At 45.6% G+C, this 70930-nt stretch overlaps 3 long non-coding RNA genes across 3 annotated transcripts; 1 reads left to right on the forward strand and 2 right to left on the reverse strand.

The window, feature by feature from the left end:
* Positions 1–6355: 6355 nt before the first annotated feature.
* Positions 6356–8269, reverse strand: LOC125338221. Its single transcript, XR_007208227.1, has 2 exons — positions 8160–8269; positions 6356–8051 (listed from the first exon to the last, which is right to left on the reverse strand). It is a non-coding gene; the product is annotated as an uncharacterized LOC125338221 (long non-coding RNA).
* A 24619-nt stretch (positions 8270–32888) lies between these two features.
* On the reverse strand, positions 32889–38185 carry LOC125338219. Its single transcript, XR_007208225.1, has 3 exons — positions 37580–38185; positions 33398–33545; positions 32889–32975 (listed from the first exon to the last, which is right to left on the reverse strand). It is a non-coding gene; the product is annotated as an uncharacterized LOC125338219 (long non-coding RNA).
* Positions 37328–45171, forward strand: LOC125338220. The gene is made up of 2 exons (XR_007208226.1): positions 37328–37567; positions 44005–45171. It is a non-coding gene; the product is annotated as an uncharacterized LOC125338220 (long non-coding RNA).
* Positions 45172–70930: the final 25759 nt, after the last annotated feature.

Consider the following 70930-nt stretch of genomic DNA (forward strand, 5'->3'; position numbering starts at 1 on the left):
AAGCCCCTCCCAACCTGGCCTTGGACACTTCCAGGGGTGGGGAGTTGTGCTCTGGGGAGTTTCTCCGTGAGTTTTCCAGTGTCCTTACGGATCTGGAGAGGATAAGGAGTCAGGTATGGATGTGGGACAACACCTTCACGGATAACATCTCCTATCCATCTGTCTTTGAAATGTAACACAGATGTTCCAGCCTCCTCCCGAAGCCCAGAACTAAAGGCAGGAGGGACTCTGTGTTTCCTTGAGCCTCTCGTTGTGTTCCTGGCACTGCTCCTCTCCTTTCCATCCCTATTTTCTGTTCCCTCCCCAATCCATTTGCTGCCGCCCTTTCCTCCCTCACTCAGCATCCTCCCGACACAATGGATTCCTTTCTGCGGTGAATCCCCTGCTCGATGCAAACATTTGCTGGCTCCTCTCTTTGGGATGCCTTTCAATGGGAAGGAGAGGGGAAAGGGTTCCTTGTTCCCAGTGCAAACCGGCCCTGGCAGCCTGGGTTATTTTGTCGGACGTGTGGCTTTAAGTGACGCCTTTGCCATCTGTTCCGTCTGCTAATTATGAATGCAAAACAAACGGAGCCCACAATTGCTTCATTTAGAATAAGAGAGATGGCAGTGACCAAAATAGTTTTATTTTGGTGTCAGATGCTCTTTTTATCCCTCCTGTCTCTTCCTAATCTAAAGCAGGTCTGGAGCACTTCTCCCTCTCCCGGTTTGCAGCAGTGGATGTTGCTCTGACAGACGGGACCAACTTCTACGTGTTCAGCCTTTAGGGCCTTTAAGGGACAATCCCACACGAGCAAGAGGAGGGAAAAGCTGCATTTCTTGGACTGGGAGGGCTGATTGCAGCTTCTGTGTTTTTAATTCAGCTCTGCTGGTCTTAGATCTGCAAAGAGAGACATCAGGGTACCTCCCCAAAGTTTGCCAGCAGCGGGTGAAGCACTTCCTGAGCCTGTTCCACCCCTGTTTCCTCTCACCAGAGATGAGTTTTGTAGCCAGCCTGGAATGGGGTGGTGGGAAGGAACGCTGCACTCTCCTGTGACTGTGTCCAGCAGCCCAGGAGCTGCATTTTTTTGGCTTTTGATTGTGAGCGAATCATCCCAAAGGCTGGTGATCCGTCTCCTTTGGTGACTGGGCTGTAAGGAGCCCTCTCCATTTATTCGTTGGATGCTGCCAGCTCCTTAACATTCCCAAAATTGCTGCTGACTTCCTCCAAGCCATGGCAAATCATGGAAGTATCCCTGGCAGCACAGCCACGGATTGAGGTGATCTGGATTGACAAGATGGACACTCTTTAACTCCTCCTTCTTTCCCTCTCCAGCCATCACTCTTGCTGTGATAATCAACATACTTAATTTTGTTTTTTGGCTGGGTCTGTTGAAGGGCTGGCAGTGGTTTTATACCTGCTAAAAAGCAATGTTCTGGACAGTAGAAGACCTCCCTCTTTCCTCCCCACAAATAGCCAAGAAAACTTGTCAGTTTGTGCTTAAACATTATTTTGAAACTCTACTCATTACTATCCAGTTTTCCTGAAGTTCCCATTATTCCATTTTTTTTATTCCCATTTGGAAAGGAGTAGCAGGGGATGCTCTCCCAGTGAGAAATTATTTCTGGAAAGTTCTCCCTCCCCATTCTCAGCTCCCAGCAAACTGCCCTAGCCCAGCTGAGGCAGAAATACGTGGAGGCCCTGTCATGAAATGCCCAAATCCGATATTAAACCCAGCATGGGCTGAGATCCAACAGATCCCAAACTGGGCTGGGTTCTTCCAACCCTGGGAAGCCAGGTCAGGATCCTGCCCCAGCCTGGAGGCCACCTGTGCTATAAAAATGATGGAAAATGCTTCAGGAGGTTCCAGCATGAGGGTTAAAGGTTCTCTTGGTGTCCCAGGCCTGAAGGATGATGTTGTGGTTTAAGCATTTGGACTGGAACCAAGAGATGTGAGATAAATCCCAGGCTTTGCTGTGCACTTCCTCTGTCAGCTCCTGGAAATCTCTGCTGCTCCCCTTGCTCCCATCCTCTGCCTGTGACCATTTCAGTAGTGAATTTAACTGGTAATCCAGGTCATTTTCTGAAATCCTTGACTTTAGGGTTAAAATAGGGCTCCATCCCCATGTGCCTACAGGGGGGAAACAGTTTAAAGGTGGAAATTAAGGACAGAAAGCTGAGAAAGTTTGAAGAACGTGAATGAATGTCCTTTTCTCAGCCTGGTGACAGTGATGAACAGCCTGGATCACTGACCGAGGGCTGGCAACACCAGGCAATGAAGGGAGGGTGCATTTTTCCCTGGCTTTGGTAAGATTCCCAAAGGATGAGTGTCCAGGAGCAATGCTGAAAGGATCAATGCAAAAAAGAATCAGTTTGGTACCACCAGAGCTGTATTTTAGTAAGTCCTGATCATTGAAATCCACATAATTGAAGAAGTTCTTTGCAAATGTCACAATCTGATGGGTGAAGGTTTGTCCCCCTGGTACCTGTCATGTCAGGAGGGAAGGGAAGAAGGAAGGACAGTTTCTGGACACTTGTTTCAGGTGTGTCCCCATCTATTTTCTGCTAAATTAATTTGTGCTTGAAGGTTTGTGAGTCTAGAACAGTTTACAGGATCAGCTGCCCTGTTTTGGTGGTAAAATTTGCCTTTGGTCTCTTTGTCACAGCTTTAATTTCAAGCTGGGAAAAGCTAGATTGTCTTTTCCCTGTGGGATTTCTAGAACAGGGCAATTAGAGGTCAAAATTTCTTGCTAGAAAGCCTTGACAGGTGTGAAAAATTTCAGCCAAACCATTCCTAACGCGCGATTCTCTTCACCACTTGATGCACTTACCCTGCTCTGGGACAGCGAGTCAGCTTTTATTCCAAATATCAGCAGCCTTAGGTCGAATTTGAGCTGTTGCTTGTCAGGAATGGAAATTCTGCATGTCCTGATGGTGGTTTCATGGCATATCTGAGTGTTTGCAGTTTCAGGCATCACTCCTGCTCTGCCTCAGGTTGAATCCAGAGCCGCAGAATTTGGGTCTCCTGCTTCTTTGCCCATATTGCGGTACCTGTAACAAAAAAGGGGTGCTTTGCCTGCTGTAGGAAGAAAAAAGTCTCATTTTCTTGGCTGTCACTGGGGGGATGAGGCAATAAAAACTCCCATCAGTAGCAGCAAGGTGGATCCGTGAGGGAAACTGCAGAAGGAAAGAGGCTCCCTAAATTAAACGACCTGAGCTGCATTTATGTTATAGGAACCCTTGAGTGGGGTTTTCTCCTCCTTTTTCGGGGATTTGTCTACTCTGTGGATGTTTCTTTGCCCAGATAACTTGGGATTGCTTTTCCTTTCATTGGGATGCACCAGCTTGTTCCGAGTGGCAGGTATTATCCCAAAAATATTTGCTGAAGGGGAAGCAACTCCCAGCCCCCTGCGAGGATTTTCTCTCTCCTTTAAATTACCCCGTTCAAGTGCACAGATAACGACACTTGTAATGATGATAAAGTGGGAGTGTGGCTGCACAGAGTAACGGCTGAAAATAATGATACACCTCTAACTAGGTCTTATAAAAGGAAATCTGAAATAGCTACAGGGAAACAGATGCTTTGGGGGACTTGTGGTTAAAAATAGTGGCTTCCAGTTGGCAACCAAAACAAAAGTGTAGCCCCACTCAGTCAACCTCAGCACCAGAAATTGCTCTGAAAACCTCAGGGCCCAGAAGTGGGAAGGTGTGAAAAGCACCTGGTGCTTCACCTGCAGTGGGGTTCAGCATCTTTTTGCCTCTTCTGCTTTTCATCACAGAACCATGGAATGGTTTGGGTGGGAAGGGACCTTAAAGCTCATCTGGTTCCACCCTGACGCCTTCCACCATCCCAGGCTGCTCCAAGCCCCAGTGTCCAGCCTGGCCTTGGACACTCCCAGGGATCCAGGGGCAGCCACAGCTGCTCTGGGCACCCTGTGCCAGGGCTTCAGTCCCACGTTTTTGGGTTTGGGAGAGAAACACCAGCCTGTGCAAAGGAACCGAGCAGGCTAAGGATAGGGGAATGTTTAACTCAGAGAAACACTCAAAAATCATGTTTTTGTGATGATTTCTGCTTTTTCCTTAACTGTTAGGGCAAAAGCCAAATCTCAAATGAACAGTTTTAACTTGTTGGTTTGGTGTTTTTCTTTTAGGTGGCTCCTCCCAAGCAAAGACAAGCACTCAGGTGAGTCAAATGTTCCCATTTCCAGTAGATCTATGGAAGAAAAATGGGGAATAATGAGTGGACTAGACTCCTCTGAGGCTGAGCACAAGGAATTCCTTCTCCTGTGCTTTTGTCCCGGGTGGAAAGCAAAGATGATGCTCCTTAGGGAACTTTGGGTTCCCATTCTGGAATGCGCTGCCTTCGGTACAACCCCTCACTCAGAGAACCCTGGAAAGGTCTGGGTTGGAAGGGACTTTAAAGCCCACTTCATTCCAGCCCCTTGCCGTGGGAAGACTTTCCCTTAGACCAGGTGGCTCAGTGGGAGCTGAAAGTGGGATAATGCTCCAAGGCACGGCCCATGAAATTGGCTTTTCCCATGTGCGCTGCTGTTGGATTTGTAGAGTCCTGGGTTGAGGATGGAGGATGAAAATCCTCATCTCACGCAATGCAGGGCACAAAAGGAGCAGGAAAAGCAGGTGTTGAATGATCCCACCGAGCTGTCCATCAGTGGGAGAGGATTTGAGATGGAGAGACAGGGAAGGAGGGCTTAAAGAAAGAGATGGAATCCCTGCACCCAAATCAAGGAACAGGGGAAAAAAAACCCCACCAAGTTTAATTCTGTCCCAGCCAAGGTCAGCAGGCACCACACACAAATAGCTCAGGCTTTGATTTGATCTGCCCCTTCCCAAAAGTGGAAGGTGAAAATATTACATCCAAGTGTCTGATTTGGGAACAGGCGCTGAGGGGGGAAGGAGGGAAGGTTGTTTAATATGTATATATGACCCCAGTGCGCCGGGAGAACGAGCCCGAGCGTCTGGTGGCAGCGAGTGGGTCGGACATTGTTAGATCTGGCAGGGATTCAGACATCTGCCAGGGAGCAGGGATTGTGTCAGGAGAAGTGGGAGAGGGAGAGAGAGCGAGAGGGGAGCGGGAGAGACGCAGCGAGAGCCTCGCCGCGTTCTGTATCTGCCCGGATAACACTTCCTCTTTAAAATTCCCTTACTAAGCTCGGCTCCTATATTTTATATTCAGCAGCGAGGTCCCCGCCCCCCCAGCCCTCCCCACCCACCGCCACCCTGGCTGCCTTTAACTTGTTAAGTTTGAAAGATGATCCATACACACGCTCTGCTCTGCCAGGCAGCCCGTTTAAGGCCAAGATTAATGCAGTGCATTGGTGCAATCGTGCCGCAGTGGTGCGTGATCGGAATACGAGATGGAATATGGGGGGAAAGGCCAGAAATGTGCCTGGATTCCCAGTTTACACAAGTCTCCTTAGCAACTTGTCTGATTATTTTATTTTTTTTTGCCTTTTTTTTTTCATACATGTGCATGCAGCGGCGTTGTCCCAAATCTCCAGCGAATAAAACATTCCCTGAGTTTTTAAAACCGCTTCAGTTGATGATCTTGTTGTTGTTTTGCCTTTTCCTTTTGTTAAATTAGTGGCTTAATTTTTTTTCCCCCCCCTCCCTCTGGAGAGAAGCTCCCCCTGTACCCTCTGAAAGGATGGCAGAGGGGCTGGGGGTGGGGGCACTGGGATAGTTTTCATTGTGACTTCCCGAGAGTTGGTTCCTTTCCAGTTGTTCACATCTCAGCATGTGGAATTATTGTGCTTTCTCCCGATTTGCCACAGAATTGGCAGTAGCCTGACATTGTTACTCATTGGAATTGCATTTGGAGCCGGGCTGGTTTTTTTTAAATTTTTTTTTTCTCTCTTTTTTTAACTTACTTATTTATTTTAATCACCCGCGTCTTTTTTTATTTCATAACAATCCCTCTGATTTTGCAAACAATATCTTTAACAGTCTGTAAAATGGAGGAGAGGAGGAAAAAAAAAAAAACCGCCTGAGTGAGAGGATTGTGGCAAGCCAGTCCCTGAATCCCACATTCCCCTCCCCGTACAATTTGTTTTTAGTTGCCTCCTGAAGAACCCCCTCCCTCCCCATAGGAGGGAGTGGCCTTTTAGGGATCAAGGTACGTTGGATTATTTTTTTTTTCCCCAGTTTGTGTGATACTTTATTAATAGCATGGGGCAAGAGAGAGGCTGAAGGGTGGGGAGAGCAGGGGAGGAGGGTGGAGAGAAGGAAAGAGTTCCCCTCCAAGTCCTGTACCTTGAAATAACTCAAGGGGGAAAAGAGTTGCAGCCTCACTTGAGTTGTTTCAAAATCTTCCTGGGTGCTTTTACTTTTTCTTTTGCTTCTATTTTTTTTTTTTTCCCTAAGGGGAGGGTGTAGAAAAAAAAAAAAGAAACTGAGCCAAAAAAATTTTGAAGGCTTGATCTTGGCTTCTATACAAACAGATGTTGCCTGTCATTCCGTTGTTAAGCAGGCAGCAGATTGGAGCAAGCAGCAGCAGTTTAGGGGGAACTGCAGCAGAACTGGAAAGTGGGAGATATAGAGATATGTAAATATATTTTTCTTTTATTTTTTCCTTTTTTTTTTTTTTTTTTTTTTTGGTGTTTTTGGGGATTTTTTTGCTCTACACATAAATATTTTTCCCCTGGAATTACCTCTAATTACAACATGTCTATCTTCAAATTTTGAAAAAAATTTTGTTCCCTTTTGAAATGGGCAAAACAACCCCAAAACCAAATGGGAAAGCTGTAGGGACTTTCACCCAAATTTTTACCAGAGCAGTTATTTTTTTGGGCTGGTTTTGAGAGCTTTTTTTGGTTGTTCTTTTTCACACGTGTAGGGAAGAGGGGGTTCTGTTGGAAATGCTTAAGGCATTCTCGGTAAGTGAACATTTGCCGTGAATCAGGTCAGGCATTTCGGGGTTTTCCTTGCTGCTAGCCCTGCTTCTGGTGGCTTTACCCCAGAGTTCTGCAGTTGTGGAGCTCGAAGGCCTCTCTGACTCCTCTCCAAGTTTTAGGAACGCTGCAGGAGGCAGACCCTCGTTGTTTGTCCAGCAGAAGTTCTCCCGAAGCACCAGCCCGGGGCCCTTTTGTGCTCTGCCTGTGCTGCCTGTGGGTTTCATTCCCCCGTCCTTTTTATGCCCTCGGATTTTTTCTTCCCCACTCCCTTTTTCACTTCTCCCCTCTGATTTAATCGCTGCCTTGTCGGGAGCAGAGAGGAACCAGAAACGCGGCAAGCTTTGAGCCGAAAGAGTTAAAAGTTTCTTGGCACCAGAGCAGCAGTTTAGCAACAGATCAATTCATTTAAATGAAAGAAATCACAGCCCGAGCCATCTGATTTTGAAATTTCACATCTTATGCTTCCACTTCAGAACAGAGCTTCTGTTTTTCTTCCCCCTTTATTAATTCACGCTGCTTTTGTTCGAGGCTGGTGGGTTTGCACAGAAACTTTGTCTGGAGTCGGGCTCGGTTTTCCCTTCAAATCTGAAATCGGAGGGTGGCTTCATCTTCTGCTTCTGCTGTGGAGGCAGCTCTGCACGCCAACAGCTGGTGGCAGGGCTGTTTGCGCCCTCGGTTACGGTGTGTTGGGAACAGCTCCCATTTTCGGGATAAACAGGCACCTCTGCACTGGGAAAAGGAGTGGTGTCCAGCGGGGTTTTGTGTGTGGAGGTCTGGCTGCAGGGGTAACCCAAGGAACCGTGTCCGAGCGGGGATTTTCCCTGCCCAGATCTGAAGTTTGTGTCCCTCCAACATCTGCAGCACCAAGTGGTTGCTCAGAGCGACTCCCTGACGGAGGAGTTCCATTATCCTACACTTTCCAGTGTACACAGAGCATAACCCCCATCATGCTTTTAATATTCCAGCCTGAGAAGGATCACAAACAACTTTTTGTTGCTGTTTGTTCATTTAAATGCACTCGAGCCTTGGCACCAGTCCCGGGAGTTTTGTTGCTACGTCAAGGAAAATGAAATAAAGCAACTCCTTGGTGGCGAAGTTGGGGATTTAAAACATAATAATAATAATTTAAAAAAAAAAAATCTAAATAAATTTAAAGAAAACCTGTAAAAATAAAAACAGGAAAAAAAAGAAAAAAAATTTTAAAAATTTAAAAAATGGATCTATTGACAAATCATAAAAAATGTTTAGAAATGAAATTCGGTGGCTTACGCTAGAGGAATGTGTTTGGAGGAGGACCCCGCAGGGAGCTGGGACGGGAGGTTTCACCGTGGAGCCTCTTCCCGGTGGCATCGCGTCCAAGAAAGGCCGGGATGTTTGGGCTTGGGTGAATCCTACCGTGGGCAGGCGGAAAAAGGGTGGGGTGGGGTGGGAGGATGTGTGCAGGGGGGGAATCCTTTTGCCAGCAGGCTGCTCCCGAACCTCATCATCCCTGCACCCCCTGGATGAAATCCTCAGTGGGGAGGAGCAGCCTTAAGTGGGTTAAAAATCGAGGTGGTGTTGCTGAGAGGAGGGAGAAGTGTCAACCTCCACCTCTGCCGTGGTTGCTGGTGGGTCTGGCTGGTTTTAGGTTTTATCCTTGCCTGGTCTCCCAGCGGATCCCGAGTGTGCCGTGGGGAAATGCCGGGATGGCGAGCGCCGGCCCGTCCCCCCCGATATTGGGAATATTTCTGTGGGTGTCGTTGTGGTTACATCACAGCGCGCTCCTTCCTCATCTCCATTCTTGTGCAAAATTCAAATAATTCCCCCCTCCCCGATAGCAGCTGTGCATGGGGGTTTTTTTAAGTCGCTCTTTAACATTGCGAAAGGAACAATAAAATGAAAGGCAAAACCGGCATCTTAAAACTTGGCAAGTGAAAGCAGCTTGGACTGGCAGCCAAGAATCCTGCTGTGGTGCAAAAAGAATAGCATCCACGGAGCCACCACAATCCGGGGTTTCTCCTCTTTTAACAATCGCGTCGGCACAGAGAAATAATTATTCCTTGTATCAGTGTTAAAAGAGTCAACAAGCTTAAAAAAGCTTGCTTGGTGAACCTTCTCCAAAGCAGGTAACGATGCTCCTCTTTGATTCTGCTTTCTCCAGCTGGAATTTTGGGATAAGGATCTAGAGATGAGGACTAATCACTTTAAGGAGTTGCTGCGTGTTACTAACTGCCAGGGAAGGCGTTTGCCGGGACGGCCTCCCCGTTTCTTTATTTTCCTGAATGGCTTTGGTGGGAATAGGACTGGCAAACTTCTGGAGTGGTTGTGTTACAAGGAATGTTTTATTTCCACGGGTTTAATTCCTCGTGCGGGGGGAGGGTGCGAGCGGGTTGATCCAAGGTGGGACATGGAAAATAATCATCCAAAAAAAAAGAAAAATTAGGATCTTGGGGGGGGGGGGGGAGGGGGCAATTTCCCTCGTAGGAGCTTGGCTGTTCCTTTTGCTTCTAAAGCTGTAGCCTCTGGGTGTAGGAAAACAGCATCCATTCCTTGAAAATATGCCATGAAAATATCCGTAAATATTTTGTCTTCCAGAATACGTTCCCAAGGAGTTGGGCCTAGCAATATGGCAGCGCACGTTCCTTAGGAAATCCTGCAGAATGCTGCTGCTGCTGAGGTAATTTGGATTCTCAGTCAGTATCTCCCTTTTCCTTCTAATTCCTTAAAATTATTTCAAGCCCAGAAATCCTTAAAGAGTTCCTCTTTAAACCTAGGATACAGTGCATGTGTGTGTGTGTGTGTGTGTATATATTTTTATAGGCCTAGTTTCACTGGGGTTAAAACTGGGGGGGAAAGAATGGGAATTATTTCACAGTTGTGTTTCTTATTTCCCTGATTTTATGGGCAGAAGGACGAAATGGCAGCAAGCAGCTTTTTGCTCAGGCACACAATGCATTCCGTAGTGATCGATTTTCCTGGACAGGGCATTTCTGCTTTGTGGTTTGCAAGAAAACCACCCACAGACCAAACCCCAATGCTGGGTCTTTGGAGATTTTATTTCTACATATTTCCCTCTAGATTCCCTTGGCTGTAAATCTCTAAAATCCCCGCTTTATATTGGGTTGTTACTGACAAAAATATGTTGTATTTTTGGTTGTACCACGTACCAAAGCCTTGTTGATCCTGTGTGCACTGATATTATAAAATTAATAATTAAGCAAAGTATGCTCAGTATAAGGGTATCACAAACCTAAATATAACTACCTTAATGTACAGGTTGAAACTTTTTATTTGTAATCTTAGCATTGGAGGCAGATACAGGGTGATGCTGATTGATTTGTTTGCCTCTGATGGATTTTCTGCCACTGTGTGTATGTTCATCAGGTTTTCACAAGGTACAATAGCTGTGTGATTAATCAATGGGGGGAAACATTTCCAACCCCAGATCTTGGCTAATCCGTGGCTCTCTTTCCATCTCCCTGAATTTATTGGATACAAGTGAAATTCCTGTTTAAAAAGCAGCGCTCATTAAAAAAATAATAATTAAAAATCTCTGTCTTTCAACAAACAAAACTGTTGGTTTGCTGCTGCATTTACCACTTTGCTGTCTTAAAGATTGTCCACGAGTTTGTTTTGCCAAAGGAGCAGGTTGGTTCCTGGATGTCTGTAATTTACAGCACACAGGTGCCATGGAATGACATCCCTGCTCCCTGTTCCCCCAGGGCTCTCAGGAATGCAGAGGGGGACAATCACATTTACAGTGGGGGTTTATTTGCAGCTTTTCCAGGGATAGCTCTTGCTGCTTTCCCCCTTTTTCTCCCGTTTTTCCTCCCAAGTGAAGCTCTGGCGATGGATCCCAACTCTCCCTCTTCCCTTTTGTGCTGGAAAAGCCAATCAGGTAGCAAGGGAGGTGCAGCAGGGATCAGCCCTCCTTTAGGCAGGGAGAAAAGGGTGGATTTTGCCAACAAATCCCAGCTTTCCTCGAGCATGTGCCGGGCTCCTCAAAGCTCTGGCTCAGGTCTGGCTCTGGGTGTTCCCTCTGGGCAGAGCTGGGGACACGTGTCCTGTGCAAAGGCCACCCAAATGTTACAGCTCGGTTTCCCTCATGGATTTGAACTATCCCAGGGAGAGGAGATTAGCCCAGGAATTAATGGGAAAGAAAGAAAAAAAAAAAGTTTTGGAGCTAGGTAAAGTGAGGAGAAGTGTAACCTCCCCATGGATATTTCAGTGAGATCATCTCATACGAAAAAAATCAAATATTTCTCTGCCAGAGACATTCAAATTAGCTCACTTCATCGACATAACTGAATGTAAAGAGTATTAGAGTTAGAATGGATATGCTGAATATAAAGCAAATATTCTGCCTTATGCAGTTTTACCTAACAGAGACAAAGGGAAAAATTCCCTGCCGTGGGAAGGAATCCTGGTGCACACAGCAATGACTGACCCCAAATACTGAACCTATTAGGCCCTGTTAGACAACCTGGATCTTAACCTCAGGTTCCCTGCAATAAATGAGCTTTGTCGTGGAGGGCTGGGGTTATTTTTGGCCGGGTAACATTTGTTGTGTTCCATTTGCAGCTCTGTTCCCAAGGAGGGCACAATCCATGCGCTCCCTGCCCCACTCCAGCCTTGACCACTGCAGGGACAGAGCTTTCTCCACCCCAAATTCCAACAGGAAAGTCATCCCGGTTTTTCAAAGATGCTACAGCATGAATTTTGGCTGCTGGAAACTTTGGGAAAAGCTGGACTCTTTTAAGGTGAGTGTCAGCGTAGGAATCGAAACTTGGAGGATGGATTTAGATAACCTTTGGGCAGATGGTGAAAGTTTAACATCTATTGCTGGGTGCAACAGGAGTTTCTTGCCACCCAGCGATTCCAAATGAAGGAAAATTGTATTTTATAATTGCATATTTACCAGGCTGGAAAGGTTGAAGTGATTTATTTTAAGAACCTGCACAAAAAAAAAAAAAAAAAAAAAAAAAAAGGGAGAATTTTCTAACAGCATCCAAATAGCAAAATCCTTTTCCAAGTGGTGCCTGTTTGATTTTACAGAGGATAATATTAACTTGCACCAACACAGTTTGTCTCCTGAAGGAGAAGTGAAAAGTTGGTGACACTTTGAGCAAGACTTGATCTCAGTGATTCTCTCCACCAGCTCCGTGTGGAGCTCACAGCCAGGCTCCTTTCCAGCCTGATTCCCCACCAATAAAATGGGAAATATTCCTTATGCAGGGAAGAAAACTTGGAAACCTCAGGGGAAGGAGGGGACGTCTCTTGCTTGCAGTGGCAAAACTTTGCTTTTCAAGCTTTATTAGAAAAATCCTTAAGAACATTTATCTTTGTCTGTGTGGAAGAAATGCAGGGAGTTGGGGTTAGGGGCAATTTGCAGCTCGTTTAGCAGAGTGAAAGGGTTTTTGTTTTTCGCCTTTAAAAATAGAGTTAAAGTAGAACCCCAGCCCAGTAATGACTTCTCTGAAAGTTAAAACAACTCTCACACAGTTGTTTCTTCTGCCTGCCTCATCCAGGCTGCCAGAATGGAAACAGGACAGCTTTTTGCAGGGTGGGGGGTGGCTGTGTATTGTAATTCTGTTTGCATCCCAAAATTTTGCTGTTGGATTATTTCCTACCCTGTTTTAGTGATATACCTCCAATGCTGCTTGTTAATTAAATTCCTGTTAACCTCAGTACTGTGTAATCACCAGAAATTCTGTCCAGCAAAGTGCTTGTGAGGAAGAAACCCAGATCAGCTTTGCTTTGGCTGGTTTAAAATTTTATTTTATTTTATTTTATTTTTATTTTATTTTGCTGATTTTCTTGCAAAGGCTCACGTGGGAGTACAGGAAGCTGTGGCTTTATGTCATAACAAAGTCAATAATCAACTCTGCCCCCCACCCTCCACGGAGGGGCTTGAAGGTGCTGAGAGAATGAAGGCTCCTCGCTATAACTCGGAAATTCCATCTGCACAAACACTTCTCCTCTTTCCATCCCCCCCAAAAAGTGTCCCCCAGGCCTTGCAGTGTGAGCAGAGATCCCTGCCTGGTGCCACGAACCCGTAGATCCGAACTTGTGCTCATATTCCACACAAGCTTGTATCTATAGGTCTGTGTCTGGCTGGCAAGTGCACACTGGGCTGCTGCTGCAGCTCACCTTGAAATATTCTTCGCTCTTTCTGCCTTTCCTCCTTTTTTTCCCTCTCCTCCCTCCTTGATATTCTTAATTTTTTTTTTTTTTTTTAAATTTAGAGGAATATAAAAGTGGAGCTGCAAATCTCGCCCTGCAATTATCAGCTCAGCTTTCAGCTCTGGGCAGTGCTCACCTCTCCCCATGCAAAGGGTGGTTTGCTTGGCTGTGCTGAGGAAAAGGGGATGGGGGGAGTTTATTTGATGTCAAGCTGAAGAAATTAAATCCCACCCATGTCCTGCTCTGCTCTGGTGATGGGGATGTGACAGGGAACGTTCTTGTGTTGTTCAATTCTGAAACAGATAAAATAATTTCATTTATAAAGGAACATGGATCAATTATTTCCTTGCTTAGTCCAGCAACCTGTGAGAGGAGCAATCCCTTCTCCTCCTTTATATCCAGGAACTTGGAATCCCTTCTCTGACACAGGAGGGGCTTGGTCCTCCAACTCCTTTTCTCTCTCAAAAATCAGTTTATTATAGAATCCCATTCCTTCCGATTTCACGCTATTTGTGTCTTTTAAAATAGTTTTTAAGAGAAAATAATCATGCTGGAAAGTCCAAAAGAAGTGGCAGGACAGGAAAAAACCCTGGAAGCAGGCAGTGCAAACCCTGCTGTGGAAAAGTAACCTTTAAAGTTGGGAGAGCGGAACAATTATTGTGAAGAAGTCATTTTTTAAAACCCCAATGTACGGATTCTATATGAAAGTAATTAGGCTGTAAACTCAAAATAAAATCTGACTATTTCTTTCCAGCAGCTTTCAGTGTTAATTCCACCAAAGATTTGCTCTGCATTTCCACTTTTAAATTTCTCTGGGTTTGAACTTGGCTGCTTTGACATACGCTGCTGTAGGCCAAAAAAGTTGGTTTTTTCCCCTCTTTGCTGAATTTCCAGGGTTTTCTATGTGTTTTCTATTTATTGTGGAAGCATAAAATGATGTCAGAGAAGTCCAACCACTCTTCTTTCTCCATGTGAGCTGAAACTAGCCGTAAAAAAAGGGAAAAAAATTGCATTTTGGAGTCCTGTGTGATGTAAAGTCGAGTTTAAAAGCTGGTGCTCAATATTCCCCGAATGTTTGGACAGGAAATCAAGGAATAAAAGCTGATGAGTGGTTTCCAGCAGAACTTCAGCTCCTGAATTGTTCTGTTGTGGGATTCTACCCGGAGCAGGGACCTGGAGTCTAACTCTCCTTTGGGATTTTGAGAGTGGACGTTGTTCCATCCATGGTGGGATGGGCAGAGGCTGACCATGGAAGCAGGATGAGATTGCATCTGACTGTGGCAGTAAAAAATGGTTTTCTCAGAGGGTCTGTGAATATTCTGGGTTGGTTTGGGGTTGGCTTTTTAACTGCTGTGAATGTTCACCCCGTTGGATTCCCACATGCTGGCTCCAGGGGAAGCATGGGCTCGCTTAGTCTGAGCTCCAAGGAGAAATGAGCTGGTGAAACTCAATAAAATCCACATTTCTGTAGGGTGGTCTCTCCTCTGTAAAGCCATTTGTGGTAGAATAGGCTGAGAAAAGCCTGGAATTGGTCGTGGATGTTGTGGCACTTCAGGTGACATTGCTTGGGGAGTGCCAAAAGACCCCTGGCAGGGGAATTGGGTCAGATATGTCCCAAAATGGGGTACCACAGTTTGGTTTGATGGGGTTTTTTTTAATTAGGAAATCAATACTTGAATCATAGAAGAGGAAAGAAGAAACAGATTTATTTTTTTTTCTTCTCTGTAAAATAGTGCAATTTCTCACTGAATATGTTGGGACCTGCTAATCAATACCCCATTTTTTTTCCCTCCCTTTGGTGAGAGGCTTGGTCTAAACACAGCTGGATGCTTAGAAAGGAAACTTTAGAGAAGTGGCAGCAGAAGTGGGGTGAGCTGCAGGCCCTGTGCTGCTGGGAGGAGAAGCAGGGAGTTATTTCTGGGGCTGAGCAGGTTTGCTGATTGCTCCTGGTTTTCTGGGATGAGTTTGGGGATGCTGTGGCCTCAGCTTTGTGGGACAGCTTAAAAGAAGCCTCTTGCAGGCTCTTGACTTGTTCAGGGAGGATGCCAAGGAGAGCACCGCTGGCAGCACCACCAGCACAGCTTCTCTGAGCTCAGATTATCCAATAAACCCAATAAAACCTGTTCTTAGTGAAATTGAAAATGCATCTCAGTGTGTCTCTTGTTAAACTGCCCCCCTGTTCTTTTTTGGCTGCAGCCTCCCCTGTTCTCCCCCCGCCCCTTTGTTTTCCAGCCTTTTGAAAAGCATTTCATTGTGTTTCCAGCCTTAATTTGTGTTTCTGTTCTGCTGCTTGTGTTCCACTGCACTTCATTAAGTTCTCAAGTGAAACTGTGGTCTGGCAAAACGATGTGAGGAACCTTGAATTGTGTCTTCCTTTTAGGATGGAGGAGAATAATTGGAGTCTGTGGAGCTCCTACCTGTGTGGTTCTTACGAGGGGTTTTTTTATCATTATTATTTTCCCCTCACGTGGTGGGTAAGGAGCTTGCATTTGTGCAGCAGCTTTGATCCAGGTGCCACCCCGAGAGCACAGAGATCCCTTCATCTGTCACTGATGCACAGAGACTGCTGAGGCTCAGAGCCCTTCACCCACTTGGAGGCTGCAGGGGACTCAAAGGCATAGAAGGCACTTCTGGAATCAAACCAGAGCACCTGGATGTAGGAATTACCCCCAAAATGTCCCAATAGCCTCTCCAAAAATCGGGGCCTTGATTAAAATGCAGCCCCTTTCTCTGGCAGTGGGCAGAGTGGCTGCTTTAGAGGTAAAAAATAAAATCCTCTCCTGTGTGGCTGCATCTGGGGAGGCATTGCTGTGCTTGTGTTTCCTTCGGGCAGAGTTAGAGTTGAAAGCAGCAGAAGTTCTTTCTCTGAGGAAGCAAAGCTTTCCCAAACCTCCTCCTCTTTTTAATATTTGGTAAATCTGCTTTTTCTCCCTCAAAATATGGTGACCACGTCTCACTCCTGTTGCTGACTGAGAGCACCTGCGAGGTCTCCTGCACACGAGGATGTCCCGTGGTCCCCACTGGGGGATGAAAAGGGAATTTATTTGTTTGTTGCTTCCTTTCCCAGCCTGGTGAGGAGCACAGGGAGCCCTTGTCAGCAGAGGAGCACACAATAGCACTCGGGTAATTAGAACAGCCATATGCAGTGGCAAATGGGATTCGTGATAAGCAGAATGGAATTGTGTACCCTGGAATTTGAACCGTATCCAAATACTCTTATTCAGATAATCAAATCTGGTTAAACTCTTAAAAGGCAGATAAATTTCAGTATTCTGTGTATTTCCGTAATCTGATTTTTTTCCTCCCCCCTCCATCTCTTTTTGTTTATTTGCTTCTAATCAGTAAGGGAGAAAATAAGAGAGGAAATAAGGAGAGGATGTTTTTAGGGGAGGGATCCAAGACTGGGACACCTGCCCTTGAGCCAGGCAGGCTCCGTGACTCTGGGAGCACTGCAGGGGTGGCATTCCCTGAGCTGGAAGTGCTCCAGCTGGGCTGGGGAGCCTTTGGTTGTGCTTGTGCAGGTTCATGGTGAGATCCAGCCTCACCAATCCACCAGGTTTTGCTTCAGCTTCCGGGCCATCACCTGTCAGTTCCTTCGTTTTTCAGGGTGCAGGTGTGAAACCAGCCTTGGCTCTGGGTCTGAGTTGTGCTGTGCAGGGTCTCAGTCACAGAACAGGCCTGGAATAAGCCAAAAAATCCCCCCCAGAATGTTTTGGGGTCATTTAGAGTCATCAGCACTTAACGCTTGTGCCACCTTCCCCCCTTAGGGCCAGCACAGGGTGCTCAGATTGTGTTGTGTCACCCTGAGCTGATGCTCCAGCTCCTCTCAAAAGCCCCTTTTGGTTCAGGAGCGAGAGCCCGGTCACCTTTCCCCTAGAAAGGCCCAGAGATTGAAATGGAATATTGAGCAAACCTTCAGATTGCTGCAACCCTGCTAAAAGTTGAGGCATGGTTTTTGTAATGTGTTGAAGAATTCTGGAGAGCTTTCACAATATTTACTTGCTCTGGATTTCAGCTGAGCCCAGATGAGGCTTCTTTCCCTACTTTGCAGCCTCTTGGGCTTCCAGCCCTTCTTAGTGTGTTTGCCAGACTTCTAGGAGAGCTCTCTGAGCTGGAGTAAACCTTTGAACCTCTTGAGGTTCCTCATTACAACCAACTTCTGATGAAGTTTCACCAAATAAAGCTGATGGGGTGAGATGACCAGCAGGAATCACGTCAGCATTTCCAATGTGAAACCCCCTCCTGTCTGAGGTTTATGAAAATCAGCTGGAAAAAAAAAAAAAGAGAAAAGATCACTCCAGGCTGAAATTTGGCAAACAGGATTTCAGCCCTCCAACTGGAACGATGTCATTTGTGGGTTTTGTATTTATTTTTTGCTCAATGACTTAAGGAAACACATTTGCTTCGGAGTATTTTCTGCTTTCCCACCCCCTCCTTGGCAAGCCCTGCCTGGGATCTGAAAGGGAAGGTGGGTTCTTCCTTCTTCTGCATCCTTCACAGCCCGAAAGATGCAGAGCCAAACCTTAGCTGATGATTTTCCTGATTGTAATAAGACAAAATTCAGCTTCCTTGACCATCTGTAGCAGGTGTCCATTGCTGGAATCCTGTTCAAAGGCAGTGGGTCTGTAAATGCATATAAAATGTGATTTAGTGCAGGGGATTAATGCATGAGGCACTGTTTTATGTCAGCATTTGGGAATATTCTGCCCTCAGAGCCCCTGCTTTTCTGTGTGGCTGAAGTGCTGCTTTACACTGAAGCGTGTTTGAGAAGAATGGGGTATTCCAGCCAGGCTGTTCTCAAAAATCACCTCTGGGTTGGGATTCTCACTCCTGGGGAAATTCAAGAGGAAATGCGGGTAGGGGAAGCAGATTTGTGAATTTTTCTCTCACCTGAAGCCTGTGAGGGGAACAGGCAATAAAACCAGTGATGAGTGAAAACTTCCCAGTCCAGACTAAAGCTTGGACCTGGTGTCTCCTGAGGTCTGTGACACAGGCAGGTGGTAACTTCAGAGCTGGAAAGCCTGGATTTGTCTGGCAAGAACTGCTCCAGAGGCATTCTCTCTCTGTTTGAAAATAAATATCCACTGGATGTGAATCCAGTCATTCCTGTGGTAGGACAGCAGCTGGATTCACGTTTCCCTCAGCAATCAGAGAGTTACACGGAGTGAAAAGACACAATTTTTTAATTACACTGTTGCTTTAAAATAAGGCGGGCTGGGCTGGGCTGGGCCAGAGATTCCCTTTTGTCCCCAGAAGTGTGAAATCATTTCTGGGATGCTGAAACAGCAAGAGGCCTAAAAGGGGTCCCAAACAAAAGGCACTGGGGCCCCATGAGTAGGAACACAGAGCTCCACACGTTCTCCCTGTGCCACTGTTCAACAGGAACTTCCTGACATCGATAACGCATCGTAATTGAACATTGTCACTGGATTACAGATTCGCCCTAATTGCGTAATTAGGTATGATTGTGCTAATTGGGTAAAGACATAATTGACAAAAATCACCCGAAAACAAACAGGGAGCTTGGTGCCACCACAAGGAAGTGTCACAAGTGCTGTGCCTGCCTCCTGCTCTGCTCCCAGGGAGCTCCCCACGCCCAGGCATGGAGAGGGGACACGGAGGGACACAAAGGAAACTGCTCCTGTTTTAATATTTGAGCTCAGTTCCTAAACTCCACGCTTCCTGTCACTACTACCAGCAGATATGCCATTTGACAGCATGACTTGAATGCCTGGCACTTTTTCCTGCTGGAAATTACAGTTCCTCTGGGATGCAGATACACTTTCAGCAGGCCAAGCTTTGAGGGAACAAAACACCTGTAGTGAGTGCTGAGGCTATAAACGGGGCCAATTTGCCAGGAGAATTTGTGCAGCGGGATGGGGAGGTGTCTAAAAGTTGACCCCAGAGGGTGAGTTAGGTGTGAGACCCTGGGATGGAAACTGCTCTGGTGTTTAGAAAGTTCTTGAGGTCTCTCTGTGTGGAGATGGAAGAGCAGCAGGGAAAGGTGGAGAATCACTGGCATTGGCCAGCCTGAGAAAAATGTGGGTTATTTTGGCCTAAGTCTAAAGCAAGGAATTTATGATTGTAATTTATCCACGAAAAGACCTTTGCTGAGTTGAGGATACAAATGAAACAAAACTCTCTGCCTCTCTCTACCTTCCATTTTAGATCAAATTTTGAAGAGTTTTGGGGTTTTTTGCTCAGCTCTGGTTATAAATACCTGGTGTGCAAGGGGTGCCTGTGTCAGTCTCAGTGTTAACAGCACCTTCTCACAAAACTGAGCAGGTAGAGGTAATAATCTATAAATTTGCAATCATGGAATGTTAGATGTTACGAGATGGAGATGCAGAGAAATACTTGCAAGGATAAGTTGTAGAAAACGAGTGGTTTAGGTGTGTGATACTGAAATGGGTTCGTTTATAGCTGCAACATACAAAGCAGGTTGGTTTTGGAAGTCTGGATGGGAATTTGTCTCCTCTGTGACCCAAAGATTGGGTAGGATTTGGGATTTTCCACCAGCCTAACTCAGCACTCAGGTTCACTGCCTTCCATAAGAGATACTTGAGCTAAACAATCTCATTTCATGTCAGAGAAAAGCTGTTCAGTGCACAGAAATGGTGATGTTGCATCGAGGAGTTGGGTCCAGGATGCTTTTAGACAAAGCTCCTGGTCGGAGTACAGGGCCAGAAATCCGTGTTTCTTTATCCAGAGCTGTGGTTTGGTCACTGCTCTAACAATCAAATAGTTAACAGTGACTCTGCTCTGTGCTCTTAACTAAAATACGTTGGATTTCCACTCTTTGGTCAAAGTAAACTTTACCAAATATGGAGTCATTAGAAATTGGGATACCATCAACGTCATGGGTGTTCAGACACTGCAGAAAGATTATTTGGCATTTTCTCCCACGTTCTCCTGCCGTTGCAGGCTGAGTTCTGAACAGTGATGCTGTTTCCCATCTTCCTCCCTTATTTCCTGCCAGGCTTGGGAGGTAAAGGCAGGGCAGTGCCTTTTCCATCATCAGCAGTGCTGCTTTATCCTGGGAAAAGAGAGCAATGCTGCATTCAGCAGAGTTTGGCTTTCATTCCTGGGCTTTGGTTCCCTTGTAATCCCCTTCCAGCACGGAGCTGCTGTGCCAGGGGCTGGATTCACCTGAGGGGCAACATCCCAGCCCTGCTCCAGCCCCACCAGCACATTTGGAGCTGCTGATCCCAGTTTGTAAAGCCCTAATAAACAGGCAGCCTGCTGCTTTAAGTGATACCTTGGTGGGTGCCGGGAGTGAGTCACAAGGATAACATCCTGCTGCTTTGGCTGGGAATTAACACAAGTTAAAAACGTGTGTCTTGTGAAGGGAGCACGGCTGCCTGCTGAGGGGGGCTCGGTGGTGCTTTTGTTAATTTGAACCCTTTGGTGCAAGGGTAAAATTCACCTCAAGCTTTCTACCCCTTCTGCAGTTCTCTTCCCTAACCCCACTCCTGCAATCATCCTTCAAACATCCGGGAGCCAAGGCACGTGTTCAAGGTCAGCGTGGTGTGTTCAGAAAGGAAAAGACATGTCAGGACAAATTTCACCCTGAGCCTTCTCTAAATGCTTAAAAATACATATATATATATGTCTGTGTATGTTCTGAATCTGCTGTGGAGGGGGAACACCATTCTTTTGGCCAGGGAAATAATTCCACCTCATGTGAAAACCTCTGTGATCTTGTCCAAATCCAGCAGGAATAACCGTGGCTTCTTGTGTCTGCTCACATTTCCATTGTGGGGAGCTGAATTTGGAGTTGGTGTCTTTCCCCCAGCAGTTTATTCCCTTTAAATTATCCCACTGAGGATTTGGAGGCCTTTTTTTTTTTTTTTTTTTTTGTAACTAGAAGCCCCTGAGATTATGAATTTTTGACTGCATGCATCCAGGTTGAGGTAGTAGGTTGTATAGTTTAGAATTACACCAAGGGAGATAACTGTACAACCTCCTAGCTTTCCTTGGGTCTTGCACACACCGGCGTGAGGAGCGACTGTAAATCCTCAGCACTCTTTGCTCTGGACACGTGGAACAGGAAAGAGCAGGTAAGACGAGCTGGAAAACCTTTTTATTTCCTTCTGCCTCTCTAGAATTATAGAAATGTTCATTTCATCGGCGTTTTTCTACTTGTTGGTGCTGTGTTACTGAGTTTTTAGCAAATCCAGTGATGTTTGTCTTCCTTCATTAGCCCTCGAGCAGCGCAGTGTTAACATTCCCAAAAAGCACCGTGGCAACCTCTCAGTGTTCTTGCCTTCGTGGTCAGCAACCAGAAGTCTCCAAAGGTAAAAATATCCTGGATTGTTTCCCCTTTCCATTAGTCTTTGACTGGCTCAGTTAATTCTGCACTGGGAGTTAAACAAGGCTGATGCTTCCAGATAAAGCCTGTGAGGACTTCAGTGAAAGTACCTAAATCTACAGAGCCCTCAGGAGAGCTGTTCCGAGGGAATATCCAGTGGGGAATACACTCAGCTAAAATGGGGATTTTTAGGGGCTTTTGTACATTAAAGTTGGGTGTTTCAGAGGTTGATGCATCCAGCAGAGCTGGTTTGCTTCTCCCTCACAGCAGTCTGGGTGAAGGAGCTGCAGAACACCCCAAACGTTGTGGAGAAGCTGTGGGACCGAAAACCCCCACGTTTCTGATGTGTTTTACATGTCTAAAATGCTGGGAGTTGGGAACACCCAATTTACCCAAGTGCTCCTGAAATCTCTGGTTTTATTTGCCTGAATACTGGAGACCTGAAAAACCCTTGAAACTCTCCTAAAGTTGGAAGAGAAAAGTGAACATTTTGATATTGGCAGCGTTCAGGGTTCAGGTCCTCTGGGGGCCTGGGTGAAGGTGGTGGCCACAACCCTTGGTCAGGGCCCAGGACCTGAACTTAGATCTTTTCACTCTCTCTGTGAGTAATTCTGGCAAAGGGTTCCTGAGTTCCCAGAAATAAGATGCTCCGTCTCTTACTAAACTTGTTAAGTTAGTGAATAAAAATAAGGAGCAGGCACTGGGTTGATTTCATTGGGTTAATCTAAAGGTGTGAACATGATAATGATATTTCAGGGTATCTGAATAACCCAGAAAAATGCTTTCTTTCTGGTAAAATGGCCCTTAAAGACTTGAATATCTGCAAATCCCTGTTTACTGAACGCAAAGAGAAGCTGTGAGGGTTACTCAGGGCTCACTTGTGAGTTATTCCAAAAGTGGATTAGTGGGATTTGATCCCATCTTGGTTTCAAAGAGGTTACAGATATCACTGCCATGGTTTATAGCTCTGCAGCTCCTCAGGACAAGGAAGGGATCTGGGGTAACACAACGCTGCCTCTGTGTTTCAGGAAGGCACATGCCCCAAACACATGCAGGTAGTTAAAAAATGAGGAATCTTTTTGGCACATTCCAGGCACTACCTTATTTCCCCCCCATAAATCTTTTCGCAGATGGAAGTGCAAATTTTCAGCTGCATTGATTCCCATCCAGTGCAGAGGTTTTTTTTTTTCCATGAGGGTTGGGGTTTTTAACCTGTTTGGGACTTCTCTAGGAGCAGCTTTGTGAATAATCCCAAATAAGAACAGGCTCTTCTATTTTTCTTATTTTTTGGTGGTAGCATTTCAGATTTGCTCTGCACACCTACAAGAAAACTTCATGAGGTTCAAAGATAGTGATTATTTGTAATAATCCTGTCAAACATAACTTTATGTTTATGCTGTGAGATGTAAATGAAAAGATCCATCCCGCTCCAAAACCCAGGGAATCATAATTAAAAAGGAGAATGGTCAGTGGTGAACATAATTCAATGTGCATATTTTTCCTCTGAACAAAACAGCATTCCAGCTCTCCCCCTGATGAGAGGAATGTATTGTCAATTAATTAGACTCCCATCATATGTCCTCGGATGCCCTTCTATCATATGCCTTCCATATGTCCCTATGTCATATGCCTTCCATATGCCCTCTGTGTAATTAAGCTCCTATCATATGGCTTCCATCATATGCCATTTAAGTAGATTTCCAGGAGAATGTGGCAGTGTTACAGTTATGGACCTTTAGCAACGAGGAAAGGAACAACTCAGGAGCTGTAAATGAGGAGAGGAGGAAGCAAAAAGGAAGGTGGCTCACCCCGAGCGGTGCCTTTAATTGCCAGTTTTGTTTCCCTCAGCTTGAGCAGTGAAGGCACAAAAGTGTCCTGTTTTCCTTGGTTTCCATTCCCAGATTTTACTCAGTTCAGCCTGGATAGCCAGGGAGATAGCAACTGTTTTTCAGAGAATGTTTTCCACTGGAATGTGAAATGAAAAAGAAACAACCCAGGAAAGTGTTTGTCCTGCGATAGTGAAATGCAGACTTCGTCCTTGCTTTGGGTCCCTTAATGTGAAGTGAAGGACCAGAAACAGCCTGGTGAGGGAATCCATGGAGAGGAGATGGCACACTCCACTTCCATCCCCGTTCTCCCACATGGACCACGGGCGTGGAGGGTGTTGGGCTTTTCTTGGCATGGGGAGGGCTCGGGAGATAATGCACAAGCAAATGTGGTGAGGTGGATTCCAAATTTACTGTGACTTGTAAGGGATAAAGACCAAAAATAGGCATTGATGCTTACGTGTGTAATGAAGAAAACTGCAAAAATCCAAGGAATTATGAGGTCTTGGATTGGTTCCCAATGAAAGGACAGCTCATTTGCCTCATGTGCTCTTGTGTCTTCCTTCTTCCCAACAAATTCTGAGACTCTTTTCTAATCCCAATCAGACCTGATAGAAGAGCAGTGACTTCCGAGGGTGTTCTGCTCCAGCTTTGCAGGAATTGCAGAAATCCCAGCCATGCACCCAGAAATCCCAGCCACGTATCCAGCAGTCAGGAAGGAGGCTGAAAGGACAAAGAGAAGGTAAAATAGTTATTTGTGCTGAGATCTCTCAGTTAAAAAATTCAGAGCAGTTTGTAGCGTTTCCCAGTTTACCCGGACTCAATGACAACAGTTCAGACTCCTGCTGGCTGGGAACCAGTGTGGCCCAAAAAACTTTGTATTCCAGCTGCTAGAGAATGGTAAAACCCAGTATTTTGATGTGCTCTGCCTAGATTAAGTCGGTATTGACCAAAAAATCGTTCTATGTTTGCTGTGTAGGCGTTCTGCGCCGTTTGTAATACAGGTGCGTTCCTGAGAGACGGGTGACAGCTCTTGCTCTGGCTTAATCCTCAATTTTCAACTCAATCCTCATTTAAATCACACACACAAAATACAACCAGCCCATCTGAAAGCTTTAGGTCATTAGGGAAATGATTTGGGAAATATTTCGTGGTCTTGCACCATCATTAGTTTGCCACAGTTGTAAAGTGCACATTAAGGGAAGCTTTTAAGCCTCTTGTAGAGCACCACTGAAATTATCTGCCCAGAATTGCTACTCGAGTGCTGTATTCTGAAATACTTTATTCTCCTGGCTTGCTGGGCAGCAAGGAAATCCTCACAGTAATGCTCATGGCAGATTTTCTTCTGCTTCCCTGTTCTCACATGCTCGTGGAAGATGAAACTTTCACCATTAGAGGGATTTTTTCCTCCTTTTTTTTTTTTTTTTAACCAGTGAGTTCCATCTATTTCCACACCCAGCTGAAACTCTGCTGCCACCCTCCTCAATCAGATGCATTAAGTGCAGTGAAATTTGTACATAAAAGTTGTGTAAGAACTGGGATGAGATGGAGTGGAATGCCAGAATGACTCATTGTTTAATGAATAAGGCCCTAAGTGTTCTATTGAGGCCATTTCTAAATCTGTGGAAAATGTATAGAATTCGTGTCATAACTGGAATTCCAAGCACAGCAACCTTGGGAGCTAAATTGTGATTGTGATGATGATGATGATGGGGTTCTGCATGAATTAATCTGGATTCTAACTTGCTCCTGCCTGAAAGCTGCTCAGACAGTTAAAAATAAGACAATTTCATTGCCCAGACTCAGAGCCCAGAGCTCAGCAGTGCTGCTCCTCGCGCCTTTGGGAACGCCAGCAGAGGGAAGTTCTCTCTGTGTGCGTGTGTTGGAGTTTAAAAGTATAAAATTTTAATCTATAAGGGACACAGATGTCCTTTCAGTGAGATGAGGACATCGATTGCAGTGCTCAGTGCAATTGGAAAGCGAAAGGATGAGCTGGTGTGGACCAGCTCAGTATTTGGAAATGAACAGTCTGAGGCCAGAGCAGAGATGGCCACGCTCATCTCTCTTTTTTTAACCACTTCTTCCTTCTCATTCCCACTTTTTCCTCTTCCCAGCTTGGGGATTTAGATGTAAAACCCAGTTCAGCATTTCCAGTGTGAGTTTTTGGGATAAATTCTGTGTTCACTCAGGCTTCAGTCAGGGACAAACTCATAATTGTGGTGTTGGACTAGCAGGGTTTAAGCAATAAAAGCAAACTGGAACAGAAAAGAAATCTCGTGGCTGGAAATTTCCCATAGCAGAGGAAGATCCAAAATATTTGGGAATACACCTCCCACTTTCTTTATCTTTGCTCTTTAAATAAGACAAAACTCCTGGCTGCCCTGACTCTGATGGTGCTGCAGGCAGTCCCACTTGCATATATTTAGATTTATACATTCAAAACACAAAATGTATTCTCCCCGAGCAAATAATCTGTGCACGCTATAGGGTGAAATTATCCTCTTTGTGCAATGTCATGGCCCTGTTTCCTGGTGAAATAAGTTCAAGAATCAGGTTTCTGGGGCAGACATGGGAAGAAATTGAAATTCTTCCTTCTGTCTTATAAGCAGTGGCTCCTCCTTCCCATCACCTCCACTCCAGACCCTTTTTAAGGATCATGGAATTCTTGATGGGCAGCCAGACTTTGCTGCTTGTTTTTCTTAGATCCAGTAGATTCTCAACTCAAGCCATGAATTTTAGTTTTTATTAACATTTTAGGCCTTGTTGCTCTTATAAAGTGGGAGTGGATAAACCCCTGCTTGACACTAAAGTGAAATTTTTGGGTCCAAAGACGCTAAGATGGCACAGGAGCTGTTCCACCAAATCTGAGAGGACAAAAAGTGGCTAAAAAGGTGCCAGCAAGCAGGTCCCAAGCAGAGAGAAATCTGAAATGGATGCACTGAACCATTCCCATCAGAAAGGAAAGGAACAGATGGATGTTCTGAGGAAAAGAAAGGATGAGGAGGGAGACCGGGAATCTCTCAGTCTCACAAAGTGAGGGCAAGGAGACAAGTAGTGAAATTAAATAGTGACAAATTGCAAATGTTTTATAAAGCAATTCTTTTTCCACCAGTATTTAATTAAAAAAAGGAACCTAATTGCTTTAGAAGTTAGTGGGAACTTTGCAAGTCTAGAACAGATTAGATACTTATGTTTTTAATAACCATACACAGAATTATGGGCGTTCATTGTAAAAACTTTGGAACTGAGCTTAGGCTCCGTAAGGTTTGGGATGAAGTGCAGCAACTCAAGAGCTGGGAAAATCCAGTGGGAAGGGCAGATCTGGGCTGTCCAAAGCTGATGATACTTGTCACTGTTGGGGGAGGAATGCTGAGGAAGCCTGGAGTGTGGCCCAGTCCATGTATGGCTCCACTGGCAAATAAAAGTGAGGGGTTGATGGATGTTTGCCCTTCTCTTGGGCTCACGGGCTGAACAGCTGCAGTGCTGCAGTATTAATGGTAATTATTCAAATGTGTGGGCCACTGAGTAATTCCTACCCACTGGAAATGAGAGCAGAGGAAGGGGAGTGACTTATCCAGGGCCAGGCAGAGCATCACTGGAGGGCTGGGTACGACATCCAGGTCAGTCAGGCCACAGATCTGCACCTGAACATGGGCTGTGGCCTTTTCCCTCCTCAAGAAATGAATTTCTTGGAAGCCTTGCATCACCAGGAGTAATAAAAGTTTCAGAAGCAGTGAGGGTCACACCTGGCTCTGTTTTGCCATCCCCTTGTCAGTGTGAGGTCACTCCCAGGCGATCCTGGCTGGACATTTGTGGTTGCAGCAGCCCAGGTTGGTGTGAGATTTGGGGTCACCACAGTCCCTGGCGAGTGCAGGCAGCCCCTTTGTGTTCCTCAGCTTAAGTGAGATTTAAGGAATTGCTACAAGCAGCAGGTCAAACCCATTCCCGGATTAATGGCACTGATGGGGCTTTAGTGAGAAGTTTGTTTTGCTTGTGTTTGAAGTGGCCTCTCATCTCCTCTGACAACAAACAGCAGTCGTGGCACCCGAGAGTGGCTCGCAGGAGTGGTGTTTGCAGTCTGGCAGATGCCTCAGCTCCCCTTGGCTTTGCATTTCCTGCGAAGGAGCCTGTGGGATGTGGAGGATGGGATTTTAAAAAAAGAACGAGGAAGAGAAGGGAAAATAGGAAGGAAGTTGGAAGGGAAGAAGGGAAGGCTCCGCTGCTCCCTGCTGCAGATCTACAGCTAATTTTAGAGAGAGCCCTTCCCTTCTGAAGTGGGAAAAGAACTTATTTTCTGATAGCCCTGAGATTGTTCAGCCACTTGCTTGCCTTCATTTGCATGTGAGAATAATTATTGAATGAGGAGTTAAGCAGGGTAGGTGTTAATGGAAAAAGTACAATCAGTGTCCAGTGCATTCCACGTTAGTAAAGATGTAGTGAGGCTGCTGAATCAGAGCTGCTTGGAGGCTCTGGATTGAAGTCATTGGTCATCAATATTGTGTTTATTTTTATATTAATAATATATGACACAATAGTTTTATAATATAAGAAAACAGAGCTGTTAATGTATAATATTATAAATACAATATTTATAATATTATAAATACAGTATCTATACTATTATAGCAATTTTTGTATTTAGTTTATTACTCAGCTCTCAGTGACAGGGAACTCTCAGTCCATGCTCAAATCAAGGGTTAAATGTTTAATCCATAAATTAGTGCTGGGAATCAAGGAAGTCTGCTTGACATCTGAAATCACAGGGATGTTTTATTCTCTGTAAGAAAAAAACCTCTCCAAATTATTTAAAGCCTCTTTCTCAGGGCCAGGGTTTGCTCTTGGTCAAGAGTGACTTTGTTCACTCAGGATTTTCCTCTTTAAAAGGAGTTGGCTCCTGGGTTAAGTTGCAGAGGAGATGCTTCCAGTTGCCATTCCCACGGATCCTGCTCTGAATTTTGGTTATGGAATCGATGTCCTTTGGTCACCTCCCTGTCCCTAGGTCAGCTCACAGACAAGCTGTGGCAGTGGCACTCAGCAAGTCTTCAACAGCGTTGCCTTGAGCCCCAGCAGTGATGAGTTCTGCTGTAAATTCACTTTTTGTTTGCTTCTTCCATCCCACAGGTCTGAAACCTCAATGGGTTCAGAATCCCAGGATGGTTTGGATTGCAAGGGACCTTAAAAATCATTTAATTCCACCCCCTGCCGTGCACAGGGACACCTTCCATTATCCCAGGGTGCTCCAAGCCCCATTCAACCTGGCCTTGGACACTTCCAGGGATCCAGGGGCAGCCACAGCTTCTCTGGGAAATCCATTCCAGGGCCTGCCCACCCTCACAGAGAACAATTCCTTCCCAAAATCCCATCTAACCCTCCCTTCTGTCACTCTGAAGCCGTTTCTGGAATAACAGCGAGCACAAGACCAATCTCTCCTTTGCCTGGGTAGCTGAGGGAGGTTTAAAAGCCCCAAACAGGACAGGATTCCCTTGGGAAGCTCCAGGATTGTAAAGCAGCTCCCTCCCTGCCTCCTGCCACATTGCATCACATCTGAACGGGGCTCTTGCATTATATATTAGCAGAGATTTGTCCTCAGATACCCTCCTCTGGAGAAGACCATTTTTAAATCTTTAATAGGACATTAGAGCAATTTGCCTGTGATTTAGCTCTAAGTGGGCAAGGAGAGTGGTGACAAACGAAGCCGGGAGGCCCTGAAATTCTTTGAATATTCCATGTTTTCCTGGAACTGTGAGGAAGAGGCTGCCAGAGAGGTCTTGGCAGGTTTTCTAGGTGGCTGGCCAAGTCTGAAGCAAACGTGGATGGTGAACAGGCTAATGCAGCTCTGGTTCCAAGCTGAGACGTATAGAACATACGTTTTTATTTAAGAAATCCCACCACATGGAGGAGCAAATGTAGTGCTAATATATCTTCCTGAAGGAAAATGGCAAGGGGAAAAACAGTGTCATCTTGCCACGATAAAATAAAGGTTCTTTTGCCCTTGCTTTTTAGGGACTTGGGCTGTCAGCTGAAGGAAATGAAATCCAGTGGCTTTCCCACGAGGGCCCCTTATTAATCAGGAATGGCTTCTAGAGCAGTAGTTTGTGTCTGAGGGAAGAGGCAGAAGTTGTCCAAAGAATGGATTTCCGTTGCCAGCTTGGCTTTTTGTTGTTGCCATGCGAGTAATTAAAACTGGCAATTAAGCAGGAAAGTGATCAAATAATCACTTGGGAGCTGCTGCTGCAGTTGGCTCCGCGTGGACAAGCAGCTCCAGCAAGAAGCAGAGACCACCCGTGTGGGTCAAACAGTGAGAATCAGGGGCTGTGACTGAATTATCCCAGGGAAAGGTGGGTTTGGGAGGGGTTCCTCTGGGAATTGGATTTTCCTGTGGGAAAAACGAGTTTGGATTTCCTGGAGACACCAGGTGAATTAAGGTTGTCGTTTCAATCTTGTCCCTGGTTCGCGTGCAGCTCAAGGGGCTTGTCTTGGTTTATTATTGATGGGGCAAAGGCTGTGCACAGCCTCTACCTTTTGGAGCTAAACCATTTCTTTTCCTTTATTAAGCCCTTGGTGCAGGCCCAGAAGTTCTGCTGTGGACTCCCTGTGGGGTCTGGGATGAGTCACTTATTTTTCTTTGGTTCTACTCCCTGCCTATAAAATAAAGGTCCTTGTTCCTCCTCAGGAGAGTTGCAAAGGCAGAGGAACTGATCCTGTATGAGCTGTTCAGAGACACTCATGCTGGAATTGCGAGGATCACACTGGGAAGAAATGTTTCTGGTGGACTGTCTCCATGCTGACACCTTTTTCAGCTTTGCAGAGTTGGCACTGATAAGATTTATCACCCGAAACTACTTCTACACAATCGAGTCGAGACCATTGTTACAGCACATTAAAAATCCTAAGTAATGTGATTTATTATCATAGTAAATAAGCTGAAATTCAGGTTTTTCTGCCTGTTTTCTTCACGTTGCATCTCCTGCAAGCGTTAATGCTGTCTTTTTGCATTCTAGCCAGGAGGAGCTGTGGGTTTAGGGTGGAGCAGAGCCTGCAGTGAAGCGATGCAGGAGTGCAGAGGGGCACCGGGAGCTGCGCCTGCCTCCTGCTGCTATTTCTGGCACACAGAGACCGAGCAGTGTCTGCTGGGCCCAGCGTAAGTCCTGACACTCATTCTGTCTGTCACATCCCTCTCCACACGTGGCTCCCTGGTTTTTAATCCACTCCCAGCACCCGTGGAGTGGCTGGACACGAGCTGGGGTGTGAAGCTCTCTGTGTGTGACAGAATTTCCTGCCTGGAGAGCCCAGAGCTTTGATTTCTTTGACACCTAGATATCTCAGCACCCTGGAGTCTCCCCTGTGAGGAGAGATCCCTTAAACTTAAACTTTTGGTGGCCCTGAACCCACGTGAAATCTGAGGGGTTTGGGTGCTTTATGTGAGATGGAATTGGCAAATCATGCCAGAGTGATGTAATAATTCTTTGTGTGACTTCATCCACGTAACTTTGAGTTTCACCTTGAGTTTTAGTTGGGTTGAATCCATTTTCTTTTAGGAGAACTCGGGATCAGGGCAGGTTGGTAACTGCCCACAGACAAAACACAAATTCTGGGTGCAGTGTTCCCACTTCTCTGATTTTGGATGAATCAGTCTTTGTAAACTTTCTCTCAGAATTCTTCCGTGACATTGACTGACCTTTTGTTGAATTCTTTCCTTTTCCCTAATCCTGGGTTTCAGTAAGTGCAGACTCCCAGGGCCTTTCCCACTGCCTCATTTTCCTTCTTTTCCTTGCCTTACTCACCTTGGGATCCAATCACTTTAGGGCTTTCTCACCTTCATTATTTCAACTGTTCCCCATTTTCCAGGAATGGGTGGAGCTGGAGCTCAAGGAGAACCTGTTGGCAGAACTGAGGGGTGGGAGGAAAATCCAACCACCACTTTTTAGTGCTTGGGGGAGGCAATACCTGTTGGTTTGGAGGGGGAAGCTGCTGGTTGAAAAGGATTTGGTGGTGATGAAATGGGACTGACACAATTTTGAACCACACTCTGCCTTCTCTGTTGAGTACCAGGGCATCAGATGAGGGTGACAAAAGCAATCTGGACACAGCAGCATCTTCCAAGGACTCACAACCCTCCAGGGACACGGTAAGTGTTGTCCTGATGGTTCTGCATTTTTACAGAATATTGATTTTATCAGTGATTTGGTGTGGAACTGGTCTGCAGAACAGTGAGGCTCAAATCAGAAGCTTTTTGTTGTCAAGAGCAGCGTCCTGGAAATGTCCAGGTCATGACGCCTTTGCCCAGTTTTGCTTTCCATGGCTGTGCCCCACACTCTGAATTTTTACCTTTCCTCACATCATTTGAATCCTTAATTTCTTTCAGTGAATGCTCTTTACTCCCCTGAAGACATTTTATTAATTTGGAAACCTCTCATATATGCTGTCATATATGCTGTCCTTACAGCTGAGCTGTACCTGTTATTTCAAAGATATTTCCTAAATGATCTCTGTACACTTTGCCCAGAGTGAAGTTATCGACTTGTCTCAAAAAGGCCTCAAGGTTTTATAGTTAATGCTGAAATCCCTAAAGCTTCCTCCCTGGCTGAACATCCCTTCTGCTGTGTGTCTTCCCCTTTGAATTGCTAATTCCAATTGATCTGAGGAAAAAAATTTGCAATAGTTTGTATTTACTTGATTTTCTGCTGTAACTGTGCACCTAGCAAGGTCTCTCCTTCCTTTGATCCTGTCTCCATGATTAAATTCATTCCTCCTCTCTGTTTTCCAGCTTCTCTCTGCAAACTTTCTTTCACTCCATTTCTGCAAGAACTTCCTGCAAATCATGTCCCTGAGAGGATTAGTGGAGGGGATACCAATTGTATTTATATTTATTTATAAATGGACTGCAGAGACTTGGCCCCTTTTTAAATATGAGAACAATTTTCAGGCCTCTTTCAGTTGTGGTTATTTCACTCCAAAAAAAAAAAACCCCAAACCCAACAAACCACAGAACAATAGAGAAATATGAGAAGTTGTGGAAACCCCTCAAACTTTCTCTGTTTAAATTTTGAATTCCTGGTGGTCACAGGGCCAGGTGATGCTGCCAGTTGTGGGTTTTTCGTGTAGTGCCTGGCCCAGAGCAGCAAGTTGAGTTAAATGCAAAGCTGTGATCAAATCAAATAGAATGATACCTCTATTTTTTTTTTTTTTTTTTTTAATTCTTGCCAGCCTGAAGGCCTTTAACATTTTGGAATTTGAGTCTTTGCAAAACAGGGCTGCTGGACTCCAGTAAATGAAGTGTCCGGATGCTGGTGGTGATTCATAAAAGCAATGAAAAGAGGAAAGTGCTTTTCCTCTGAGCGTAATGTCTTGGTTGGAGGATGTCCTTAAGTGAGTGTGAAGTGCTCAGGCAGTGGTCAGGGGATGGGGGCTGTTGTGTTCCAGCTCATGGATCTGCTTCCAGCAAACACTTCTTCTTCACGTGGCGCTGCTGATTAAAACCAAATTCTTTCTCACAGAGTCCCAGAGCGGCTGGGGTGGGAAGGGAGCTCTGGAGATCACCCAGTCCAACCCCCGTGCCCAGGCAGGCTCACCTGGAGCAGGTGACACAGGGACACGTCCAGGTGGGCTTGGGATGGCTCCAGACAGGGAGAATCCACACCCTCCTGGGGCAGCTGCTCCAGGGCTCTGCCACCTCCATGGGAAGTTCTTCCTGAGGTTGAGGTGGAGCTTGTTGAGTTCTTCTTTCTGGCCATCGCTCCTCGTCCTGTCACCAAAACCAGTCTGGCACCATCCTCTGACACCTGCCTTGGGGATATTTGTATGGATTTAACAGCTGAATCTTACTTAGTTTCTATTTCAATATAGTTCCCATTTCTTCCTTCTTAAAGTTGAGGACAGTCCCCTGAGGGTGCAGTGTTTTCCGTGGGAGAAATGTGGCTGTGGCAGCATAAATATTGGTGGTGTCGGGTAATTGAAACTCATCAAATGTGACTTCCCCCGCCCCCCCTGCAACTCCCTGGCATTTCTGACCTTCCCCAAACACAAACCACCTCATTTGTAGAGCTTTAAAGCAATTTCCAGGAGCAAGACAGAGCTTGGTTAGAACACGATGGAGGTGGCTGTTGTACATGAGGATCCATCAGCACGGCCACATTGCCTCAGCAACAAGCAGACCGAGGCACTCCCTACAAACTTCCTACACGGCTTTTCCAGCCTTCCCAACCCACCTGTTGGCTGTTAGGGATGGTGATCAGGCACTTCCAGTCTCGCTGCCTTCTCCAGGGGGATTCCTCTCGCTTCTCTCGGAGCCTGCACAAACTGGAGTTGTGCCTTGCATTGGCTTTGCTCTCCCATCCTGCCCTTGGTTATCCCATGCTAAGGAAGCAAAAGAGTTTACTGATTTATCATGGCTCATTAGGTGGAAGTAACTGTTCTTAAAACATTGGTATGGATACAATAATTAGGGATGTGCTTTTGTTAATACCGCCAGCCTCTACCCTTTTGTACAGTACCCTTGGGTACTAAATAATTACCCACTTTGTGTGGTTATCTAGCTCACTAATTACCCACAAAAATTGGGGTCAGGTGTTAACTGCTTGAAATAAGTATCCTCCAAAGGCTTGGCTAAAGTGTGTAAAGAAATTATGTGTTTGCTACAAAACTTCGGGAAAAAAAAAATCAAACATTTTTTATTGGGAAGGAAGATAAGGAGACAATGGATGTGAAACGTTCTGTGTGATGGTGAAATCTTGCAGTGGTGGTGAGGGACTCCAAAGGGAGTGAAAGGATGGTTGGCAGATACAGTCACTAATCCAGTCTCCTTTTCCCAAAGATTAGATCCTTCAGTACACAGGGTTTGGTTCTTCCCCTATCTAGGCTGATGCCAATCAGGATTATGCCGGTATAAATAAGAAAATTTGTATCCGTGGATTCCCAGACTGACTTTGCTGCATAATCCCACCTCTTCCATCACCCAGGGACTTCTGCATTGCACCCAATAATTTAATTATGGATTGTGTATTTATTTCCATGCGTTTATTTTAGCTGTCTCCAGCTCTGTGTGCATGCAGAATTTCATTCCGGGGCTGCTGCTCATAAAATGCAGTTTGCTTGGAGCAATAATTTGATTCCTGTGCTCAGGGAGTTACCCCAGTGAGTCAAATTTTTCTAGATAGCCCCACCCTCCCTAACTTCCCGAACGCTCACACTGCAGCCACTTTCTCTTTGCCAGACCCACACAAGATGTCTAACTAGCCAAAATCCCGAGGGGCAATCCCAATCTCCCGCTTCCCCTGTCTCAGCCCCAGAAAACTGGGAAATGAAGCCACGGCAGCCCTAAAGCCCTTGAAATACCCGGCACGTGCGAGAGAGGGATGTTTAACAGCCCGTCTTCCCAACCTGGTTTCTTGCATAGGTGCTCCCCGCCTTCAGTACAATGGAAACAGATTTCAGGGGGAGCTGAGAAGGTGTTTCTGGAAATCCTTGTGTCTTTGGATGCCCGGATACCTTTAATTCCTGAGTGTCTGTGCAGTGCTCAGCGTAACAAAGAAACCGCCTGGATTTATTGCTGTATTTTGCGTGAGGTGCTTCCTCTCCTCCATAGCCAGAACCACCTCCTGTTCCTACAAACACCTTTTGAAGCCTGAGCGGATTCAGGTATCAGGCATCACCAATTCCCAATGTTTGGGCAAGCGGGGGGGGTCTGGGGAAGGCCCCAGGACGAGGAGTGAGCTCGGTTTCGGGGCTACCTGTGCCCCGCATTGTGCGGAGCATCTCTGGGAAAGGCAGGGCTCAGCCTCCTAAAGCACAATGCAGATTTAGTCGTCATCTTTGTCTCTCCCCCCGCGCCCCCCCGCTCCACTCCCCGCTGATGTTAACTGTCTGTATTATTATTTATTGTTATCAGGGGATTTGGTTTGATCAATGAAGTGTATATGCGTCTGACGGACATTCGGGGAGGAAATGCTTGGAGAATGAGTAACATGTCTGCAGTGGAGGGTGTGTGTGAGGGAGAGAGGGAGCATCGGTACTAGAAACATTGACTGATGAGTTCATTTTAAAATCCAAGGGCATATAGCTGGTAAATTAGCACATATTGCAAATATAGTCTGGAGCGAGAGGCAGCAGTGCTGCCACTGAGCGCAGGGGTGGGTGTGGAGGGGAAGGGGGGGTCGAGGAGAGGAGATTGTCAGCTCTAAAGTCATCACGGGCATGAGCCAGGCAGTCTGCCTGCCTCACTGCAGACGTGGGGCGTGCGATTTCCACGGGCGGCTGCGGCGTGGCGGAGGGGGGGAGCGGGGGGCACCCGGGAGAGCCAGCGCTGGATTTTATTGTTTTAAAATCCACAGCCAGCCGGAGGGATGCGAGGCGAAGGGCTGCAGCCCCTCCGCTTCTCCCTCTCCTTCCCCTTCAGCCCCCTGCACCCCCTTAGGAAGGCGGAGGGGGGAGCGGGAGCGGCTGCCCGGAGGGTCCCGGGGCTGGTACCCGGCGGGGATGCGGCGGGGCCGGGGATGCGGCGGGGATGCGCCGGCGGGTTTCTCCCGGGAGCTTAAGAGATTATTGGGGAGGGGTGACCGGCAATGGTGTGTGTGAGTGTGTGTGAGTGTGCGGGGCTGGCGGCGGGGGGAGCCGGGTCCTTATTCTGTTAAAGATTTAAGTAGGCATGCAAGGAATCTCTAGGATAGTTGGCAAAGGGCGAGGGTGGGGAGGGGGGGGGGGGGGAAGGATCCAAAAGAGTCTGTAACCAGACACTGAAGCTTTCCAGGAGTGAGAGTGTGTGAGAGAGAAGGAGACAGAGCGAGAGGAAGAGAGGGGGCAGTGTGGTCTAGTACATTTTCATCTGGTCGTTGATTTGAGCCTGATGCTTGCTGTCCCTCAACAGCCTCCCTTGCCTGGATTTTTTCTTTCCCCCTCTCCTCTCCTTTCCCTTCTACTTCTTCGAAGCCTAGGGGAGCCAGGAAAGATTAAATGTGCTTTCGAAAAGGCAGCCACTTCATGCAGCTATGTCTGCTTCCCCCCCACACCCCCCAGCCACCCCCCCACTCCCCCTTTTTGAAATAAAAAAAAAAAAAAGAGAGGGGGAGACAGAGAGGGGGAGAAGGAAGGAGGAGGAAGAGGAGGACTGTAGTTTAATGATGTCGGGACTGGCTGATCCAGAAGGAGGAAAAAAAAAAAAAAAGGAGGAAAAAAAAAAAAAAAAAAGAAAATATTTGAGCTCCTGGACGAGGAAGGACTTTGGTGAATGGGCTCAGACTCCTGAGGTGAGAAAAGGACGGAGTGAATGATGATGATGATGATGGTTCCGTAATGGTGCCTGTTACCGCTGCCCCCGGCCGGGCGGCGGCGGGGCCGGGGCCGGGGGGGACCTGCCTTCGGCAGCGCCGGATATTTTGCATTTTTAACCTCGGGCCCTCCGGTACGTTTCGGCTTCTCCCCGCTTATGCCGCTGGGCCTAAAGCGGTTCCAGAGCTGGGTGGAGGGTGCGGATCCGTATTATTTATTTGGGCGGGGGGGTGGGGGGGGGAAAGAGGGAGGAAAGAGAGGGAGGGAGGGAAGGGGAGAAGAGCGGAGGGAAGGAGGTGGCAAGCTGGGGACGAAATCCTGCTCTGGGTTATGGCCGGCGTAAATTTCCATTGGCTGGGGGTGCACAAGGTGCTCGGAGAGAGGAGTCGGTGCAGGATGGAGTCCCTTTGTGTGTGTGTGTGTGTGTGTGTGTGCGCGGGGCTCGCACCCTCCTCTCCCGGGCGAGCGGCTTTTTCTCCAGGTTTTCCTTTGAAGCCCCGGCCGGCGGCTGGCAGGGGAGGGCGGCCGGGGCTGCGGCGCTGCTGCCCGCGCCCTTCCTCCCTCCTCCTCCTCCTCCACCTCCTCCTCCTCCTCCTCCCCGCTGACAGTCTGGGGCTCGCTCCGGCACCGGGCTGGCCCCGGCTCCCGCAGCCCCCCAGCCCCGTCTCTTCATCATAATAATAATAACAACAGCAGCAGCGGCGGCAGCGGCATTGCTGGGGAGCGCGGAGGGCGGCAGGCGAGAGGAGCTGCGGAGGAATTCGGTTCCTTTTCCTTTCCTCCCCCCACCCTCCCACCCCCCCACCTCCTTTTTTTTTTTTTTTTTTTTTTCCTTCCAGCTTTTCCTTGATATATTCCCTATATATATATATTTTTTTTTTATTTAAACAAAAAAAAAAAAAAAGAGAGAGATGTTTTAAAAATGCAAGCGGCTTGCCCAGCTGCACACACCCGCCCTCCCTCGGCCGCCTCCCTCCCCCGGCTGCGCACACACCGCACGCTCGCACCCGCTCGGGTGTCAAACCCCGCCGGGCACCCAGCCTGGTGCGGGCACTGCCCCGGCCCCCCCGGCTGCTCCCAGCGCCGCCGATCGGAGCCTCCCCCGCTTCCAAATGGTGAGTTTCTACCTGGTTTTGTGGCGACTCGGGGTTTTTCTCCATCCCCGGGGCTGGCGGAGGGGGCGGGGAGGCAGCGCCTTGCTGCTGCTGCTGCACGCTTTGTGCCAGGGGCCGGGAGCGAGCCTGCAGATTCCTGCTCTTATTTCTGCATTCCTTCTCGTTGAAACAATGAAAATAATTCCGTCACTGCCCCAAACTTCCTCTTCGTTATTTAAATGCGGAGACTTTTCGTGTATTTGTCGCAAGCGACCTTGTTGGGAGCTGTAAGGAACCTGCCGCGCCATGTCATTTTTTTTTTTTTGTATAAACGATTAAAAATGGAATGTATTCTCTCAACAGAGGGTCCTTAGAGAAGCTCTTTCCTTCCACCTGTGTGTCCTGTTTTGTAATCTTGAGCCATGAATTGAACTTGCCTGCTATTCTTTTCCTCTTTCTCCTTTTGATCTTTTTTTTTAATGATTATTATTTTTTGATCCCCGTTGGTTTTGGTATTTTTATTTTTTTTATATATTTTTTTTTGCAAGGACTAGTTTGTTGCGCCCCTCTCAATCCCTGAGACCCTAACTTGTGATGTTTAGCTTTTAAATCCACGGGTTAGGCTCTTGGGAGCTGTGAGTTGTGCTTTGACGTCTTTATTTTATTTTATAAATATATCCTCTCTCTGTGTGTATATGTGTGAGCGCGGGTGTGTATATTTAGAGCCGTATACACACACATACAATAGTGTTTAGAGACCTTTTAAGGGAAAAATAAGTGTATTTCTCCTCCTTAGGCTCCACCGGCTGATGTAGGGCGGTGGTTATGGCCATTTTCTGTATCAAAATCAAATTAAAATTAGCGTTTGTATCACAGAGATTTTTTTTTTTTAATATTTTTTTTAAAATGTGTGTGTGTATATTCACGAGATAATTTTCCAGCTGATCCAGATATGGGGGTGTATGTGTGTACACAGAGAGTGATTATTATATATGCGTGTGTAGATAAGATATACATGATATGGATGGATGTAAATACAGTTATTGAGGTGTGCGTGGAGATCCACGGATGGATGCTACGTATGTATTCATTTATATAGGTAAATAAAACTATAGATATTTACAGATGCAGGAATATTAATAACACGCCTGTGGTAAAAGAGGGAGATTTTTTTGCTGCAGGCCACTGCACAGAGCATCTCAATTTTGATTTTTTTTTTTTTTTTTTTTTTTTTTGCCTTCCCCCCCTTATTGAGAGCAACACAGAGTACCCTGAGAGCGTAACAGTAACAGCTCGGTACATTGGTGCTTGACCTCAGCTGAAATCCCAGCATGCCTCATGCTTCCAAGTTTAAAACTGAACGATTAATCTTGGAAATGTGCTCTATGGACACACCAAAAAAAAAAAGAAAAAAAAAAGAAAGGGAAAAAAAAAAAAGAAATATATATATAATTTTTAAAAAATAAAAAAAAAAGGAGAGGAAAAAAATAAAAAGCCAAGAGACGGGTTGGATTTTATAGGGTGGGAAAATAAACTGCAGAATAAAATGGTTGCATGTATTAATGGTTGGAAAGTAAAAAGAAATGCTGAAGTTTTCTTTGAGTCCTTTTCTAGAACTTCCAGCTCTGCTGCTTTTCCGGGCAATATGATATGTAAATGATGAATCAGAAATGTTCGAAATGTTTCCTGCTGCTGCTGTTTTCCTTTATTAGATTTTTTTGTGTTGCTGTAAAATTAATTATGGTTGGAACTGTATTTCTTATCTCTGTTCTGCAAGGCAATTTATAATGAAGTTACTGTACCTTGTTATGGCACCGAATTACTGTTTGATATTTGAATGCAAATGCTTGAACTTAAAACGTGATGCACCAAAAATTAATTGATGGTGTAACATTTTGGTATTTAAGAGCTTTAGGATATGTTTGCTGGTTCCTGTTGTTTAACAGTTATTGAACTGGAAAAGGTTGCTTGTTTGATTTTGATTTTTTTTTAAAATGAATTTTAGCTGCTTTTTCTTGCCGCTGTAATTTGACTGAACGTTTTACCTCCGCGGAAAAAAAAAAAAAAAAATGCCAAGAAAGCCTTGTACTTCTGAATTTCTACATAATTCCAAACGTTCTTTAATTCCAAAGCGAGCCGCATTTTTTTTTTTTTTTTCTGTTACCTGCTTGGCGTTCTCAATTGGAACACGGAGCGCTGGAGCCCCGCACCTTTGTCCAGCCATTTCCACACCAGCAAAAAGTAGTTTTTTGGGGTGCTTTTTATCCTTCTCCGACGCTTTTAATCGCAATTTTTTCCCCCCTCCGCGAGCAGGGAAGGGGGGAGCGCTTTGTCCGCCAGGCTGGGATGGGTCCCCCGCGCATCTCCGCGCATCCCTCCGCATCCTCCGCTTCTCGGGGGGGGGGGTCCCCGCGTTGGGAGCCCCCCCCGCGTCCCCGTTGTCCCCTCCCCGGGGGTCGCTATTGTGTCCGCGCTGCTTGCGCGGTGCGGGGCGGGGGTTGCGCGGGGCTGCGGCAAAACAATGGGCGGGGAGGGCTGGGTTGGGAAAAGGGGGAGGACGGAGCCCGCGCAGGCTCCGCGCCCCTGCGCGCAGCGTAATTGGGAGCCGGTTCAATCGCTCCCAGTCTAGACTGGCCCAGACACATCAATTAGAGGGGCTGGAGCTTTAAAGGGACAGAGCGGCCGCAGGCGCGGGGGGAGCGCGGCGAGCTGGCCCCAAAAGTGATCGGCGGGGATTAAAATAAGGGGGGAGAGCGAATTCTGCGCTCCCCCGACCCTGTTTTTCCAGCGGGAAAGGCGAGGTTCTTGCGAGGAGAAAAAGAGGGAATAGCGGCTGGAATAGAACAAGTGTCCCCCCCCCACACCCCTTCCCTTCTTTTTCCTTCCCTTCCCTTCCTTTTCCTTCCCTTCCCTGCCTTCCCACTCCATAATTCCATGCACAGGGCAGGCAGGTTCAGGGGGATTTTCAGCCACGTTCGTGCTCGGGAGCTGCAGAAATGTCAGCGCTGTTAAAACTCAGTTACATGATAAATATCCAGCCCGAATCGTTTCTTTTTGAGCAGATAGAACTCAGTCCAGAACGATTCCTGCAGCGTTTTTTACCTTCTGCAGACAAAAGGAGGGATATTGCGGCTGGCATTTATTTTTGTCTTATTCCTATGGCTCCAAGGCTTTCTTCTCTTAGCGTTACAGTGTTTTTCCAATAATAATTTCACCGGTTTCTATAATTTTATGTTTTCATTGGAATAAAACGAATCCGTGGACGAAAAGACATTTTTTTCTCTTACGAGGAAAATGGAAGAGAAAATAAATATCAGGCATTAATTTAATCAATAAATAGAATAAGTAAAGCTTAATAAGAATTAAAGATCTTCTTCAACACTAAAATAAGAACCACCAGGCTGGACCAAGTTTCAATTCAAAATATATCTAATATGCTGCCATGATATTTAATATAACGCGTTGCTAAATATTCTGTGCAATATGTGATGCAAATAATTTAGAAGGAGAAAGATGAGCAAATGAGGCGTGGGGGTTTTTTTTAATGTAGTTCTTTTTTTTAAAAGAAAAAATAACGTAGATTTTGCAAAACTCTGGTGTCTGGGAATTTTGTCTGAGCAGCAACTGTAGCTTTGAGCTCAGTGACTTTGACCTCGTTGTGGCTGAGTTGGAACTTGCTCTCCCAAGTTGAAAGGCGCAGGGTTTGGTGGCAGGAAAAGGTGAAAAAAAAAAAGGTCCAAGGCATTCTGCAGTTTTCCATTGTTGCTCTTTTATTTCCAGGGGTTTAACAGGACCTAAAGTTGCAGAGTGCTGCAGCTGAAAAAAAAAAAACAAGGAGAATACTTTTACTGCCTTTCTTGCCTGAATCATTTCCAAGGTACTTAAGGATTTATTGGGCCAGATAGCAAATTGCAGTTGAGATGCTGCGTAGTGGCTAGTGCTGATTAGATGATTGATTAATTCCTGATCGATTTCTAATTCCGAACTTAAATCACATTATAAATGCTCGATATTAAAATGCACTTTATGCCGAAATCTGATTGCAAGCTCTTCACAAAGTCGGTCAAAACGCCAGTTGGAAATACCATAATATTCCTATTTTTTGTTGGATTTGTTAACCCTTTAATTCCTCTGTGAGGAGGTGCTTGGCCATACCTCAGTGCTTTAGAGCAGTGAAATGCTTATTCATAGCAGGCTTGTGCACAGTCCCTGGAATAACAGGAGACACTGTAATTCCCAGAGCATTAACTCCACATTAATCTGCACCTCTGACCATTGCCAAACCATTCTGATGATTTTTCTTTTTTTCCTTTTTCCACCTACATTTTGTTCACTTCTCCGTGAGCAAAGAGGGGGGAAGGCAGGCAGGGTTGAGGAGTTCAAGGCGTGGGTTTCCCAAAGGTACAATTCCAGTTCTGCACGAGGCTGGAGCTCGCCGTGCTCAGGAGAGGAGCCTCGGTGCCAACTGTGCCGCATTCCTGCTGCCCTGCCTTTTTCCCAGGGCTCCCAAGGAAAGAGCATCCCAGTTCTTCCTCACTCTTGGGAACACACACATTGTTTCAATAATCCAGGCAATAAATGCTAATTAGTAATACTTAAGGACCCTACCAGTCAGAGTAATTATCATAATTTACCTCTTCCTCGGTAAAAAACCTTCCTTGCTGATTTTAAATTTTTTTTTTCCAAATGGTATTTTCTCCCCTTTTTCCCCTCTGGAAAGCATTCCTGATTGGGTTAGTAATAAATATATCGGTCCACTGTAGCTTTGAGACACACTTTGTGTATGGCACAGGGAGCTGGAGCTGAACACGTGTAAAGATTTTCCCCACATGTAAAAATTTCTTTAAAACCTGATATTTTTTCCTTGGCCTCCCCTCTCCGCTCTCCCCTCCTTCCCCAGCACCACCAAAAACCACTTGCAGAGGGAGAACAAAGGAAATCAGGAACTCTAAAGGCATCATTAAGTATGAAGAGCAACAGCAAGACAGAGTGTGATATGACAACATATTTTATGGCACAAAAGTAGAGATAATTAAATAATTCAGTGGTATTCTTAGCTAATTAGCACAAAGATCTTTCAGAAGCCATCAAGAAAATGGATCTCATCAAACCTAATAATATGCTGGGTTTCCCAAAGATCCTGTGTTTTCCAGCGTTGCTGCTGCTTCCCCACCTAATACAGTAACACCAAAGGTTGCAAAGAGTTGCACAATTTAATCGGGCTCTTCCTCGAGATGATATTTTCCGTGCAAGGGGATCCGGTGTTCAGAGGAAAGGAAGAGGCATAGCTGGAGTTTTCAGTATTAGTCAATAGCAGAGGAAAAGATCGCAGCTTCAGAAAAGCCAGATCTGTTACGAGTGATCCGTTTAAAAGATTAAATTATCAGCCAGGAGCCCCTCTCGGGTTGGTTGGGATGGGGCTGACTCATTGGGATTTGGAGCTGGTGGATGAGTGCTGGAGTCCAAGATCTTTTTATAGAGTTAATTGGGGTCCTGGATTGGCTGATTTCAGCTTTTTTTGGGACATTGAGAAATGTGTGGCCAAGTGCAGAGGAGGTTTGGGACCTCTGGTTTAACCTGGGCTCTCATGCCAAGGCCAAAGATTTGTCCCATTTGCCACTGGACCAAACTGGCAAGAGCTCCATCCTCATCCGTGGAGTTGTTTTAGGTCTTCAGCAGGATGACTACAGCTCTCATGCCATGCAAATGTTTTTTTCCTTTGGATTAATGAGGTTTTTTTTACCTGGAATCAGTGACTGCTGATGTTCCTGAGCTCAATCCAGGCTGGCAACCCACAGATCCTATCTGTGGACAAGGACCTGCAGGGCATTGATCCTGCTCCTGGAAAACTCAGCGAGGCACGTTCTCGGTAATTAGATGCATCAAATATTGCTCAGAATATCTCGTTGTATTATTCAGAATATCTCATTATGCTCCTTTGATCTGAATGCATCTCCAAGTTCACGAGAGGCATTTGCAAACCCTCACGCATTGCCTCTGTGTTGGATATATTTGGGGTTCCTTTTTCCTCTGCCAAACAAAGGAATGCCTGAAAATTTGACTTTGCCAGCCAGTTCAAAATCTCCTGCTTTAATTGATGGGAGGGGATGTGCATTAGTCTTGGATTCAGCAATAATTCTTTTTTCACCCTGGGCCCCCACTGAACTTTTCTCTGTGTTAGAGCTGTGGTGCTTTTGACTCCACGGATACCCAGACAAGTAATGCGGTGGGGTAAGATCTTACAGTTTGTGATTATTTCTTATGCATGGAAGGGAAAGACCTCCAGGCTCCCCCTGAAATTGTCCCTAGAACATGGAAACAGATTTTTCCCTGACAAAAAGAGGTGGAGACTCGTTTACACAAGGTAGGAGGGGGGAATAGGAGGGGAAAAGGCACCTAGAAGTGCTTTGCCCAAGGAAGCAAAGCACATCCTGATGTTTCTGTCTCCTGGTTTACAGGGCTGCTGGTTTTAAGCACAAATTCTTCCTCTCTGGAACTTTCCTGGTTGGGAAGGAGGTTCTGGCATGCCAGGAGACCCTCTGGTGTACCCCCACATGTAACAGTGAAATCCATGGTACTTCTGTGAGCAAGTCATGCATTTTTTTCTCTTCTGTTTTTCTGTTGTTCACCCAATGCTCTGGCACTGTGTTTGAATATATGAGGGCATTACAACCAATTAAAAAAAAAAAAAAAAAAAAAAAAGATAATTTCCAAGATGAAAGAGGAATCTCTGCTTTCCATGGTGAGCGTGCTGCAATTGTTTTTATTTAACAGCTCTTCCCACACTGCAGTCAATGAATCCCTAATCTCCTGGACTGAAATGTCTGACACTTCTAGAATCATTTATTTGCTGCCTCGACTCGCAGAGCTCCACCTACAGCAGTGTCTCGGCAGTGGGCTGGTGGTGTATTTGATATAAATGTCTGCTCTTTAGGGGGGTGGGAGGGATGGAAGGATGAACACGGGCTCTGCTGTGCAATGTGTGCCTCTCACGCCACCCTTTAAGCGAGGGGTATCTCCAGCAGCAGCTGCTGAAGGATCTGAGGGATGAGGAGTGGATGAGTCTGGCTGAGTTTATTCCTTGCTGCTGAATAAACTGAGTTTATTCCATGGCTGCTCCTGCCAAACACCAACGCTGACCAAGCCCTGGTGCTCTTTGCTGCTGCATCCCTCTGGAAGGTGGACAGAAGGGGTGGCCTGTGTGGCAAAGACGAGGAGAAGCTCAGCTCCTGAGAGAAGTCTCCAAACTGCTCCCTCTGGCTGCTCCAAGAAGCTGAACTTTCCCTGGAAGCTGTGGCTGGTGCTCCCAGACCATTACACACTTCTCACTTGACTGCCCTGCTGGGAGCTGCACTTTTAGGATGAATTATGCAAGAAATGCTGTGAAGCATCAGAAATGCTGAGGATTGAGAAGAGTCCTCCCAGGGTATGAACTCATTTGTGGATAAAGTCTGACACTCACCTGGATTCCAACTCCTCCAGAAAAGGACATGAGGTGTGGAAAGGATCACAAATTAATCAGTGGACTTTGGTTTTGCTTTGGTGTGCTTGTATCATGTCTGAACATGCAAAGAACTTGGTTTTCCACAAGGAATCCAGTAAATGGCACCTCTGTAAATCAGTTACTTCAAGTGTGTTTGTCTCATTTGCTCACCCCTTTCTCCCCTTCCCACCAGGGCTTTCTGAGCACCTCCTTCCCTGGATGGAGGGGTTGGGGCTGGGTTCTTCCTGGGGATTGGATACCAGCTTGGGAAGAGGGTTGGTGGGCTTGTGGAACACCTCACACACAACATTTGCCTTTCAACTGGATTGTGTTTTCACTTCACCTCTGTCTGCCTGTTGCATCTCACTGCTGAAGGCCCAACTAGGAGAAAAAAAATCCTGAAATCTGTATTTCTCTTTCCCCTGTTTCATGGATAATTTGGAAATAACAGCACAGCTTTGGTATAATTCCTGTTCTCCTTCATCTCCCTTTGCTCTTTTTCACATGGCCTGACCTCCTGTGTGTAGTTTTGGGGGATAATGTGGATTTTGGAAGATGCTGCAGCAAAACTGGAGCAGAGGGGAAGCCCTGGTTTTGAATTAGTGGGGTCCAGCTTGCTGTCTTTGCATCAGCATCCAATTCCTTTTGGAATATATGAACAGAAGACCTAAAAATAGTGATCAAAACCTGGTAAAAACACAACATTTTGGTTCAATTGCCTAAAGCATTTAATAAGGAGCTGAAGTCCCCATATTCCTCAGGCAGCCAAATGCTCCTTTTCCTTACAATCATGGCACACAAGCTGGCATTGCAAAGGCAAATAAAATTGCTCCTGTTTTCTTTCCCCACCCTCTATTTTAGGGTATTTTAGGAAGGATTTTCCCCAGATTCCAGCCCACCAAAGCACAACCTCTGTCTGTTGTATGGAGGACTCTGTGCTGGTGCGAACTCTCTGGAAGATGAGAGGCAAGAGGAGACTCCACAGCACAATCAAAGCTTCCAGCAGTTATTTCTCCTGAGGGATCTCTCCCACTCCAAACATGACACTGCAGTAGGACAGTGGGGGTGGTGTTTCCACATTTATCTTTTCAGCTGAGATATGAAACCCAAGGTCCCCTCTGTTGTTCAGGGACAGATGTCCAGGGAGAAGTTTTGTTCCTTTGGCACATGCTGTGTGAAACCTTCCCTTCTTTTTTTTTTTTTTTTTTCCCCCCCACTTCTTTAAAAAAAAAAAATCACATTTTTTGTTTCAAAACCCCCAAAAGAGACAACAGTGCTGTTGGAGCTATCTCCTCACCTCAGAAATAAAAAAGACAAAATATTCTGGGAAGTGTTTGATCCTCTGCAGGTTGGAACGGCTGAGGCTGCTGGAAAACAACGCAGGGCTCAGTGTTCTAAAGCATATGGAGCAATATCTGAGTGTGTTGTGCACCTCATTATTCAGTAACCGAGCCCTTCTACAGCAGCTTCCATCTGTGGAGCTCCAGCCACTTTCTGCAGAGGCCTGAATTAACTCTCACAAGTGCCTTTGTGAGGTGGGTATGGAAATGTTCCCCATCCTGATTCACTCAGGAAGAGAATCATGTCCCTCGTTTTTGATATTTTTAAGCTCTGTGTCCTCCTTTCCTCGCTTTGCTTTTCCTGATAACACGGAGTAAGATTATTGATTTGCAACCCAGCTATGGGAAATATTTATCAAGCACAGTAGTGTCAAATATAACCTGATTTGATGGGTTCTTTTGGGGAGTTTTTTAATCTATTTTTTCCTCCTGGACAGGGGAGGGGAGACTGGCTTTCCATGCTGAGGGTTTGCTTTGCAGAAGGCCGGGGATATGTTATTTCTGTGGGGTGGGGAAGTGCTGAGCACCTCTGAAAACCAACCTAAACCTAAAAGCACTGATTAGAAAGTTTGGCTTAAGCATTTTGCCTGAGATGGCAGGGCTGATAATTGGATTTCAGCTTGCTGAGACCCAGTCCATTACTGCAGCTATAAATCACCGTGCTGCAATCACTCCTCTAATGCACCCTCAGTTCTCGAATGTTTCCTTTACAGCCTTTTCCATCTGTGCCCGTGAAGACACCTCGAGTATAGGTAATGCAGCTATGGGGGGGTAAAGCTGTGCCTTCAGCAGCTCTGAGTGCACTGAAAGTTGTTGACTCCCACCCTTAAAGCAGTTTTTGGACGTTCAGAGCTCAGTGTTCTGCATTTGGCAGCTTGCACAGCTTTTAGTAAAGATTTTCCTGTGTTAACTCAAGCGAGTCTGAAGGAAAGTCACACAGAAAAATTGCACAGACAAATCTTGGCTTAATCAAGATTTAACTTCTTGAGATGCTCAGTTTGTTTTGACCTCAAGACTCAGAAGCTGCAAGAGTCCTGCTTTCTAATGTATTTATTTTTTTAAATAGATCATGATAAACCCCTCACTGACTCTGCACATATTTTCCTCTATCCTTAAATTCTGCCCCACAGACAGCCAGGCCTCATTGATAATAAGATTATTAAGATAAGCACAACAGCAGTGAGGTGAGTCTGGAAGCATCAGGATCAGGGAATTCCCTGGAATAAAGCACAGAGTTTGCCATGGGAAGCACTGGCTCAGTTGGGATCCTTGTACTTCACAGCTCCATCCCCACCACAGTGCAGTGACTGCCCAGTGACCTTCATGTACTTTTATATTTAATGTAAATCACACCAGGAGGCCCAGCAAAGCCCGGCCCAGAGGGGCTTGGAAATTGCAGCTGGGGGATTAACCAGGAGGGGTATTCCATGAGGGAATTCCTGATTTTTACATCACATGGGCCAGAATATCCTTTCATATCCTTTCCTTTCGGCTTTTCCCTGCTTGCTGCTAAAACAGAAGACAAAGGTAACAGCTCTCTGGTGATCCCCCCTCACAATTAGCAATACCTAAGCAATTAATCCCTGAAATCCTCAGCACTGGTGGTGCCTCCATGTTTCTTCTATAAACCCAAACATTATTACTACTAGAGGAGATGCAAAAATAGAGATGTTTAAAGGAATGAGCACTTAAACCTGCTCTTTTCTATTTTTTAATGAATCTGTTTCTGCATTTTGACTTTTCCCCTGTAACTGCTGCCTTCAGGGCCTTGCCTCCTTCCTAAGAGTTGGCCTTTGGTGGATTCAAAACCCACACGTGCACTGGAAGGAGCTCTTTCCAAAGCTGACCCTAATGTCATTGTCAGAATTGCACCAGGCATTTTGACCCAGGGACAGTAAGATCAGATGTTAAAACACTGAACCAAGGGCTCAGCAGCAGGAGGTCTCATTCCTGCTGGGATTAGTCCAGCCAGCCCTCCTAGACAGTTTTTATCCATATCAAGAGGAAGTTTGGAACTGGATTTAATCTGTTTCCCAGAAGCTGCTGATGCTTTCGTGTAAAATGAAATTTTTGGAGCCATCACGGGCCTTTCCCTGATTTGTGTCCCAAAGAGAGGAACCAGTTTGGTATAGGATGGCCAGAATGGTTAATGCTGTCCTTCAAAACACACATCTCAAATTCCCTTCCTACCTAAGCACGGCCTCAGCCCCTGCCCCGTGCTTAGGAACACAAGAAAAGGAGAATTAGGCCACACCTGAGCACTCAGTGCTCCTAAAGTGACCCAGCTGAGTAAACCAAAGGGATTGCAACAAGCCTTTCATCTCCTAATGGGATCCCTTTGTGTTGATTTTAGCACTTTCTCCTCTTGGCTGAATTAGTGAATCCACCGCACTGACACGAACCTTCTATTGTTGTGCCACGTTATTCATGAATTATTCCAGTTTCAGGGTTATTTTTGCTTTGGCGTGGAGCCTTATCCTAAAATATTGGTCAAACAAAAGACAGGAGCATCGTTTTTTCCACTTCCTGTCTGTCTGTCTGGAGCTGTGGGTCCGAGCAGCTTCCAGCTCTGAGGATCCACCTGATAATTTATGAGGATGGGATGGTGTGAATCAAGAGCTTGGCATCCAGTGATGCTTGCATGTGTTCTAGGCAAGCTCTAGTGCTGCTCCTCATAAATTATCATTACTGACCCACCCCTAGAGAATCTGGGAACACCAAAATCCGTGCCCTGAGTCTCTTTAAACTGCAGGCAAAATTTGGGCTTGATTTATCCTGCTGGCCCCTCTCAGGAGACTCAGCAAAGGGTGTCAAGAACTCGGTGTCATCTTTGATGAATCAAATCTTGTGACATTCAGAACTCCACTTAAAAAGAACAGAACACAGAGGTAACATCAGAACCATGTGATAAGGGAAAATCCCCTGCCCCCTCAGTTAAAAAAGGGATCAGGCCATCTAATATTGCACAAACTGACATCTCTTTTCTAAAAATAGCTGTCTGCACATTCAGTCAATGGGCTAATCCAATTGCCTGAACATTCCTGGGTGCTTTATCATTTAAATTGTTATAAATCACTGCGCCACGAGCTGGATGGAGCTGCATCGAGTTCCACTCCCACCAAGAACATGCGGGGACCAGATGAAATCAGTGTGACATGATGTCATTGAGCTGAAAATTCAATGCATGCCTTGTTTTGTCTTAAAAAGTTGGCTTGAAGGTCTCTTTAAAATTAGGGGGATTTTCCAACAATCGCTGTCCCTGTCACGTTTTGATTCAGTATTCCTTCCCTTCATTTATTTTATATAATGAGCACATGGGGCCTGCCTGTAAATCCATTGAATTCGAGTGAAAAATTACTATTGATTCCAGACTTTGGACCTGTTTGATCGGGAATTTTGCAGTAAAACATGGAAGAACAACTATCATGCATATTTTAGGGCAGCTGAACTAACACACTAATGCTCCCATGAGTTCTTCAGGAATATGCTTCCACAAACTAATACCCACCAATGTTCAGGAAAATTTCATCAAATTTAGTTTCCCCCGGTTTCTTTCTTAAGGAAAAGTAATGGGATAAACCAGTTTTAACTCTCCTAAGCAGCCCATTGTTTCTCAGAGCAACATTCCCCTGGACCACCTTAATGAATTCCCTCCTCTCCTTGGTTTTATACACGTTTCAGATATTTATACAAGATGTATGAACATAAAAGGATTATTCATAACATTGTTGTTTCTGAAGCAGGGGACTAAAGCTAAACATAATCTGGTTCAATCCCCAGCTGATGTAAATCATTCCTGCTCTCCTGGAAGTTGCTGGATGCTGTGCTCCCAGTCAGGAATTGCTTTCTGCAGGGATGGGAGGAGAGAGAGTACTGGGTAAAACTGGTGGAAACAAAATCAGGTCACCTGTGGATGGAAATTCATCCCAGAGTTTGGCTGTGCTGCCAGAGGGGAAAGTGTGATGAGGTTCTGGCTCTGCTCACAGGTAAAGGTGGGGTGGAAATGCAGCAGCACAGAAAGGAGCCTGACCCAATTCCCTGGATAAGAACCCAGAGCCCTCACTCAGCTCCATCCCAGGAACTGCAAATGAGGTGTTTTAGCTACTTCACACCCAGCTGCACGTCCTGCTCTCCACTGCTGTGGCACTTCAGCCCTGTCAGTTCTGCCAGATTTATTGCTGCAGTGTTTCAGTGACCGAAGTGAAGCCCCTCGGGTTGGTACATGCTGGTGATGGGCAGAGCTGGGCTGTAGGGATGGGCAATTTCACATCTGACTCGTTGTCCCCAGTGTAGAAGTGATATAACAGGAGATCAAGTGAGGGGGTGACTTGATAAGAAAGATGATGAGGATGGAATGGGAAACTAAAGGAGAACAATATGGGGAAGGGGGAAAATAAACCAGCAAGGGCTCTGTCTCCCGTTATAAACTCTGTAAAAGGGAAGGTGCTGGCCAGCATCAGCCGCTGTGAGCAGGCCACTGCCCTCACTGTCCCAGTGCAGGGACACTGCTCAGGCATTGGAGTGTCCCCGGGGATGGAAAAAGTCACTGCAGTGCAACTCCAAAGGAGGGCAGATCTCACCTCCCTCGCCTGCAGCTGCCCAGCCCTGCAGGGTGCAGCCCCGCCTCCCCTTGGGCTGCTCAACAAGCTGCACTGCGCCTTAAACCGTCCTTTTTAAACCCAGATTAAGAAGTGGTAGTGCAGGCAACAGTGCTGGCATTTCTAGTGGGAGATGCCTCCCCTATCCCCCCTCCACTGGAAGCTGCAATGAGCAGCAGCTGCTGAAAATAGCCTTGGAGAGAAGCTCTGCTGCAGTCAGAGCACATGAGAAGAGCTCAATGTTCCACCCTTCTTTCCTCACATACTTTAGAGAAGTTAATTAAAGGAGGCTGAGATCTGAAAAGTGAGAAGTACCATTGCCAAAGCAGCTCCTCCGTGTTCCTTTTATTGCTCCTCTGACCTGAACACGAGCACAGACCTCATTCCTGCTCCTTACATGCCATATTTCCACAAACTTAATGGTTACAATGTGGGAAGCAGCGAGAGATTATCAGATGCTGCTCAGATAAGATGGATCTAACGGCTGAGTTGCAGTTTATAGGGTAAGTACAATTATTGTTAACCCCCCTCCCTTTTGCAGGCGTAGGGAAATTGAATTATTTACCCCAAATTTCACATGAAGTCAGTCAAAGAGTGAGGGAATTGGCCAAGGTAATAATATGTGCAGAGTTTCTGCGATAAAGAGAATATGGAATTTAGAGCACTGCACCTTCTTTTCCCGCACCAGATGAGAGTTCATGGCTATCACCTTGTTGTGGAAGAGATTTCCAATCCCTCTCCCATCCTGTGAAGTCTCAGCCAGTTGTGATGTACTGAAGCAGCAGAGACAAAATCTTTAACAAATGGGGCCAGGAAGGAAACAGCTTTAATTCTTTGGCCAGAAAGCCTCTCTGATGAGCAGTGGTTTACATGACTACACACAGACAAGGACCCTCTGGGCTTTTTGTAAAGTCTTGTGGTCTTCATATTTGTAGGAGAAAAATGCCAAGAAATATCAAAGCTGTATCTTGTCTCACTTTGTTAGCACGATTCCCTAGCCTGCAGAGTGGATTCTTTTTACTGGACATGCAGGAACCCCTCTTTTCCCATCTGTTTCCAGTGAGGACATCCAAGCTTGGCACAGAGACCCTCCAACAGCTTTCAGTAAGTCCTTCAGCCTCTGGCCTTGAAGCTGAAAGTCACCATGGCCCTTTCATGCTTAAATTCCTGGTAGGAAGTTTGGTTTTCATGCTTTACTATGGTTTTCCTCCCAACTTTGATCTTCACTCTTGGGAGCCTCATTTACACTCAGCTGCATCCGCATCTCTGGCCTTAATCTTTCATAACAGAGTGCCCTACTTATCAAAGTGTGACAGCTCTCCTAACCCCCACCCACTCCCCAATGGAGATGCAGGAGCCTCTCCAACTGTTGGGAAAACAGATGAGTTAAATTGGCTAAGCTGCTCCTTGCCATACTCCAAATATTTGGTCTCCTCTGTCACTACAGCTTGAGGCCTATGGCTTGAGGCCTACGGCTTGAGGCCTTCAGTTCTTGATCAAGACTCCCCAAATTCAGAGCATCTGAGGGGTGTTTTTCAGAGAGTTTCCATGGATAACTGCTTCGTTTTGGCTTGTCATTTTGCTGGACACTGCTTTATTCTCGTTTCATAGAGGTATAGGATATCCTGAGTTGGGACGGACCCACAGGGACAATCAAATCCAACTCCTGGCCCTGCATGGACACCCCAACAATCCCACAATGTCCAAACGCTCCTGGAGCTCTGGCAGCCTTAGGGCTGTGCCCATTCCCTGGGGACCCTGTTCAGTGCCCCACCACCCTCTGGGGGAAGAACCTTTTCCAAATATCCAACTATCCAAATATTCAGCCATTCCCTTGGGTCCTGTCCCTGGTGACAGAGAGCAGAGATTTGAGGGCCACCTCAAAGACAACCATGGTTATGTTGTCACCCTGCGTGTGCGGCAGCAGCTGTGCCAGCGTGAGTCAGCAGTGCCATCACTCGGGATGTGGTGCCTGAGTAATAAACCTGCCCCTCAGCCATGCACAGCCTCGGGTGGAGGACAAAATCTCCTCCTGGGCCTGTGCTGCTGTGAAGAATCCCCCTGTAGGGAAAAGAGTGGTTAGAGATTTATGAGCAATGACTTTTTTTGGGGGGGAGAAAGAAAAAATCGAAGGGAACTGTTTATTCTTTTATTGGAGAGAACAGAAGGCTGAAAGTGAAACTTGAAAATTGCTTCAAAGGGAGAAGCAGAGCTGGGAGCACATTGTTCCCCACGTCCACTGGAGATGAGGCCCACCAGACAGCTCTGGGATTCTTCTCAAAGAAAAAAACTCTCTTGTGCCAACTCCATCTGACAGAGAGGGGATCTGCTGGGCTGCAGGGTATAATACATTTTGCCTGCATTTGCTGGCCTGCTGTGGGTTGGTGACAGGTTTTTTCTCCTCAGCTTCCTCCCCAGCAGTCCATTTAGAAGTGGCTCATATTTTGTTATTACCTCTGATGGTTTTCCAAACGACCATATCTAGGAGTTAACTTTCATTTATGATCCCCTCATAATGATAAAGTGGTTCTTTTAAGAGTCCTGTTGCTTGCCAAAAACCTATTATTGCAAAAGTCTGAAGCCATTTCTGAAATAATTTATTGGACAACTGCACTCGGAGCAAGAAGCTCTCATTTAATACCAGTATTTAAATACATTTTAATGTACCCATAACCAGAGGATCCAGATGCCATGGATATAAGCTTAGCATTATCTTTCTCTTCAAAAGAACCATTTTCCCCAGTCCTTAATAAATGTTCCATTCATCCCTGAAGCTGATTTCAGGAAGGACACTGGGAGAAGTTTGCTGAGCCAAGGGATCTCCACAAAGAGGAAGCAGCAGAAAAGGACAGACAGGTGCAAAGACATCAGAGCTTCTCCTGCCTGGGTCCAGAGCTTCCCAAAGGGAGCTGGCTGAGGTCTGGAAGCTGTGCTGCAGTATCAGGATCTATAAACCAGTGCTGGAGCTGGTTCACATCCACAGCAGAGGAGTGCAGGACCCTCAAGCTCCATGGAAATTAAAGGAAGCTTTGCACCTTCGCAGAGACAGTTCTCCCATGAGGTCAGACCATGCAGGGTGGTTTGGGCCCAGCTACAGAACTCATTTATTATAGAAAGATGAGTTGTTACGTGTTATTTCACATTTATAAATCATCCTCTCTGCCTCAAACACCGAGTCATTCGCAAAGAGGAAAGCCTTGCTGAGTTATTTCCTTTCTGTGAGTCTCACAGATTAAGAATTAGTTGAGGTTTTTTGGTGTTTTTTTTTAATTTTTGTTTTAAATCACATGAGTTGTGTGACTCACGAGGGCTGTAGGTGGTATTTGTTTTGGTGTCTGGAATCCCAGTCAAACTTGTCTTTGTCATGAGATTGATACAACATTGGTTTTGGCCAGAAGCAGGGGAGGAGAAAGGACATCACTTAGCAGATACTTAAAATGTGGTCAAGCTCTGAAAAGTGACTCTTAGAAATGACATTGTGGTTTTCCATATTTATTTTCTCTCCACAGCTTCCAGGAACAATCTGCTGAGCTCACAAATCCAAAGGTGATTTGTTGAGCTGTCACCTCTCCGTGGAGGGGTTTGAAAACCCCGCTCTTTTCCAGGGGCCTCTTCCATCACCGCTGTTAATAAGGATTCCAGGACTGGAAACTGCCTGACACGCTGCTGATGGATGCACAGGGCTGAGTAAACTCCAGCTTTTGCTCTGCCACAGCTCCCTCAGCTTATCAGGGATAAGAAGGAGCCATAATTCAGCCTCAGCTTGAGTTAACACAGAGGTGCACGGAAGGAAGATTAAAAAGCAGGATGGTCTAGTGGGTTAAGACAGCTCTGAGGCCTTAATTCAAGTCCCAAATTTAAAATAATCACGGTGACTGTGCTCTACACTGCCTCACCCAGCTGTGGGATTGAGAAAAGCAGTTTACAATTAGTCAAATTTGTTAATATGTAGATAATTTCTTTTTTGGCCAAAGCAGGAAGAAGGACTGCCCGAGGTCTAAAGGAGCATTTCCCAAGGTTTAAAGGAGCACTTCCCAAATGGTTTCCATGGTTCTGCCATGGGACTTCCCATATGGAAAAAGACACCTTTGCTACATAATGGGGAAAAATAGAATTGCTGTTTGGTAGCTGGAGAAAGGCTGCAGTTTAATGTGTTGTCTTAATCTGATTTTTGGGAATGAGTCAGATAAAGCAGAACTCATTTTCTTCCTTTCTCACAAGGCACAAACAGGAGAATGCAGAAAGGATAGAAAAAGGAAATAGAAAATGGAAATAATAGAAATTGGGAATTAAAAAACTCTAAATGCTGCTTTTTGCATTGGACAAAATCAGTTTTGGGGGTTACCAGATCATCAGGAGTAGCACCTTCACATATTATAAATGCAGCTGGTGACAAACTCGAGTGAGTATTCCTGTTGCCTCTCGAAAACTGAGTGGAAAAGAAGGAGTAAGCCAAATTTCAAATGAAGGGTTTGGAAACAGCTTGCAATAAAGACAAGTTTGTAATCGCCCTGGTGACCACTTGCTTGCATGGAGACTGGAGGAGCAGCCAGATCATTCCTTCAGCCCCAAAATCCAGCTGTTGTCTTCCTGATACGTGTGCAGGAGCTCAGCTGGAACATGGAGATGACATTGATCCAGCTCCAAAACTTTGTGTAAGTGCACGAAATGCCACATTCCCTCCCAAAACACCCAGAGCTAATTAGTCCATGTGGAACGAAGCTGCTGCTGCTGCCACCAGACTGCTGCTGCTGCCAGAGCCAGCAGGGGTTCCTCTCCTCGGTGCCATGCAGACACAGTCAGGCAAAAATAAATCAGCGCAACTGAAACATCCTGGGCTTGCCATGGCAAAAAAGTCAATCACACAAGTGATGATATTGAGAAAAAATCACTTCATTTCTTCCATGGAAAATATTCAAAGGCAGACAAGATGCCAAAAAATTAAGTCATTATTTTATAACCCATTAGACTGGGTGCCTAGAGAGAAAAATGAGGGATGATCACTTCCTTTAGATACCTTAAAAATCAGGTAACTGACTTGCCCATGTAAAAACTTGCATAGGCTATGAATTTTTATTTCCAGAACATGTCATCTCTATGACTGACATGCTCAGAGTATAATTTTCCCGTGCAAAGGTGGAGTAATTTTGGTTAGGCAACATTTATTGCTTTGCATTCTTTTTTAATTGAATTAACTACATTTTAAATCAGTGTTTTCAGAGAAAACTCATTGGGAAGAAATTTGGCCTAATGAGACCTGAAGCTGTGAGCCAGGAACCCAAAGGTCTGTTTCAAGTGCTGTTAAAGCCTGGTCCAAACTGAAGTGGGAAGAAAGAGTCCCATGGACTCTTCAGAGGGTCTGACTCAGGCAGCTTTTTCTCTGTGGCAGTTTCCTCATCTTTAAACTTGGCAGAAATGTCAATTTCTGAGGAATGGGAGCCTAATGATTCACCCACACTGTGCAAGGATCACGGGGAGTTTTGCCTGAGGAGCTGCAGAGAAATTACAGGAGGTTTATTTTATCAACAGCTCTTCCACAAAACTGTAGGAGCGAAGTTTAATCTGCGAACCCAGGAGGTTAGGGAGAGAAGACATCCGTAAAAATGTCTGGAGGGAATGGAAGATGGTGAAACACGAATATTGTGAGGGCTCAGGTTACGGGGCTGAGGAAATTTGCTACAGGTTTAGTTCCTGGGGCTTGGGCAGGCAGAGTTTTTGTCTCAGCTGGGAATATTTTGTGTTGGTGAAGCCTTTTACACCGAGCATCTACAGCTTAAACTTTGCAATTTGGGTATTTTTGGTACACCCAAGGCTTGTGTGTGCGTTGATCCTATTTTATCCATTTTATGGGTACAAAGACAGCAATTTTAGCTCATCTCCACAAAGCCCAAGGTGAACCAAGCCCCGATCCAGCCATCCTAGTGCTTAAATTTGATCCCAGGTTGGAGTTGGTGAACCGGTCCCGCTTCAGTCATTTTGCTTTCAACCTTTGGCTGAACGTCCCCAACTCTGTCCCTGTGAGACAAAACCAGCTCCTGTGGGGATGGCTCTGATCCCTGAGGACTTCACAGAGACCTTCCCAGCCCGAGGTGAAGCCATTGGGTAAATCCTTGGGGAATGCTTGGGTTGAAGGGGTCCTATTTAGCCACGGGTCCCACCCCAGAACTGAGTGTAGGGTCTCCACCCTCAGCTCTCAGCTGCAGCCTCTCAGGGGCTGAGTGGGATTGGGAGAGCTGCTGGGAGCAACGCTGCAGAGCCACTTCTTGTAAAGGTGAGTGCCCCGAAAAGTACTTTTGAAAGCTTTCCCCCCCCCCCCCACATTTCTGGAACAAAGAGAGCGGTGGGGAAAACAGGGCTGGAAGCTTATTGACAAACGATAGCTGCGACTGCAACCCAGACACACACAGCGAGCACAGATTACAGTAATTTTAATTGCTTGTAATGCAGCCCCCTCTCCCCCTCCTCACTCTCTCCTTCCTCCTCCTCCTCCTCCTGTGCTCTCTCTCCCCCCGCCAGTCCCCGTCCCCCCCCAGAGTTAATCTGTCGCTCGATTCTCAGCTTTTCTTTTGCTTCTGGTTTCATTTTCAGATGACAAAATTCAAGGCACACAGCTCTGCTGTCTGGTTGCCCTGGTAACGGCAGCCTATTATCGTACCTTGTCATTCATCAAGAAAGAATTGCACTTGACAGAGATAGACCAAAATGCCTGCAGTCTGCAGCATAAAAAAAAAAAAAAAAAAAAAAAAGGGGGAATAAAAAGAGAAAAAAACTGTTTTCTTTTCTTCCAAGTATGTAAAAGGCCTTTAATGCCTATTTAGCTACATGTTTTATTTAACATTGCTTATTATCCACTAAAGTGATTGTCGAAACTCGTAGAAATAGGTATTCCCTCCTCAAAATTAGATTTAAGTTGAATTTGTCATTCTGCCCAGCTTTCAAACCCTTCCAGCCTGGTGCACAATATAAAGGAAATGGTTAAATGATAAACGTTTTGCTTGTTGGGTTCGCCAAGTGACCACACAAATGCTGCCTTTCTGCTTAATTATGGCTTGTGTTGGGTAGCTTTTCCTGCTCTCTTTATGGAGCTTCAAAAATAATTAGCAGGGTATGCAATAAATAATTGAATTTTATCTTTAATTAATCCTTCAAGTGCAGGGTGTTATGGAATACAGATAAGTGGACGGCCATGAAAAGTACATATGTACACATGTGTTGTATGTCTTGAGGAGGGAGAGGTTTCTCCGAGCAGAAAATCTGTAATCACTCTTTCTAAAGTTGGACCAGTTCCCAAATTCATTGTTCTTCAAAGGCAGGAAAAGGTAATTGCTTGTTATTTTGCCTACCTCATCTCTGCCATCTGAATTAACCCAAATTAATTCCTGAAATCCATGGCCTCGTACTTTTTGGTTGGTGAGCACTGAAACTCCCAGAATTGTGTTGTTTTTTTTGTTTTTTTTTTTTTCTAAATCTGGGTATTTTTCAGATAATTGTTTAAATAGCTGTAATTGAGGGTTGGGGTGTTTGGGGACTGTTTTATACCAGGATTTTGGGGCAGGTTTTTTCCTTACAGTGGTCAATTTGCTTGTTAAAGGTGAGATCTGCTGTAAAATAGGTTTTATTGGCCATGTGGCATTTTAAGTACATATCCTCCTTGCTTGGGGTTTGCATCTCTGATTGTGGAATCTTTTGTCCGAGAAGATCAGAGGGAAAAATTAGGAAAGGGAGAGATAGGAGAGGCGAGGAAGACAGAGGGCACTTAAAAAAAGGGGGGAAAAGAAAATTCCTTGCATAGATCCTGATGCCAGCTCTGTTTATTTTCCTGGAGTGTGCCATGGGCGTCGTACCAGGAACTTTGGGAGCTCACTTTGCACTCCCTCACCAAAAATAGAAACCCGAGTGTTGCTCCCACTCCCTCTTTCTGTCTCCACAACCTCTCACGCGGGGAAGGGACCCACGGCGAGCAGGGTTGGGATGGCTCCAAAGCAGAGGCAGAGCGTTCCATCAGCAGGGTCTGGAGTCACAAACCCAGGGTTTGGGGGGTTTATTTGGAGCAGTGACAACAAAACCAACAAAAAAAAAACAAACCCAAAAACCCAACAACAACAACAAAACGAGCAGGGGGAGAGGGAGATGCCCTTAAATTTGTATTGATCCACCCATTCCTAGAGCCACTCCTGAACTTTCTCCTTTAATTCCGCCGCGCCACCAGTGTTCATTTCCTGCCCAACCTCCGTCCTACCTTTTGATTCTCAAATCTCCCTTAGGCGAGGGGGTTTGGGCGGACAAAGGACTGAACAGGCAGAAACAATTAAACCAGCAGATACAGTGAAAACCAACACCACAGCACCGGGGCAAGAAATTGCGCCGGACGAACGAATTCTGTCGCGTATTTGATGTTTCAACAGTCGCTCTCATTCCTGCAGCTTCCTGCAGCCTTCCTCTCGGCTAAAGGAACTCTGCCATCCCTTAGGACCTCATAAATACACAGAGGCACTGGAAATACATTTTTTTTTTCTGAGTATTAATATTACATGATCATCTCGTCGGAGGAAAAAAATAAAATGCTGGAGCTCGATCTTCTCCCTTCATGTGCAAAATGGCTCTTTTAAGTCCCTTTTAAATGCTCGCATATGTCTTGATGAAAAATTGGAATTTGGAATGTTTATACAGCCCTGAATAGTGCAAGTGAATATCCTTTAAATTAGCTTTTCAAGTTGATTTACAGCCTGAGAATTCTGTAACAAGACATGAGTGTTATCTGGTAAGAAAGGAATAGGTTTTGCTGTTATTGTCTGTCTGGGTGTCTTTGCTGTGAAACAAAATGGGAGCCAAAATGCCAGCTCTGAAATGAACTTCCAGGAGCAGAAAAGCCTAAGTGGGAGTTAGCAAAGGAAAGAATGAACTTGCTCAAAAATTAAAGTGCTGATTGATTTTCTTAAAAAAGGTGTTCTAACCAAGATTAATTGATCAAATCTCACAATACAGGGGAAAAACCAAATCCCTGGGAGTTGATATTTGTTTCACTTGAGAAAGGACTGAACATCTATCAGTGATATCTAATTAATTGCTTCTGTCTATTGATATGTGTATCATTTATCTCACTGTCTTCCCAGCCTCTTATTTTTTGCTGATAGTCCTGGTACCCGAGCTGGTGATGGATCAGGAAATAAGGGCAGTGGAACTGAGCTTTGTGTTCTTTCTGAGCATTTTTAACCCCATGTTCTGTTTTGGCCACCAAAAAATGCAGGGACTGAAGCTTCAGTTGGGTGGATGGAAATGTTTTTGGGGATGGTCAGGGCACGAAAGACCCTCAGGACAGCAGAAAAAATGAGGAACCTCATTGAGGAAACTCTACTTGAAGGGTTTCAGCAACTCCTCCAGCTTTATTTGTCCCCTGGCTCATGGGGAACAGCCGATTCTCCAATGCCAAGTTTTTAACGCACACTTGGCACATCCTCGGGGTTTGGAGTCGCCCCCTCCCTCCAAAGTGGAAGTCAAAGAGATTCCTTCTCTGGGCCTGACTCAGGAAAAATCCCTGTCCTGCTGTGGTAGGAGGGAAGCCCAGGAAAAGGCTCCCAAGCCTCCAAAAATTGCCTCTGGAAGGTGAGGAAGGCTCTGCGAGGTCTTGGAGGAGCTTTGTCTGTGTGAGAGCCAGCTGGAGGTTTTATTGAATCCAGCCTTTGGGTATCCACACAATAAAACACCTCCTGTAAAACAAACTTTTTTTCTCTCTCTCTTTCTCTTCCCCTTTTTCTTTTTTTCTCCCCCCCTCTCTCTTTCCTCCTACTGCAGTGAAAATTTGAGGAATGCTGTGAGGAAAGCAGAACCATGGCACAGCGTGTGCTTATCTGAAGTTCAGGCAGAACAGAGTGACTCTCCTACCTCTGAGTATGTCTGAAATTAAAATGTCATGGCTCAGATTCCCACTTTAGCTCATGATGAGTTATATCCTGGGCTACAAATCTTCCCTTGCAGTGACCGAGGCTGTGCTGGAAGGGAGATGCAGTTGTGGAGCAGCAAGAGGAGGGTACTCCTTGTCTCCTTGCTCCACATTATAGAAAATACCCATTTCTGGGCTCTTTTGGCATGTAAAATCACTGCTTTCAGGGGCCCCACTGAAAGCTGAGGTCCAGATCCACCTTCCCTCAGTCTTATTTCAGTGGTAACAGCCAAGATCTTTCTCTGGAGGCACTGAAAGCACACATTTTTAATTCTTTTCTCTTAAATCGGTTAAAATGCAGTGAAAAGCACTTGGAAAATGTAGCTGGGGAGTTGAGGGATATCTGTGAAGGACAGTGTGGTGACAGGGGCTTTTTCTGTTGTATGATATGAAAATATCTCAGTTGTACCATCCTGGCAATCCAGGATCTGGTAGGGATTATTCCATCAAGGAAAAAAACATGAATTTTTATCTACTTTCAGTATTCCTCTTTGAGGTGCAACTCATTGTAATCTGATTACAACCTCCAGATTTTAGGTCTGGTTTTCAGCCACTGCCACGGGATGGATGTGCCGCTGATCTGTGAGGAATTTATATCCAGAGTGGGATACAGTTTTCCATTAGAGAAGGGGACACTGTGTGTGTCTCTAAGGTTTCTGCTCATTCCAAACCAATAAATTAAACCTGGATCTGACTCCCCTTAGTCCAGCCCGGCTTGGAGTTGTCCCTTTTTTTTGTGCTGAGGTTAGTGGGGAGGGTTTTCCTGGAATCTCTTATGCTGGAGCAAAAGAGGCTGCTGGAATTCCCTTTCTGCCAAGAATTGCCATGAAAACCAGTTTATTTCTATTTTATTATTGCAGGACTAACATCTCCTTCAGCGGCGAGTGATCCTGCCTAAAAATATCTGAAATTAGGAAGTGCTAGTGAAAGGTGCTCCCCTAATTCCTGATTATATTTTTCCTGCATGAGAAAAGATGGCTTCAGCTCAAAATTAAGGATTTTGGACTTAGGAGCTCAAATGATCCATTGTAAACTGTCAAGGAAAAATGTGCAATTTCCAAGCTACATTTATACTGTCAGAAAGAGCTTTGAAAGCTGAAATAAATCTTCCCTTCCACATTAAAACCAGCAGAGGATCATTTCTGTCCACCTGGTAGGGTTTTTTTTTGGGTTGCTAAATCCATAGAAATACCTTAATTTATACATTAAGACAACTTGTCTAATTTTTGCAGGGTTCTCCCAGGGCAGGTTTTAAATTTAATTGAATTAAGACAACGAGGGAAACTTTATTTCTTACAGCAGGACAAACCAAATGGCCCCATTCAAATCTCCACTTCTTCCTTCTTGAAATTTGCTTCCCAATTTCCATCAAGATTAAAAATTTCTGGTTGGGGAATTCGTGTAATCATTAGGTACAATGTGTTGCCAGACTAAATATCTGCAGTGGTTTAGGGAAGCATCAGTGGGTCTTGGAGGTCTTTTTTCTCAATTAAATCTGTAAGAAACTCCAAATGCTGCTTTCTTTCATTACCAGTTAAGTGTTTTGGCAAAGATTTCAGGCAAATTTTGTAGCCTTTCCACCTTTTCCCTCAAATTCCTGCAGTCAGGCTGTTCGAAATGGTGGTAATTTATATTTTCTCTATTAATTTTCCCCAAACCATTTCTTTTCAGGAGCAAAAAGTGATTAGAACCACACCCAGCACAGTCACCTTAAAAAGCTCCTGTTCAGAAAATGAGGCAGAAATCCAAAATTGGATGAGGATTTCAATTGTGGGGGGGGAAAAAAGGACATTATAAAAATACTTTTAGTATTTTTCTGTTCTTCCTATTTGTTTCAAGCAGATCATTTTAGGCGTGGAAGTACGTGGGATAGATATTTCCCACCACCAATAAATAGGATGCAGCTTAAGGGAGTTAGGGTAGGCTTTTTCCACCCAGCTGCTGCTAAATACTTCTTCAATTCTTGATTTAATGACCAATATGGATTTGCATCGAAAAAAAGCGACAGAAGGAGGAGAAATGTCGAAAATTTCCTGTATATGTGGATCCCATTACGATAAATAAAGGTTTCCCTGTGCGCCGCAATCAGAGGATGAGTGTGGCAGTTTGGGTTGATATTTTAGCATTAATTTTTAGTATCAGCCAGGCTGCTGTGCTTGATTCCCTTTTTCCTCCTCATCAGGCACTTTCTTGGTAGAAATGAAATGAAATATTGGTGTAGGACTGTGACCTGAAGCAATTCGAGTGTCAGGTGCCCGTCCTGAGCCTGGAAAGGATGAGATTAGGAATGTAATACCCAAAACTTCTCATTGCCTTCTACCTTTTGAAATTCTTGGTTCTCTTTGGGCTGTGTTCACCAGATTTTCCTCCTCAGCCACGAGTGTTAAAACCATCCTTTGTCCACCCCTCTTTTTGATGTTGTCACAGATTTCCATGATTTCAGGAGCTGTTTTGTGGATAAGCATCGCTAAATTGGTGGTCAGGACTCTGTTGCCAGAGCATTGGAGGTCTCTGGGCTGTAAAAAGCATTTCTAGCTCATCATTGAGGTCAAATATTGTAATTTTTACCTCAGCTGGGCTTGGCTGGGTCCTGATGGGGATTGGGAGCTGTGGCTGGGAGTTTGGCTGGGATGGGGAGAGGGATGTGCCCTACTTAGGAGCAGAGCCCCTGTTCCTGCTGGCAGGGGGTTGTTTTGTTTGCTTGTTTTGATTTGGGAAGCCTCGAAACAAAGGCAGCTCCAACCAGGCCGTGCTCATCACAAAAGCATATTTGTAAAGATATTTACTGCTAGGAATGAAACAGAGCAGAAAATACATTTTGTTAATTTTGGGGGATTTTTCTGGTGGTTCAGGTGCTTTTTTCCCCACTGCCTCTGCTGCACACGAGAGGAGTTTGGATGTGTTCCACTCAGTCTGTGATTTTAGGGCTGGATAATTTTCTTCTTCAGTTTTAAAAAAGAGAAAGGAGCCGATCTCGTGTGTGGCAGCAAACAGGGGCTGATCTCACCATTTCAGGGGATATAAAACCCCCTGTCTTGAGCATTTCTATCAGGACCCCTTGGGGAAAGTGGAGGGGAAGATGGGAAAAACAAAAAGACACAAAGGCAATTTTAAAAATTACGTTTTGAAATGCCTTTTAATGAGCAGCAACTCTGCTAAAAGCACCTGTCATTTACTCCCAAATAAGCTGTCCTGGAGGTTTGGGGGATGCTTTTGCCGTTGTAATTTGTGGTAGACTGAATTAAATATAGTTCTGGGCATGCAGTTTCCAGCAGAAATCCCATTGAAATTCCCTCTGGAAATACAGATTCCTCGCAGGACCAGTAGATTTGTCCGTCTGTGGGTAAAAATCACCCCCAAACCTTCAGCTCACTGAGCAAGGTCCTACTTTGGCTCAGCCAGAGCTGCTCTGCCAGCCCTTTGACCAGCCACACGTCACTGCTGGCTACAAATGATCAGCAATTCCCCAAAAATCAGACCTTGTAGCCTCTTTGTTGGCTGGAGAAATTGGTCACTTCCATGTGAAATAATAGGAAAAAATGGGCAGACTCCAATCTTCATTATTTTTAATAATTTAGCTGCAAATAGGCAATTATTTTCAGCACTGAAAGCATCAATGTACATAAAATCTGTATTTTTCCAAGTGGTTTGATCTATGGTGGAGGGAAAGGGATGAATTTGTGGAGAATTATGGGGAAGAATTTTAGGAAACATTCTTTGTGCAAGTCTTGTCCCTAATAAGCTCTGATAACTGAGGTTATTGCACTTGTGCCTGTATTCTCACATGAATAAATACATCCAGGGGAAAACTCAGTGGAGAGGGATTTTTGGTCTTGTTTGAGCACACCTAGAGGGAAAAAAAAAAAAAATTCTTTTCTCTCTCTTTTTAGCACCTTCATGTAAAATAAACTGCCTCAAAACTATGATGCTGAAAAACAAAGGAGAAAGAGCAGCTCTTAAAGGAAATGCTCTTGAACATAAGGATATGAGATAATGAAATGGGCTACTGGGATAAGCATATTTATTGGGTTTGTTATGTATCAAATGTAACAAAAGTAAAGTGTCTGAAGAACTCCATGTGTGGTTCCTTCACACTCTTTGATCACACAATTCCCCCTTTAATTCAGATGCAGTAGAGCTTAAGTGGCTTCATTGATGTGTTAAGTGTGGAATGATTTTTGTATAAAATAAAAAAAAAAAAAAAAAGAAGAAGAAAAAAGAAAAAGGAAAAAAAAAAAAAAAAGAGCCCATTATGTGTCCAGAAAAGCCTTGTGTGCACTTGTTTATTGAGACAGGAAGTCGCTTTCCCACACCGAACAACGGTGCCGAAACACTGAAAAATTGTGTAGGGAAGAAAAGTAAAGGAAACTTAATTTTCTACCTGGCAGAAATCAGCCTCCGGAGGAAGAAGTAGACAATGAGATTGGGCTTCAAGTGAATAATAGAGGCTGATTGATTTTTAGGAAAATGCTCCCCACCATTTATAGAGGGGGTTCATGTGCTGCTTTTGTTAGGAAAATGGGAGGCTTTGGTACGAGCTCTTTGTGGTGAGGCTGCTGCTGCTGGAGCTCCAGCACGGCAGTGCCCGGAGGAGCAAACCCCCAGCAGAAGGGCTGCCAGGTACAAATGCAGCATTTAAATAGATATTAAAAAGAAAAGAACCACTTTTAGGTCATTCCTTACCGGTTTATCACCGGCAGGGATCTTCGTGAGGCTCTGTGGAACAAAGCCTTGGATGCTGCAGTGGTGTAAAATCAGGAGAGTGGCTTTTATCCGAGACAAAGGAGCGACTCCCCGCTCCCACACCTGATACCCAGGCCTGGATTTTAATATCTAAACCAGCAAAAAATAAATCAGATGGGAAGGTTTTTTTAGGCTGAGGGTTAATACGTATTTACTCACACCCAGAATTTTAACAGGAATAATATCAGGCTCCAGCATTCGGATTATCTGGGTCTCCCCTTTGGTCAGGGAGCGTTGTGGGCTCAAGGTGAAAGGGTGACTGCAGACATTTATTGGTGTTTCAGGAGCAGCTGTGAGTGCCCACAAAGGTCAGGAGAGCAGCAGGCCCAGTGCTGTGGGCTCAGAGCCCAGAGTTGGAGTTGGAGGAAGCAAGCCCAAGGTCTGAGGAGCAAGACTGGCACAAAGACATCGAGTGGCTCGCCAAAGGGCACCTCCTTCAGAGGTGGCAGAGACCAGGCTAAGGATCAGAATTTGCAGGTTCTGTGGTGCTGTATTTTCATCTTTCCTGGCTTTTTTTCTGGGTTTACTCAGCAAATAATGCTGTTTTCTCCTTCTGCCACCGTTGTGTGTTTTTGTGCTCAGTGCTGAGGTCTCTTTTTGCTTTGGAATCTTGTAAAAATGTGCGGTTTCCTCGGCCCTGCTGCCAAAGCCGAGGCTGTTCAAACCAAACAAACACAAAAGCCCTCCAGAATGCAGAGTGGGCTTCATAAATATTACCTTGAGGTGGATTTGTGCAGAATGGTCAGAGGGAGAAATCCCAAATCTTCCCTTTGCCCCGAACCAGGTCTGCAGGACCTCGGAGGCAGCCACCCTGGCTGTGTCCCTCTGACACAGGGCACTTGTTCCTTTCCCCTGGATGCCAAATCCCCTCCCAAATTTGTGTCCTGGACCTCAGGATTTTTACCAGCCTCTCTTTAATCCTTGGAAAGCAGGGCTGGGAGGGAGAGCAGCCCATTTTCCTGCCACACGTGCGCCTTCCCGCTGGCACACGCAGCTCCCCCTTCCATAACCCTGCTCTCCCAGAGCCTTTTCCAGCCCATATAAAACTCTTCTTCCTTTCAGCACCATCTCCCCACACCCAGCACATTCCTTTCATGTGCTCAGCCCGATGGCCTTATCTCTCCCTCTCGCCCTAATTATGAAATGTGTGGTATGTTGCCTGCTCCATGAGAACAGAGAGAGCAGCAACTGGGGAGAAGTTAAAGGACTCCTCTTATTACTCTTCAGGCAAGTCAGGGTCAGGATAAACTGGCAGTCCTTGGCTGTTTGGGTGGGGTTTTTAATCCCTTTTTCCTTGAGAATGAAAAAAAAACTTGAAATTACCATTAAACCCATAAGCTACATCTTGATTATAAGGATGGTTTGAGGGAGGATGTTTGCACTGAGCACTAACTTTGGGTCTGAAGTGTCAGTCACACCTGACAGACACTGAGGCAGCCCAGAAGATTTGGATGTTGAGTTCCTGAGCTTGAACTGGGGCTCTGGCTGTCATGGTCTTGCTGCCTCTCACCATCAGCACAGATTTTCCTCTCTGTTCCCGAGAGCTGCAGGACCTCAGCACGGAGCAGGACAATTCCCATGTCTGGCAGGCGTGTGGTCCTTAAAATGCAGCTGTCAGATGCTTTGCAGTGGGGTTTTCAAAGAGGATGACTCCTGGCTTATGTCTGCTTCCACCAAAAGTGGCTGGGGCAGCAAGGCAGGGAGATGGATGCCTTTGAAAATCCCACCGTGAAATGCCGTGGTCGGAGAGCTCCTCGGAGTTGGGCAGAACCCCCCTCTCCCCCAATTATTTGAAAACACAGACTGCATTAGCCTGGTCATCCGTTGAAAAAGAGGAACATATTCGTGACCTGCCATCCATTCCTGCTCCTCCTGACCCTCCCCCTAGCCCCACTTTGTCAGCCCTTAGTGAACCAAAAACTGGCTTTTCTGATTTGAATCATGATTCAGCCTGATGCGATTTGAAATGCCTGAATTCTTAACCCCCTGCATGATGGGATTTTATCTAATGGAAATGCCAGCAGCCTTTAAGTCAGGCATGGCAGAGCCTTGCCAGCCGCTTTACCCAGCATGCTAAATAAATGATAAATATTGTTGCACATATGTTACATCTGTCAAAAGTCTCAGCATCACGCAATCATTGTGTGGCCTTTATAAGGTGATGAAAGGAGCAAAAACAACAACAAACCCTAATGCAAACATCAGATAGGCATTAGAGATTCCCTGACAGTGCAAATAGAATTCCCAGTTGGTGAAATAGGCGTTGAGGAAGGCAGATATCTTTGTTGGGTGAGGTAAAGAGCTGAAAATACTGGATGTGCTGTGGATTTAGAGACTTTCCATCAGGCCAAGCAGCCCTCAGCTCCTCTCCTGTCTTTATAGTGCAGTGGGGACGGTGCTTTTGCAATTCTCATTTGAGAGTCCCAAGTTCTGCTTTTGAACACCAGGTTCAGGTGTGGGAGGAGAAGAGAAGTAAATAAAGAAAACTCTTTCTGATGTTACTCCTAAATGTTATGTGTAGTCTCACGTCACACTGAGATATCTCAGCCTGCTGAAGGTCAGAAAATACACTTTCACTCTTCCCCAAGGCAGGAATTTTCAGTGTCCCTTGCTCCAGAAGGGGCATTTGGCCAGGCACGGGGAGCTGGGCTCAGCCCTAATGCCAGGAACCCGCAGATTCCGAGTCTGTCTGAGCTTTGCCAGGGTCACCTTGAAGGGCACCCCAGCCCTGCAAAGGTCCCGCCGTGCCTGGGGGAAGGAGGCGGCAGGAGAGGGTGGGCAGAGGGAGGAGAAGGCTGTCAGTCTGCTGAGCCATGGCTCTGCTGCTCTGCACCAGCTGAGCAGGGGTGCTGGAGTGCTAATGCATCTTCCTCCCCTGCAGCAGCTCGGAGCCTCTGCAGAGCAGCAGATCCTCAGAGGAGCTTTTCAGAGGCTCGGTCCTTCCCCAGGGCAGCAGTGGAGCTGCTCCACCTCCAGCCCAAGGCTCTGCCTAAGGGCAAAATCTCAGCCCAAGAAACGTACTCCTCTCTCTGTCTCTCCCTCCCTCCTGAAAAATAAGGGTCACAGTGGCATTTACCTCGAAGTCTATTAAAAAACACTGAGCTCCCAGAGTGTGGCATGTGTGTTTCCTATTAGGAAGGCAGTTCCAGACTAATAACCATTTTTAATGGCTGTCGTTGTGCTTTGCACTAAATGATATCAGCCATTATTGCAGGAGAAAGGCAGAGAAGCCTGGAAAATTAAATGAAATCCTTCTGTGGAAATTTCAAAGGGGATCAAAGATGCTCCCCAGCTTTTTTCCTTGAGGCCAGGTGGAATTTTTCTAGTTCCAGTGTGAGGTAGGGAACCCCTGGAAAAGCAGGAAGCAGCAATGATTTTCCCTTTCCTCCTTTAAACAAAGGAACTCTTGGAAGTCAGATAATTTTCTTATTTCAAGTGAGAATAGAAATGGGTCGACTGAGGCTTGGGAAGGTCAGTGGATGATGGCAGAGAGCAGAATGGGGTTTGGTCAATCCTTTGTTTGCTCCTCCGAGCTGGTTGTGCAGAAGTAAATTCTCCTTGTAGGATGTGATTCACCTTACTTTAAAATGCAGGTGAAAAGAGGTCAGTACCCAAAAATGGCTGTTCCTCTTCTTTATCTGTAGCAGGATCCAAGGATGGCTGGGTGTGAGAACTTACCTTGAGGAACAAGACAAGAGGGAGAGCCAGGAACAGGTTTGTTGACCTCCCCAATGTGTTTTGAATTAGTTGTAGACTATGACCTCAAGTTGAGAAAAATTCAAACCAGCCTGGTGGTGTTGAAGCAAGTCAGATTTGGCTGAGGCCTAATGGTTTGTAATTTAGTTTAAGACCATGACTGTGAGGCTTAAAAATCCCAAACAGTGGGGCTTGCTGGCAAGTCGAGCATCTATTAATGATATGGCTGTGAAAGCAGAGGGGTTTTTTTTCTCAGGGTTCAGTGCTGCCAGGTTTTGAGCTGCCCAGACCTCCCACTATTTCTGTGGGAAGGGGAGGGGCCCACAAATTTGTAAGATCTGACCCTCACAGGGATAAATCATCTTTGACCCCTCAATTCCAACGGAGTTACCTCATTCAGACAAGTGCAGAAGTGTCCTGGTACCTACAGGGAGACTCTGCAGGTCAGGGTGATCCATTTAGATTATCCTATTAAAAAAGATGCAGCCTGTTCTCCAAACGCACACAAATCTAACTAACTTAGTTGCTCTAATTAGCCCCTGCTGCAATTTCCACCATGCCATTAAAATAAGTTATACTCAAATGCAATGAAATGCCTGTAAATCAAGGGAGATTAAAAATCCCTCTGGCTGCAGAGATGTGTTTATCATAAGGGCTTTAACATCCTGAATTTTAAGAGATGCTGCACACTGAGGCAGCCTGGGTTCACAGGGAGGAGCAATCTGTCTGACTGCATCCTCTCACGGAGCTGAGAAACCAAGATGGACACTGCTGTTGTATTTTCCTTTGGTTTTCAGCACAAAATATGTGCAAATTCAGTTGTTTAGGCTGAAGGTGGGTGCTGTTTCATGCCTGCTCAGAGCCTCCTCTCTAGGTTTCATTCCCCAGTTGATGGTTGGGTTGGAAGAATGAACCTAGATCTGAGAGGAACTTCAGGAGATTATGTGACTTGTAATGAATTTGGTGTTAAATCTAAATTTTTTAAAAAATATTTTTCTTAAAAAGGGAATCAGTGCTTTTAAGTTTTAAACTTAACTTTGAAGTTAAGCTTACGTTTGACTAAGGAGGTGGCATAGAATAAAGGTTACTTTAGGTCCTTTTATGGAATAAAAATCACTTTAGGTGCTTTAAGGCTATTTCAGCAAGACTGGGGTGTGTCAGGTGAGAACCTAATCCCTGCATTTGTGCCAGTCTTCGCTCATTGCTTATTAAGCTTCTATTTGATTACTGAATTCCCTATTTTTCTCCTCTTTTGGATTGGATTTCCAAAGGCGTGTGGTGTTAGGACAACAAGGGATGGCTTTAAGCTGAAGGAGGGTAAATTTAGATGGGATATTGGGAAGGAATTGTTCCCTGTGAGGGTGGAGAGACCCTGGCACAGGGTACCCAGAGCAGCTGTGGCTGCCCCTGGATCCCTGGAAGTGTCCAAGGCCAGGTTGGATGGGGCTTGGAGCACCCTGAGATGGTGGAAGGCGTCAGGGTGGAACCGGATGTGCTTTGAGGTTCCATCCGACCCAAACCATCCTGGGATTCTGTGACCCCTTTGGCTGTATCCCCTTGGGTATTCCCTCTCGCTTATATTCC

The sequence above is a fragment of the Corvus hawaiiensis genome, chromosome 25 (genome assembly GCF_020740725.1).
Source record: "Corvus hawaiiensis isolate bCorHaw1 chromosome 25, bCorHaw1.pri.cur, whole genome shotgun sequence".
Lineage (NCBI taxonomy): Eukaryota > Metazoa > Chordata > Aves > Passeriformes > Corvidae > Corvus > Corvus hawaiiensis.